Genomic DNA, 72089 nt, shown 5'->3' on the forward strand with positions numbered 1-72089 from the left:
ATAGTAAGGCTTTTTTCTTTAAAAAATGACATAGTATAGTAAGGCTTTTTTCTTTAAAAAACGACATAGTATAGTAAGGCTTTTTTCCGTAAAAAACGTCATAGTATAGTAAGGCTTTTTGCTTTAAAAAACGACATAGTATAGTAAGGCTTTTTGCTTTAAAAAACGACATAGTATAGTAAGGCTTTTTTCTTTAAAAAAACGACATAGTATAGTAAGGCTTTTTTCTTAAAAAAAAACGACATAGTATAGTAAGGCTTTTTTCTTTAAAAAACGACATAGTATAGTAAGGCTTTTTTCTTTAAAAAATGACATAGTATAGTAAGGCTTTTTTCTTAAAAAACAACATAGTATAGTAAGGCTTTTTTCTTAAAAAACGACCTAGTATAGTAAGGCTTTTTTCTAAAAAAAAAACGACATAGTATAGTAAGGCTTTTTGCTTTAAAAAAACGACATAGTATAGTAAGGCTTTTTTCTTTAAAAAAACGACATAGTATAGTAAGGCTTTTTTCTTTAAAAAACGACATAGTATAGTAAGGCTTTTTGCTTTAAAAAACGACATAGTATAGTAAGGCTTTTTTCTTTAAAAAAACGACATAGTATAGTAAGGCTTTTTTCTTTAAAAAACGACATAGTATAGTAAGGCTTTTTTATTTAAAAAAACGACATAGTATAGTAAGGCTTTTTTCTTAAAAAAACGACATAGTATAGTAACGCTTTTTTTTTAAAAAAAACGACATAGTATAGTAAGGCTTTTTTCTTTAAAAAAACAACATAGTATAGTAAGGCTTTTTGCTTTAAAAAACGACATAGTATAGTAAGGCTTTTTTCTTAAAAAAACGACATAGTATAGTAAGGCTTTTTTCTTTAAAAAAACGACATAGTATAGTAAGGCTTTTTTCTTAAAAAAAACGACATAGTATAGTAAGGCTTTTTTCTTTAAAAAATGACATAGTATAGTAAGGCTTTTTTCTTTAAAAAAACGACATAGTATAGTAAGGCTTTTTTCCGTAAAAAACGTCATAGTATAGTAAGGCTTTTTGCTTTAAAAAACGACATAGTATAGTAAGGCTTTTTGCTTTAAAAAACGACATAGTATAGTAAGGCTTTTTTCTTAAAAAAAACGACATAGTATAGTAAGGCTTTTTTCTTTAAAAAAAACGACATAGTATAGTAAGGCTTTTTTCTTTAAAAAAACGACATAGTATAGTAAGTCTCTTTTCTTAAAAAAAACGACATAGTATAGTAAGGCTTTTTGCTTTAAAAAAAACGACATAGTATAGTAAGGCTTTTTTCTTTAAAAAAACGACCTAGTATAGTAAGGCTTTTTTCTTTAAAAAAACGACATAGTATAGTAAGGCTTTTTTCCGTAAAAAACGTCATAGTATAGTAAGGCTTTTTGCTTTAAAAAACGACATAGTATAGTAAGGCTTTTTTCTTTAAAAAAACGACATAGTATAGTAAGGCTTTTTTCTTTAAAAAAACGACCTAGTATAGTAAGGCTTTTTTCTTAAAAAAACGACATAGTATAGTAAGGCTTTTTTCCGTAAAAAACGTCATAGTATAGTAAGGCTTTTTGCTTTAAAAAACGACATAGTATAGTAAGGCTTTTTTCTTAAAAAAACGACATAGTATAGTAAGGCTTTTTTCTTAAAAAAACGACATAGTATAGTAAGGCTTTTTTCTTTAAAAAAACAACATAGTATAGTAAGGCTTTTTGCTTTAAAAAACGACATAGTATAGTAAGGCTTTTTTCTTTAAAAAAAACGACATAGTATAGTAAGGCTTTTTTCTTAAAAAAACGACATAGTATAGTAAGGCTTTTTTTCCGTAAAAAACGACATAGTATAGTAAGGCTTTTTTCTTAAAAAAACGACATAGTATAGTAAGGCTTTTTTCTTAAAAAAAACGACATAGTATAGTAAGGCCTTTTTCGTAAAAAAAAGACAGTATAGTAAGGCTTTTTTCGTAAAAACCGGTTAGGGTTAGGCTTAGGCTTATTTTCTTTTAAAAAACGACATAGTATAGTAAGGCTTTTTTCCGTAAAAAACGTCATAGTATAGTAAGGCTTTTTGCTTTAAAAAACGACATAGTATAGTAAGGCTTTTTGCTTTAAAAAACGACATAGTATAGTAAGGCTTTTTTCTTAAAAAAAACGACATAGTATAGTAAGGCTTTTTTCTTTAAAAAAAACGACATAGTATAGTAAGGCTTTTTTCTTTAAAAAAACGACATAGTATAGTAAGTCTCTTTTCTTAAAAAAAACGACATAGTATAGTAAGGCTTTTTGCTTTAAAAAAAACGACATAGTATAGTAAGGCTTTTTTCTTTAAAAAAACGACCTAGTATAGTAAGGCTTTTTTCTTTAAAAAAACGACATAGTATAGTAAGGCTTTTTTCCGTAAAAAACGTCATAGTATAGTAAGGCTTTTTGCTTTAAAAAACGACATAGTATAGTAAGGCTTTTTTCTTTAAAAAAACGACATAGTATAGTAAGGCTTTTTTCTTTAAAAAAACGACCTAGTATAGTAAGGCTTTTTTCTTAAAAAAACGACATAGTATAGTAAGGCTTTTTTCCGTAAAAAACGTCATAGTATAGTAAGGCTTTTTGCTTTAAAAAACGACATAGTATAGTAAGGCTTTTTTCTTAAAAAAACGACATAGTATAGTAAGGCTTTTTTCTTAAAAAAACGACATAGTATAGTAAGGCTTTTTTCTTTAAAAAAACAACATAGTATAGTAAGGCTTTTTGCTTTAAAAAACGACATAGTATAGTAAGGCTTTTTTCTTTAAAAAAAACGACATAGTATAGTAAGGCTTTTTTCTTAAAAAAACGACATAGTATAGTAAGGCTTTTTTTCCGTAAAAAACGACATAGTATAGTAAGGCTTTTTTCTTAAAAAAACGACATAGTATAGTAAGGCTTTTTTCTTAAAAAAAACGACATAGTATAGTAAGGCCTTTTTCGTAAAAAAAAGACAGTATAGTAAGGCTTTTTTCGTAAAAACCGGTTAGGGTTAGGCTTAGGCTTATTTTCTTTTAAAAAACGACATAGTATAGTAAGGCTTTTTTTCGACCATGTATAATAAGACTTTTATTGTTTAAAAGAAAGACCATGTAAAGTGGGGCTTTTTTGTGAATAAAAGCACGGATAGTTACTTTTATTCTTTAAAAAATAAAGAGACCAAGTATAGTAACTCTTTTATTCTTAAGAACAAAAGACACCATGTATAGTAAGGCTTTTATTTCCTCTAAAATACAAAAAATTTCATAAGTAAAGCTCCCACATAGACATATTTTTCAACCCTCTAAACATCCAATATAGTGTGACGAGACGTTCAATTTACAAAAAAAGCCGCCCATTAAAGTCATTTTAATCCAATTTCCCACATCACATTTCCGTGTGTGTGTACTATAAATAAAAGAGGTTGCCACACGGGATTTGATTAGAGGGCGACGGATATTTAATGAAGGTGACCTTCAGCGTCAGGTAACCGACCGCTAGCGCTAATATCGCTAATGTCTGGCGTCGAGCACTCTGCAAATTGGGATAACACGCGTCGGCTAACGTGCTAATCATTCAAAAACAATCAACCAAATTCACAAACTGTCAAATAATGCTTCGACTTACCACTTATTTTTTGTTTTTTTTAGCATGCCGTCCTAGCATCGTTTTCTAATCCGTAAGACGATCTTTTTATTTTTCACGTCGACGGTCTTTTAAGTAAAAAAAAAAGCACACCTAATGGCTCGGATCCAGTTTCCCAGGTCAGACTTGTCTTTTTTTTAATGGCACCTCTTCCACCGCTAGACAATCATCGAGCGCATTAAGGCAGCCATTAAGGGCGTCGTTTGGGGGTGTCGGCTTACGGCGACCGGGCGGCTTCAAAGCCGACGACCTGACGGATGCTCTGTGGGAAAAACGACACCAGTTCTCACGTCGAGCTCGCCTTGCATACCTGAATTATTACGGGGGGTTTCCTGTGGCTTTTGTAAGACGGGGTGTGCCTCAGGGCTCAATGCCCATCCCACTTTTGCTCTTTTTTACCTTCTAGTTTTAGACATTAAAACTTTATATACTTATTTATTTAGATTGTCATCTGTCGTGGCCAATAAAACTAAAAATCAAATGTTTTTTCCTCCAGGCACGATGTTGGCCCTCCCACGCATTCCATCCCTCCCGCTTCCGACAGATTGGACATCGAGCCGACGGCAGCCAAAAAGGTAAAACCTAAAATTTGTTCTTCCTCTACCCAAACTTGACTGTCCCACCAATGTGTTCATCTACTGACGTCCAAGCCATTTGGAGCGGGAGGGTGGCAGCGAATGGACGTTTGGACATTCTCTGCCATCCCTCCCACTTCCATCGGCTTGGACAGTTTTTGCAAGGGTGTATGAATGCATGTACGTATGTAAATATGTACTTATGAATGTATGAATGCATGTATGAATGTACATATGTAATTATGAATGCACGAATGTAGGTATGAATGCATGAATGTATGTATGAATGTATGTATGTACATATGTATGTATGTATGTGTATGAATGCATGAATGTATGTACATATGTACTTATGTATGTATGTGTATGAATGCATGACTATGTATGCATGAATGTATGTATGTATGTATATGTATGAATGCATGAATGTATGTATGAATGCATGAATGTATGTATGAATGCATGAATGTATGTACGTATGCATGAATGAATGTATGTATGAATGTATGTATGTACATATGTATGTATGTGTATGAATGCATGAATGTATGTACATATGTACTTATGTATGTATGCATGACTGTATGTATGCATGAATGTATGTATGTATGAATGCATGAATGTATGTATGAATGCATGAATGTATGTATGAATGCATGAATGTATGTATGAATGAATTCATGAATGTATGTATGAATGCATGAATGAATGATTTATGCATGAATGTACGTATGTATGAATGCATGAATGTATGTATGAATGCATGAATGAATGTATACTTTGTGTGACACGCTTATTGATTCATTTCTAATTTATCTTATTTAGGTCTACAATGTCTTTACCTAAGTCTGTTTTCACCTTCTTGCTACTGCAACAAAGTCAATTTCCTGAAAAATCCTTAAAAAATATTTTTAATCTTTCTGTAGATCACTTTTAATAGTTTTTCTCTTTAAAGTAAGGAGTTTGAACCATGACAAAACCACTAGAAAGTTTAACTTCTATTTTTTTAGGTCAAGAAAAATATATATTTTGGCATTTAATAGGGTCGCTTATAAGGAGTTTTAAACAATGACAATAAAAATGGAACTGTTTTTGTTTCAGATGGGAAAGGCCAAGGAAAGAAATTGCCTGCAATTGACGGTGAAAGACGTCCAATCCACCAATGACGTTTGAGAAGAATTCAATAAAGGTCCGTCATTTTTATTTATTAAATACACCATAGTAGAGCAAACGTCTCGGAAAATATGACATATAAATTCATCTCTTTCATTAAATGTCGGAGGGGTCGCTAGAGCACTCAATGACTGACAGGGGGCGTGTCTTCTGTCTTTTTTTGGGCGTAAAAGGGAAAAAGAGTGGTGGGACCACAACATTAACATGCATACTGTACACAATTTGGACTTACAAAAAAATGGATCACAATCCCGCCACAACATTGAAATGATTTCATGTTTCTCCAATAGAAAACATGGACGCCGTGGAAATATCGGGGCGGAGGAAAAAAAAGATGGAGCTCTTGGTTCCAGGAGTCTTTTTGTCCCACCTCTCTAAGTGCAATGGTCCCGACCTACCGCCCTCCCTCCCTCCCGTCTGTCCGTCCACGTTGGAGGAAAATTGGGAAAAGGGCTCGGCAAAATGTCCGTGGTGACGATGACAAAGGGGCTAAAATGAAGGCACTCCCAGGTTCCTGCTTTCCCGCACGCCGTCCCTTTAACACACCTGAGGAAAAAAAAGGAAAACAATAATCACTCAATTGTGCTGTGCTCCACACAGGAGGACCCACCTGGATTCACACCCAAGACCCCAGAACAGTGAGGCCGGCCGGATGTACATGTATATGCATGTATGTACATACATGGACATATGTGCATGTATGTACGTGCATGTGCGTGCATGTACATATGTGCATATGTACATGTACATATGTGCATATGTACATGTACATATGTACATGTACATATGCACATGTACATATGCACATATGTACATATGCACATACGTACATGTACATATGCACATATGTACATGCACATATGCACATACGTACATGTACATATGTGCATATGTACATATGCGCATATGCACATGTACATATGCGTACATGTACATATGCACATATGTACATGCGCATATGTACATGTACATATGCACATATGTACATGCGCATATGTACATGTACATACGCGCATACATGGACATATGTACATGCACATATATGTACATAAACATGAACGTTTACACGAAGAAACTACCACTGCTGCTGCTTCTGCTACCACGTCCACGTGTTCTAAATAAAAGCAATTTTCAAAATGACCATTCTTGTGTATTTGTTTCTTACCTTCATATGTGCATATGTGCATGTACATATGTGCATGTACATATGTGCATATGTACATGCACATATGCACACATGTACATGCACATATGTACATGTACATATGCACATATGTACATATGCACATATGTACATGTACATATGCACATATGTACGTGCATATGTGCATGTACATATGTGCATATGTACATGTACATGTACATATGCACATATGTACATATGCGCATATGTACATGTACACATGTGCATATGTACACATGTGCATATGTGCATATGTACATATGCACATATGTACATGTACATATTCACATATGTACATGTACATATTCACATATGTACATGTACATATGCGCATATGCACATATGTACATATGTACATATGTACATGCACATATGTACATATGTACATGCACATATGTACATATGTACATGCACATATGTACATGCACATATGCACATATGTACATGCACATATGTACATGCACATATGTACATGCACATATGTACATGCACATATGTACATGTACATATGCACATGTACATACGCACATGTACATACGCACATACGTACATACGCACATAAGTACATACATGTACATACGTACATACATGTACATACGTACATACATGTACATACGTACATACATGTACATACGTACATACATGTACATACGTACATACATGTACATACGTACATACATGTACATACGTACATACATGTACATATGTACATACATGCACATAGATACATAAATGCACAAATGTAAATGTATGAACATACATGTACATATATGTACATATGTACCTAAGTACATACGTGCATACATGGACATATGTACTTATGCACATGCACTTATGTACATGCCCATATATGTACATAAACATGATGTACATGCGCATGTACATCATGTACATGCACACGTACGTTTACACGAAGAAACTACCACTGCTGCTGCTTCTGCTACCACGTCCACGTGTTCTAAATAAAAGCAATTTTTAAAATGACCGTTCTTGTGTATTTGTTTCTTACCTTCTGATCCGGCAACAACGGGTTGGTCTGCAGCGAGCTCAAGTGGCCATTGATGAGCGCGGCGGGTCGGTCGTGCTCGCAGAACAGGCTGCCGTTGACGTAGTGGAAGCGATCGCCCGGGACCAGACGGTTCCGGCAGGTGGAGCACGTGAAACACTGGACGCCGGCCGGGGAGAAGGTTACACAAAGATACATTTTTAAAAAAAAAGTGGTCTCAATGCCTTGGAGCAAAAATAAAAAAAATAAAAAACTCTACCTCTGACTAATGACCTTCAATCGGGGAGCCGCTAATGAGGCTCGCGAGGGGTTTCCGACTAAACGGGTCACCTTCACGCACCCGTTTTGACTTGGACGGACGTGCTAACTATTAATAGACCACGGCATTGGCACACAAATGCCCAAAGCTTTTGTCCATTTGTGGGCCCAGATCGACGCCCCATCTTTTAGGAGTGGGAAAGACTGTCAAATCTGTTATTATTCGTCAATTCGAGACGCTACAAAATGGTGCGCGTGTCAAAAATGGACTCAGTTGACACCCAAATCTGACTTTTAAAAAAACTATCTCATAACAATACAACCTAAAACAATGGCTTTTACCTCAAAATTCTGGTTGTGACATCACAACCAGAAATGAGCATTTTTTAGCTTTTAGCGTTACATTTGCTAGCAAATATTGACAAAACAATCACATGGTAAGGAGAGAGTAGACGGGCTAAGATAGCATGCTAGCTCGTTCTGGATGAGACATCATTTTTTTGAGACCAGCTTAGTAAACAATTAGGAGCTTATTTCCATATAAAGCCTATTTTTGTTACTTTTATGGATAGATTTGGACATTCTATCAAACTTGAGTTTGGCCACGCCTCTTACTGTCACTCGGCCGTTCACGTTAGCTTTAGTCATCTTAGTACAAAATTTCAAACTATGCAAATTGAAGGCTTGTTTTTGTTATTCTTATAATTGTCTATGTTGAAATTTAAATTTCTAGATAAATGTGGTCACTTTATTTAATATAAACTATATTTTATGACAATTTGAGCTTGCGTTTTATTTAATCAAACCTACGCAACAATGCTAGTTAATATCTAGTGATGAAACGGCACAATTGAACCATTGAAAACCAAAGTTTTAAGCGAACCAATGTCTACTAATTGTTACATTTTGGACCCAAAATGGCGTTTTTTTTTTACCTTGAGGTGGTAGACGTTGCCTTGCGCCCTCATCACCAACTCGCTGGCGGGGATGGACTGACCGCAGGCGCTGCAAGCGCCGCTGTTGCCGAATAATCTGGCAGGAGAAAAAAGGACGTCAGTTGGTCAAGTCACAAAAATGGCCATTTCTTTGACTTAATACAGGAACCAATCAGGTAATCAAAAAATAATAGCATAACAACTACAAGCCTCAACAATAATTACAAACCTCAAAGACACTTAATTGCTTATCCGCAATGACATTGGTTCAAAACGGCAACCAATGAGTTCATTAAAATGCCATAAAACCAACAAGAAGTCACCTGGAAATGCTGAAATTTGACATTGAAAAATTCAACTATTTAGAGCACACGTGTCAAAGTGGCGGCCCGGGGGCCGAATCTGGCCCGCCGCATCCTTTTGTGCGGTCCGGGAAAGTAAATGATGAGTGCCGACTTTCTGTTTTAGGATCAAATTCAAATGAAGAGTATAGATGTATATTAAATTTCCTGATTTTCCCCCTTTTAAATCAATCATTGTCATTTTTTAATCCATTTTTTCTGTGTTTTTAGTTCAAAAATCATTTTGTAAAATCTAAAAATATATTTTAAAAAAGCTATAACTAACATTGTTTTAGATCTATATACAACTGAATATTCAGGGCTTTTAATCCAGTTCTTTTAATCCATTTATTTAAAAAAATATCTAAATATTATATCTAAAATGGTCCGGCCCACGTGAAATCGAGTTGACGTTAAAGCGGCCTCGCTTTTTTCAAACTATATGTCACACCATAAGATGCTGTAACTCCCAAAAATCCAAAAAGGATGTGAAAAAAAATCAATATGACATACGGCTCCAGTATTTTACGGATTATAAGACGCACTATTTTCGTAGTTTGACCGGGCCTGCAACTTGGAAAAAGACAAATACCTCATGGTCAATATTTAGATACTTAAGAGTAAGGCTTTTTTCCGTAAAAAAAACGACATAGTTTAGCAAGGCCTTTTTTCTTTAAAAAAACGACATAGTATAGTAAGGCTTTTTTTTGTAAAAAAAAACCGATAGTATAGTAAGGCTTTTTTTCTTTAAAAAAAAACGACATAGTATAGTAAGGCTTTTTTTTCATAAAAAAACAACATAGTATAGTAAGGTTTTTTTTCTTAAAAGACGACATAGTATAGTAAGGCTTTTTTTCTCTCGTAAAAAACGACATAGTATAGTAAGGCTTTTTTCGTAAAAAAACGACATAGTATAGTAAGGCTTTTTTCGTAAAAAAAACAACAGTATAGTAAGGCTTTTTTTTCTCGTAAAAAAAGACATAGTAAGGCTTTTTTTCTTTAAAAAAACGACATAGTATAGTAAGGCTTTTTTCTTTAAAACATGACATAGTATAAAGGCTTTTTTCTTTAAAAAAACGACATAGTATAGTAAGGCTTTTTTCCGTAAAAAAAACGACATAGTATAGTAAGGCTTTTTTCTTAAAAAAAACGACATAGTATAGTAAGGCTTTTTTCTTAAAAGACGACATAGTATAGTAAGGCTTTTTTTTCGTAAAAAACGACATAGTATAGTAAGGCTTTTTTCGTAAAAAAAAAATGACATTATAGTAAGGCTTTTTTTCTTTAAAAAAACGACATAGTATAGTAAGGCTTTTTTGTAAAAAAACGATAGTATAGTAAGGCTTTTTTTCTTTAAAAAAACGACATAGTATAGTAAGGCTTTTTTTCATAAAAAAACAACATAGTATAGTAAGGTTTTTTTTCTTAAAAGACGACATAGTATAGTAAGGCTTTTTTCCCCCGTAAAAAACGACATAGTATAGTAAGGCTTTTTTTCGTAAAAAAACGACATAGTATTGTAAGGCTTTCTCTTCGTAAAAAAACAACATAAAATACGGTACTGAATTTTTCAGACGTATGAGATGCTGTAGCCCAAAAAATGCAAAAAGGATGTCAAAAATAATCTAAATAACATACGGCTCCAGTATTTTACGGATTATAAAACGCACCATTTTCGTAATTTAACCGGGCCTTCGACTTGAAAAAAGACAAAGATCTCACGGTCAATATTTAAATCATTAAGAGTAACCCACGTGTGGGTTTTTTTTGGACCAAAAATGAATGCGACCCGCCAATTGAACCGAATTTACACCCATGTTTTACACCAAAACATAGCTGGGGAACATCTCCCGCGTGTTTCCATGATAAATTCCTAGCTTGATATATCCCTCGCGCGGGTTAACCTTTTCAATCACGGTGTCAACTCTTTAGATTTGCTTGTACTCATCTCTTTGGCCCCCCCCGAAACACCCGCGCGAACGCCACTCCATAATGAAACGCCGTCTCCGTCTTCCTTCCGCCTGGGCAATTTAAAAACGACTTCATCTGGGCGAGCGAATGAAATTTCGATTGGAGCGGAAAGTCATTTACGGGGATCGGGAGCCATTTGTCATCATATCTCTGCGGGTGTTTGCGCCGTGGCGCCACTTTTCCTAAGCAATCCAATCAAAATGCCGCGTCTGACACGCTTTGGCGGGAAAAAAAGAAAGGGGGGGCGGAGTCTCGGATTAAATTGTTTGGCGTAAACACCACGGAAAAGGTTTTTTTGTTGTTTTTTTCTGTTTTCGGAGGTGTGGAGCGGCTTTTATGCGGGCGAATGCGGCGGGGGAGGGGCGGGACGGTTTTTCAAGGAGACGGCGGCGGCGGCGAGCGATTTGGAAAGGCTCCATCAAAAGTCAATTTCGGGAACTAATTAACTGGAGGCCGACGGTGACGAGGGTTGCCAGCTCGGCGCTTTTGCGCGGGTGACGGGGGCGGGGCGGAAAACGGCGACGTTATTTGGCGCTGGAGGGCGGAGGGACGCCGGGACGTTTTGGCGGGATTAACGGATTTGGCGCCGAGCCATTTTATGGTCAAAAAAATGTATAAAGATATTCGGGGGTTTAGGATCATGTCGGGAGGAATTGTGTGTTATGGATTATTTTACGTGATTTTGTGTATTAATCATGTTTGCTGTTCTGGTAAATTGAGTTTTTAGGGTTTAGATGTAAATGTGGAGTTGTCAGTTTTGTTGTTTTTATTCATTAACGAGCTAATCCGCCTTTTTTATAGGAATAAATTGATTTTTTTAACCCTTATTTCCTCTCTTTTTGTTTCAAAAAAATCTCAAAATGACTAAAATTGTCTATTTCCTGTTTTGCACTTATTTTATTAACTTGGATAAAAAGAAAATATATTTTTCAACATATTTCTGGACATTTATTGAATAAAACATAAATCATGACAAGATTAAAAAATAAAAATGTTTTTCCTTTCTAACTAAAAAGTTCAATCCACGTTTAAATGGAAAAAAAAAGGAAAACATCTATTTTTTAAACTACCGAGCACCGTTAGCATCGTAGTCTACGATTCTTGCAAATATTTCCATAATTTTGTTTTAAAAAAAACTCGAGCGTGATTGGGTTGCCGTAATGTCTTTAATTATGTTTTTAATTAATTATGTGCTCATTATTTTGGGCTTCATTTTTGCCACAGGAAACGTGGCTGTCCCGCTGAAATACGAGCGCATTTTATTCTAAAACAGGCAAAAAGTATGCTTTGCCAGTAGGATAATGTTAAATTAAAAAAAAAATTTTTTTTCTTTAATTTCCCTTTATTTCCTCCCTGTTTCTTTGCAAAATTAATTTTTAAAAAACTGAAGCGTCTGTTTTTTTTTTTAAATGTGTATTGAATTTTTTAGTTGGAAGGGAAAAACTATCGCCTTTAAAAAAAAAAAATCTTGTCATTTATGTTTTATTCAATAAACGTCTGGAAATATACGTTGAAAAATCGATTTCATTTTTATCCAAGTTAATAAAATAAGTGGAAAGCAGGATATACACAATTTTAGTAATTTTTAGATTTAATTTTTTTTAAAACTAAAAACAAACTGAAAAACTCTTAAATGGAAAAAAACGCATGTCATTTTTAAGGGAAAAAACAGTTAACAATCTTTTTTTTTGCCAAATTTAATTTAAAAAAAACTGAAACATCTGTTTTTTTGTTTTTAAAACTTTTTAGTTAGAAAAGAAAAACAAATCGTTTTTTTTTTTTAAATCCTGTCATCATTTATGTTTTATTCAATAAATGTCCGAAAATATACGTTGAAAAATCTATTGTATTTTTATCCAAGTTAATAAAGTAAGTGGAAAACAGGATATACACCATTTTAGTAATTTTTAGATTATTTTTTTTTTATTACTAAAAACAAACTGAAAAACTGCATAAATGCAATAACTTGTCATTTTTAAGGTTAAATAACAGTAAACATTCTCTATACGTCGATATTCTCAAATTGGAATTTCATCATAAAACGTTAAGATTTACGGCGCATTTTACCATATCGGAAAGGCCCCACCCCCACAATTTTTTTTTGTCGACGACACGGCTGGACCCACACGGCGTAAATCCATCGCAAACGCTAAGTGGGCATTAGGACGTAGAGTGTAAATCCCGCCTAAGAGTCTTGCGCGCAATTAAGCGGTCATCCATATTTGAAGGCGGGCTCTAATGGCCCGGAGTGCCACCCAACTCCGGCGCCGACGCCGTAATTAACGTCCGGGGAGCCTTTAATTGCGGCCACGCATCTGTTTGCCTTTCTTCTCCCCCGCCGGCGCTAAAACACCACCTTGACGGATGCGGGGATTAAATTAAAAAAACGGAGAAAGCGCCACGGCGGCGAGCAATCTGTCAAGCGCGCCGCCGTCAGGTAAAGGGCGGCTTTATTCGCCGCCGCTGCCTTTGAGTGGGTTAAAATGACACTCGGTTAAAAAAGGCTCGGCGGCCAAAGCGCCGTATTGAAACCCAAGCGGGCCGGCGATTAGACTGCGGCGAACTGGGGGTGTCGGAGGCTAGTAGGAACGGAATCGTTGCTTTTTGATAGTGCGGGAGTTGCGTCACTTTCTATTGAGCGTTGCCGGTGGATACAGATTAAAAAATAAATAAAAATACAGATCCAGCTTTCACCGATTCAAACTACGCTACAGGACCATAACAGCCAAGACAAACAGACTCAAGGAGGACCACCATTCTACGTTAACCACTTATGTAGACCACTTATCTACGTTGACCACTTATCTATGTTGACCGTTCTACGTTAACCACTTATGTAGACCACTTATCTATGTTGACCGTTCTACGTTAACCACTTATGTAGACCACTTATCTACGTTGACCACCTATCTACGTTGACCACCTATCTACGTTGACCACCTATCTACGTTGACCACCTATCTACGTTGACCACTTATGTAGACCACTTATCTACGTTAACCACTCATCTACGTTGACCACTTATCTATGTTGACCATTCTACGTTAACCACTTATGTAGACCACTTATCTACGTTGACCACCTATCTACGTTGACCACCTATCTACGTTGACCACCTATCTACGTTGACCACCTATCTACGTTGACCACCTATCTACGTTGACCACCTATCTACGTTGACCACTTATGTAGACCACTTATCTACGTTAACCACTCATCTACGTTGACCACTTATCTATGTTGACCATTCTACGTTAACCACTTATGTAGACCACTTATCTACGTTAACCACCATTCTACATTAACCACTTATGTAGACCACTTATCTACGTTGACCACTTATCTATGTTGACCACCATTCTACGTTAACCACTTATGCAGACCACTCATCTACGTTGACCACTTATCTAAACCACTTATGTAGACCACTTATCTACGTTAACCACTCATCTACGTTGACCACTTATCTACGTTGGCCACTTATCTAAGTTGGCCATTCTACGTTAACCACTTATCTATGTTGACAATTCTACGTTAACCACTTATGTAGACCACTTATCTACGTTAACGTCCATTCTACATTAACCACTTATGTAGACCACTCATCTACGTTGACTACATATTTATCACTTATTTATCAATTATTTCTTCATGGTGAAGCTTTAAATCTCATTCTACATGTATAATGACAATAAATAAATTTAATTCCTTTTTTTAAGTATTGAGGCAAAAACACGATTTTACGATATTACTTCGCACAATTCTCGTAACCATTCAAAATCTGTCGAAACGTGCTTTTTGGGCTGGAAATAAACAGTCAGTGGCTTTGCTTCCATTAACGTCCACAAGTTAGCAGCAGTGAGCCACCGCAAGCTCTCGTAAACATGCTTAGACGTACATTCAAATTTGACTAAATACTACAATAATGTGACGATTAGCAAAACTGGAATGCTAAAGCTAATGTTCCGTGCTATCCATTTTTAAAGTTTTTTTTCATATCTCCAATCCTGCAATTAAGCTAATTTGCATTAAAGCGGCTAAATGATACAACAAAGGCCAAACATAAAATATACTTATCTTTATGCTGAATAATATCATTGTATTTTTATGGTTTATTTGGATTATTTTAGTAAAGTTTAGGATGAGGATTCATCGGGGTCGAATGGTCTCGTTGGGGCTCTGGGAATTCATCGGGTTATGACAAATCAAGATAAACGCGGCGGCTAAATGGCGCTGCCGTTTAATTAATTTGCAGACATCCCGACCGCTACTAGTTGACGGCGCGCCGTCGCTGTCACGCCGTTCCGAGTGATATTAAATAACCCGCTATTAGATTCACCTCGTGCGTTCCGTTAGAAAAGTGCCATTTAATTACCTCGGCTTATTCAATTAAAGTGGGGGAGGGGGCGGGGTTTATTCCATCCGAATCAGGGGGGAATTTAATCCGCCCGGAGATCGGTGACGTCACCCAAAATTTGTTAATGGATTTTCCCATTTCAAACATTACCGACAATTCAACAAAATTATGGCAAATATTTGCAACAATCGTGGACTATGATGCTAACGGTGTGCGCTAGTTTACTGTTGTAAATAAAACGGTGAGCACTGTTAGCGTCAAAATGCTATACTAAAAAAAATTGAGGCACTTTAAGACGGTTTTTGTTTCATACAACATGATAAATGTAGAATATGTTCATGAAGTTACTATTCAATACTGCTTTACTTATCAAGGATATAATCTGTGTATTTATGTTTATTTATATATATGTATGTATATAAATTTCAGCAAAACACTTATTTATTTATAGATTAATTAATTAATGTATTTATATGTATTTTATTAATATATTTATAAATTTATTTATAATTGTATTTATTTATATATGTTTTTATTAATTTGTTTACATATTTAATAATTTAGTTATTTATATGTTTTTATTAATTTATTTATAATTGTATTTACTATTTATTTATATATGTTTTTATTAATTTGTTTATATATTTAATAATTTATTTATTTATATATGGTTTTATTAATTTATATATGTATTTTATTAATATATTTATAAATTTATTTATAATTGTATTTACTATGTATTTATATATTAATTTATATATGTTTTTATTAATTTGTTTATATATTTAATAATTCATTTATTTATATATGTTTTATTAATTTATTTATACATTTAATATTTTTTAATTTTTGTATATATTTATGACTTTATTTATATATTTAGTTATTAACTTATTTATTACCTATTTATGTCTAAAATGTCTGTATTCTCACCCTCTTGCTACCGTGACAATGCCATTTCCCGAATATGGGATGAATAAAGTTATCTAATCTAATATTATACAGAGGCATACTTCAAATTTGATAGGAAAAATACTATTTGAAATACTATACTAAAAAAGCTCAGATTTTTCCCCAACTGGAGCACAACAGAAAACAATCAAATGCACCTTATAGTCCGACAAATACGCTAGCCCCAAATCCAATTTTTCCTAGCCCTTCAGCAAGCACCATTTCCAAATCTGATCCAATCTAATAAAACCCACGGAAATGAAAGGCTAACCTTCAGTGAAAAAAAAAAAAAACAATAAATTGGACACCCATCGACCTTCAACGTCCTCTCGTGGCGTTCCACGCAAATAACGCAAAACAAAGGCTGTCCCTTTAAGAGGGAGCGAAGCGTATATTAACCCCCCCCCCCCCCAAAAAAAACCCAACCCGCAACGGCCTTGGCAATAATCCGCGGTCGCTATCTGCCTCTCCGCGGCGCACCCTCTCAAAAGCCAATTTGCTTAATGAAATGTTTTGTTTGCCCGCGCACCTCTCATTCATTTCGGACACGTCAGCGCGCCTGCGGATACAAGCCAGGGAGCAGATCTCATTAGATAAAACCCATCAGGACTAAAAGGGAAATGCGGAGGGGAGGGGAGAGTGGGATAAGGGGGGGGGCGGCTATAATTAAAGTATTTAATTGTGTGGACTCGCTGTCAGACGCCGCGCTTCCGTCACGTGCGTGGAGTTTGCCCGGCCGGCGTCGCTGGAACGGACGGACGGCGTGACCAAAAGCCTTTCCTGCTCATTTTAACGACGTCACGGTCCCGCGATCAAATCAAAATCTGTCCTGAGGGGGTCCCAAACGTCCATGATTACGGGTTTTGCCAATATGGTTGGTTTCTGTTTGGGGATGCCCCTCCCCCCGGTATGATGGTTAGATGGGAAGTTTTGAGCTGAAACGTGTTTGGGAATAAAAACATGAGAAAAGTTGGGTTGCAAACAAGAGAATTGTGTTTGTTTAATTTTTTAAAATAATTTTTCAATGAAAAATAATTTTAAAAATTATTTTTACATTAAAAAGATTTTTTTGGGGGTGGAAACGTTTTTAAAAATTATTTTTCAATTAAAAACATTTTTTTTAAAATTATTTTTCAATTAAAAACTTTTTTTTTTAATATTTTTTCAATTAAAAACAATGTCTTATAATTATTGCTAAATTAAAAACAATGTTTTAAAATTATTTTGAAATTATTATTATTTTTCTAAATGATTTTTAATTTGCTAACAATTTTTTAAAATTATTTTCAAATGAAAATCCATTTTTTAAATGCAAAACATATTTTTAAACTATTTTTAAATTAGAAAAAAAAATTAAAAACTATTTTTAAATTAGAAACATTTTTTTAAAACTATTTTTAAATTAGAAACTATTTGTTAAAATTATTTTTAAATTAAAAACTAAATTGAGAATACAGTAATCCCTCGAATATCACTGTTAATGTAGACCAGACATGGCAGCGATTAAATTATAACTATTATAACTAACTAGTAGCAAGAGTGGCTTTCGCTAACAAGTCTCGGTGAGGATTTTCACATTTTTATAAACTTTAAAAAATATATATATATTTTTAAATAATGAATAGCGGGAAAAAAAATGAAATATTGATTTAGCAATAAACGACTGTATTCACTTTTACTCAACACTATTTAAAAATTATTTTAAAATAAAAACATTAGAATATTCACTTTTACATGTAAAATGAAACAAACACTTAAAAAGCAGGAAAACCAATTTAAAAAAAATATGATTATGACTTCGTAAACAACCAACCATTCATAGCTAGGGACAATTTAGCAACCAATTAGCCTAGCTTGCATATTTTTGAGACGCAAGAGGACACCAGAGTACCCGGAGAAAACCCACCCAGCCTTGGACAACATTAAAACACCACACGAGAATGTCCTGACTCACCCCGGGGTCGAACCCTCAACCTCAGAACCACGAACCTAACGCGCTAACCGCTCATGCTAACATAGCTGAATTTCCCAACGTAGCGCCACTCTAGTTAGCGACAAGGTCGCGTACGTTGGACTCCTTAAGCGCCTTATCTATGCGGGCACGGCCAATGAAATGCAGAAGATTCCCCAGAAAAAACCCGCCGCAAAAAAATATTTAAATAAAACAAAACATTATCGGCGGTAATACGTCTTGTTTCCACGGGAAGAGATAAGCATCCAGACACACGCTTTGTCGTCCCGCTCGCTTTCAAATATGATATCGCTGTGATTTATTTGACTCGTTGTTTTTAACGCTCGGGGCCTGAAAGTTAACTTTTGGGAGATCGGTCCTAACACGCCAAGATGGAGGCGGGGCTAAAGAAATACTAGCTTTTAGTACTTGAAAGTTTAAAGACTGCAGAAATGTGATTTTTGTTGTTGTTCTTATTTAAAAAATCAAAACAAAATGAACAGTCCTATTCTCAGAAGGGTCACGGGGGTGTTGGAGCCTATCCGCGATAACTACACTACACTGAATTGTTCGCCAGCCAATCACACGGCCCACGGAAACAAATAATTATTTACGTTAATCTTAATGTCATTTGATATTTGCATATGATAATAAAAGTTTGAATTATTCTTATTTATTTATTTTTAAAGTTGCAGGCCTGGTCAAACTACAAAAATAGTGCATCATATAGTCCGGAAAATACGAAATATGTACGTAATATAGATTTAAAATAAGCCGTACCCTCGATTCAGTTAGCATTTTTTTTGGTACAAATACGGCTTATATGCGAGAAAATACGGTAGATTTTTTTAATGACCTTTTTGCATTTTTTTAATCTACGGCACATCTGTCAAAGTGGCGGCCCAGGGGCCAAATCTGGCCCGCCGCCTCATTTTGTGTGGCCCGGGAAAGTAAATCGTGAGTGCCGACTTTCTGTTTTAGGATCAAATTAAAATGAAGAGTATAGATGTATATCAAATTTCCTGATTTTCCCCTTTTTAAATCAATAATTGTCATTTTTTAATCCATTTTTTTCTGTTTTTAGTTTTAAAAAAATCATTTTGTAAAATCTAAAAATATATTTAAAAAAAGCTAAAATAAACATTGTTTTAGATGTATAAAAAATGGAATATTCAGGGATTTTAATCCACATGCAAACTATAATTGTCATTTTTTAATCATTTTTTCTGTGTTTTTAGTTCAAAAATCATTTTGTAAATTCTGAAAATATATATATATATAAAAAAGCTCAAATAAACGTTGTTTTAGATCTATAAAAACTGAATATTCAGGGCTTTTAATCCACATGCAAACTATAATTGTCATTTTTTAATCCATTTTTTCTGTTTTTAGTTCAAAATCATTTTGTAAAACCTAAAAATATATAAAAAAGCTAAAATAAACATTGTTTTAGATCCATAAAAAAATGAATATTCAGGGATTTTAATCCACTTCTTTTAATCCATTTTAAAAAAAAAATCTAAACATTATATCTAAAATGGTCCGGCCCACATGAAATCGAGTTGACCTTAACGCGGCCCGTGAACCAACCCGAGTCTGACACCCTTGAACTACAGCATCTTATAGTCCGAAAAATACAGTCCTATCCATGTTAGCAACTGAAAACAAACCAAACTTCTTGACGAACGTTTGCGCAATCGACCGAGACGACTTAACTCGGACCCCCAATTGAAAAAAGTCTGTAATTCTAACCTGATGTAGTCGTTCCGGCAGAGGATCATGCCGCTCTTGGTGTAGCAGGACGTTCCGATTTCGCCCAGCTGCGCCTGGCAACACGAGCACTTGAGGCAGCGGCTGTGCCAGTAACCGTCCATGGCGTAGAGGAGGAAGCGGTCGGCGATCTTGCCGCCGCAACCGGCGCAGCGCTTCCACGGCGGGGGGCCGACCGACGTCGACGGCGGCTGCTGGGCCTGCGGTCCGTTGCCTCCGGGATTCAGCATCGTCGCCTTGGCTGGAAAAACAAAAACAAAACAAAAACGTAATTTACATTTGTCGTTAGCGGAAAGACTTTCCAGGAAACGCACGTAAAAAGGTTAGCTTGCGCCGCAACGTATCAAAGTCAACCGCGGAAAATTCTCTCCCAAAAAAAAACACCCAAAGGCGATATAAAAGCTCGGAGCAATCTGGGCAGAAGTAATAATTTAATTAGCTCCCTGGAACATAGACAACAATGTGTGGCAAGCGCGTGTCAAGCGTCTGCATGCTAAACACGGACTGTGACGGGGGAAAAAAAATTGAAGCGAAATGTTTAGGACTAATAATGAGTTCTAGGAAGACCCCTGATAGATAAACAAGGTTGTAGAGTGACAATGTGGCTAATCTAGTAGTCAGAAATGAAAATATTTGGAAGAAATTGGCACAAGTTAGCATATTGACGCTAAATGTCCCAGTCAAAATGGATTGGACGTCTTACGCCGTCGATGTCAATTTTGGTAAATTTTGGATCATTTCTGACTGATTTTTAGGGAAATTGTGCTGCTATGAAATGTCAAAATTTGTAGAAAAGTTGACTATTTTTGCAAAAAAATAAAAAGTGAGGATAACAAGGACATGCCATCTTCACATAAATCAGGTTAAAACACTCAAAACGTCTTCACCGGACATTTTTTTTTACCCAAATCGGTGTCGCCGTTGCGGTTAGCATCGATCACAACATTAAAAGTGTCAATATCAATGAATACAGCCCACACAAGAAGCTTGAATTCAACCTACATCCTCATACACTTATTAGTTTTAACTTGAGATGTTCAGGGGCCAAAACAAATGTGGGAAACGATGCAGAATTCCAATATTTTCTTAAATAATCAAACATGCTAATACTGAGCTATTTTGGTTGCAATTTTAATGTCTTTGATTGGACGCCTATCGCCATCAATGACAGCCAACGAGTTAAGACATAAAAAAACAATAATAAACTATCTTTATTATTATTTTACGATAGCGACCCCCGTTTAACAAAAAATAAGTCGGCCTGGGATGAAAAACTTTGCACACCCCTGTTGTTATGAGGCGTTCAAGTTCGTCGGAATTCTAGCTATTGACAGTCAGGGAAATCTTAAACGATAAAAGTTACCCAAAAAAACAGGCGCTGCGGGCGTTTTAAATAATTCCCCCTTCTTGTCCGCTTTTGATCCTCACCTGGATCCCTTCAAGATCCCCCTCCATCCCCCCCCGGCAAACGTTCTGACGTCAGGCAGCTGTTACATGTCACTTAAAAGTAATCCCCATCCGATTTGGCGAGGCAGACAAATCTTTTGCTAAAGGCAGGTAGGCTAATTGGGTCTGAGGAAGAGGAAGGGGGGATGAAGGCGAGGGTGGGGGGTCCATTCACTAAAGCCATTAGCGATGGCTCTTAGGGACACAAAGCGGGCAGCCTACCTTTAGAGCTGATTACATCTGAGGAAGAGGAGGAAGGAGGAAGAGGAGGAGGAAGGAGGAGGCGACCTGAAAGTGACTCCGCGGGTAAACAAGACGCAGCCATCGTCAAGTTTCACGCGGGGGTCTTTTAACTTCACTCTGCTAATTACACGGCTGGGCAAGTATAAACTAGCGATAACATCAGTTAAATCTCAAATTCGCAATTCAACAAAATGCCACGCTTGAAGTTTTTTTCCTTCCCCGGACGGCGACATGCTAGCAAACAAACTAGCATAGTTTAAAATACAAAAAAAAAAAAAACACGACCCCAAAATGACGGTTAACCACACACGGAAAACTCACCTCGTTTTAAGGGTGTTGGTATGACCGAGCGGGAAGGAATTCCCCACTCCGAAAAAAAAATGCTCGTTAATTTCTCACAAAAAAAGGGGGGAAGAGAGTTTTTCAGTTGTAGTATTTCCACTGTTTTACTGCCTCGGCGCTCGGTTGTGAAAGGAAAACGCGGAGTCCATGACGGAGAAAAGCGTTAGAGTCTGCATTGTCGTAAGATCCTCACACCGACGGAAGCGCGCCTTCGACGGGTTGCCGAGTGGCGGAGGTGCCGCTGAATAAGTCTCCGGTCCGGAGGTCCCGCGGAGCTTCACGTTCTTCGTGTGCTTCCGACGGAGGAACCTGTACAAATGCTTTCGCTCCGCGTGACGTCACAAGACGGCAGCCAATGGGAGCCGTTTTAGTGCAGAGGGTGGGGATTAACGATAGCCAGCCAATGAGAGAAGAGCAGCGTTTAGCGACTGGTGCTCATTAGCAGAGCGAAGAAAAAAAACCTTACAAACACCGTGTAACTGTTGTTTGGATTGTCAATGTATACGTGATTCATATCTATATTAAATGTGGCCCTTTTATCGATTTCTACACGTGACTTTATTGTCCGTAATTACCCCTTTTGTCAGGGCGCGAAGAATGCAGTGAAGCTGGCGTTTGAATTTAATTAGGCGACATTCCAGAAGTCAAGTCCAGGCACGTATAGCGGCGTGTGATCTACGTGGTGTGGCGCCATCATCTGGCGATGGAGGGTCATTGCAGTGAGGTGCTCGTCTGTCATTTGTGACCTCATTAAAGAGCCCCGGGGGTGAGGTTTAAGGCTGTGACCCCCATTTGGCAGGAAGGGGTTCGGCTTTGAAATCGGGGTCCAGGTAGAGATCGGAAAGGTCATCTGGAGGGTCAAATTAAGCCCCTCCCACAGCAGGAGGTTCGGCCCTTGCCGAGGACAGTTTTTCCCCATATGGAGATTTGGTTTTTGCTTTTGAGGGATTGGTCGAGGATAGGTTCAGAAAATGAATAACACATTTTGTGGTGGTATGGTGGAAAAGTGGAATGAGCGCCAGCCTCGCAGTTCTGGGGTCGAAGGTTCGATCCCAAGTGGGTCCTCACTGTGTGGAGTTTGCTTGTTCTCCCTGAGTTTGCCTATGTGGGTTTTCTCCGGGTATTCCGGTTTACTCCCACATCCCCAAAACATGCGTGCTAGGCTAATTGTATGCTAACATGGTAGCTACTGTGGGCTATTTTAGATATAATATTTAGATTTTTTTTTAAATACATGGATTAAAGGGCCTGAATATTCAGTTTTTTTATAGATCTAAAACAGTGTTTATTTGAGCTTTTTTAAAATATATTTTTAGATTTTACTAAATGATTTTTGAACTAAAAACACAGAAAAAAATGGATTAAAAAATGACAATGATTGATTTAAAAGGGGGAAAATCAGGAAATTTAATATACATCGGACCATTTTAGATATAATATTTAGATTTTTTTTTATAAATGGATTGAAAGAACTGGATTAAAGGGCCTGAATATTCTGTTTTTTTATAGATCTAAAACAATGTTTATTTTAGCTTTTTTTAAAATATATTTTTAGATTTTACAAAATGATTTTTGAACCAAAAACACAGAAAAAATGGATTAAAAAATGACAATGATTGATTTAAAAGGGGGAAAATCAAGACATTTAATATGCATCTATACTCCTCATTTTAATTTGATCCTAAAACTGAAAGTCGGCACTCACGATTGACTTTCTCGGGCCGCACAAAATGATGCGGCGGGCCAGATTTGGCCCCCGGGCCGCCACTTTGACACCTGTGCCCTTAGCTATGACTGATTGGTTGTTTGCCTCCTTGTGCCATGCGATTGGCTAGCAACTAATCCAAGGTGTCCTCCGCTTAGTGACTATAGTCAGCTGGGATAGGCTCCAGCACCCCCTGCGACCCTTCTGAGGATAACCAAAAACGAATGAATGGAAAAAAAAAAATTTCATGCTGAAATACTACATAAAAATATGAAATAATTCCTATCTTACCCCAGTTAGACGCTTCTCAACACTTCCAGAACCATTGACGGCAATACACGTCCAATCCATCTCAAAGCGGGAGACCCGGCGCTAAGACGAAGACGTCTTTTCGCACGTCCAGAGCTGAAGAAAAAAACGTCCAAAAGTCAATCCCGCCATGAAAAGAAATGAGCGAGTTTTACATGACAAAAAACGGGCTGATTACGAGATTCCCTCGGCTTCGTTTGGAAAGAAGACGGACGCCCAAAAGACATTTTTTTTTAATTTTCCGGGCGCTTTAATTGTTTTATTATTCCTGAAGCTCGCTATGATTTCCCCTTTGGCGAACGACGCCGGCCCACTTCGACGATCTCGTCGGCCCAAACAAAAAAAATAAATAAAAAAAGCTTATATCTTTCTCCGGTGCGCGATGATTAATTGATTGGAATGATTAAAACAGAGGGAAATTGCGGGGTGGGGGAGGGGGGAGGGGGGTTGTACTTGGGGGGGCTCGCAGGGAAAAGCTTTGTGTTTGTTCCCAGCTCCTTTTAATGAGCTTCTCATAACAGAGTGGAGAGGAATTAGTCGGAGTGCTCTTCTTCTGGCTTTTATTTATTTATTTTCGTGTTTTTTTGGGGGAAATAATGATGGCACGCTGGGAGGAGGGGGGGAGGGGTGGTGTTTTATATTTTTTTTGTGGGTTTTCTTTCGGAAAATGGTTCACTTCTTTCCCCTTGAGTCATTTCTTGTTTTTGAACACGCGACCTTCACGTTGATTCTGGGAAATAGGACAGCCAGTGTATTTTTTTTGGAAGAAAAATAGCGGTGGTGGGCTGTATGGGCCTTCAAGGCCTTCTCTGCTGGCCTAAGAAATATCTGAATCATATATTCTATTTTGTCCATCAATACTTATGAAATAATTCCAAATGGACTGTTCGCTTCCTTTCATTGCTTTCCCCCCTGTTTGCACTGCTTCCAGATGTGTGTTTACATATTGAAGCATTTAGCCAATCACATTTCAGCCATTATTTGTTGCCAGGGTCAGAAATCTGCCTCTAGGCCTTCACAATCAGTTCTGCGGGCTCTGCCGCTTTAAATAAGCGTCGATAAGACTGTTGCTTTAACCAATCAGATTTCGAGTTGGCAACACCACAATGCCTTCTCGCAGGCGTAGGCATAAGTCATCGATTTCACCGACTTTCAGCATTAGCTTCGATGGCGATAGAAAAGAAGGAGGATGGATATTGTGTACAGTTAAAAAGGATTTTTGGGGAGTAAAATATGGCTATATTCCTAAATAATCGAGTGGAAAAATCTAAAAATATATTTAAAAAAAAGCTAAAATAAACATTGTTTTAGATCTATAAAAAACGGAATATTCAGGGATTTTAATCCATTTATTAAAAAAAAATCTAAATATTATATCTAAAATGGTCCGGCCCACATGAAATCAAATTGAAAAATCTAAAAATCTCTATAAAAAAAGCTAAAATAAACATTGTTTTAGATCTATAAAAAACGGAATATTCAGGGCTTTTAATCCATTTATTAAAAAAAAATCTAAATATTATATCTAAAATGGTCTGGCCCACATGAAATCAAATTGAAAAATCTAAAAATCTCTATAAAAAAAAAGCTAAAATAAACATTGTTTTAGATTCTATAAAAAACGGAATATTCAGGGCTTTTAATCCATTTATTAAAAAAATATCTAAATATTATATCTAAAATGGTCTGGCCCACATGAAATCAAATTGAAAAATCTAAAAATCTCTATAAAAAAAAGCTAAAATAAACATTGTTTTAGATCTATAAAAAAAACTGAACATTCAGGGCTTTTAATCCAGTTCTTTTAATCCATTGATAAAAAAAAAAATCTAAATATGATATCTAAAATGGTCCGGCTCACGTGAAATCAAGTTGACGTTAACGCGAACCGCGAACCAAACGTTGGCTCCTCCCCCTGGAAATGGATTCGGGTGTTCCAAAAATCTCCAAAGCCAAACGCGGGTGTAAAAGTCGCCGAGCGCTCGACGTCCTTAAGTGTTTTAATGGTGGAATAATGAATTGGAGGCAGCGCTCTCGACACCCCGCGCGAGCGTGCGTACAAACACGCAAAGCGGCGCTAACGACGCGGCCTTAATGAAACGTCGGGAATGCTTAACGAGCGCCGACGCCTGGTGATGAATTTCATAATTATTCAGCCCCCCGCGCGAGCTATCCGTCAAAGCTAATGAGTTGGCATCCGTTCGGGTTTTTTGCGGGTGGGACGAGACGACGGCGACGACGTCGTCGCCTTTATTAGCTTCTTACAAGCGTCGGCGTAATTGAGCGCATATTTCATTTGTCTCCCGCTTCACTTTACTAAATGACTGCTCGCTCTTGTTTGTTTTTTTCCGTTTTAATTTGTATTTATTTACGACAAGGAGATCCGGAGTGGCGGCCTAAAAGTTTGAGGCTAATGCTAACCACTTTAGCGAGGCAAGTGCAAGTGACGGTAAGGGGAAAATAGCTAAAAAGGAAGTGAGATTATTGTTTTTAGGAGAATAAAGTTATCATAATATTTTGTGGAGGAATATTTACTATGATAAAAGACAAATTATGAGTAAGATAGTATGGTAAAAATATATGTAGACGTGAGTGTATATGTATATATACACATCTACATATATATGTGTATATATACGTGTATATATATATATATATACACGTGTATATATATATATATATATATATATACACGTGTATATATATATTCATATATACACGTGTATATATATATACACACACACATACATATATACATACATATATATTTACATACATATATACATATATACACATATATACATACATATATACATATACATATATACATATACATATATACACACATATATACATATATATGTACATATATATACATATATATATATATATATATATATATATATATATATACATACATATATATACATATATATATCTACATATATATACATACATATATACATATATATACACACATATACATATATATACATACATATATACATATACACATACATATACATATATATATATACATACATTAACACATACATATATACATATACATATATATACACATATATACACACATACACATACATATATATACACACATATATACAGACATATATACACACATATATATACATACATATATGTATATATATATATATAAATACATATATATATATATATATATATACATATATATATACACACATACACACATGTATACATATATATACATATGTATACAAATATATATACACATGTATACATATACATATATATATATACGTACACAAATATATATACACATGTATACATACATGTACATATACAATGTGTATATATACACATGTACATATATATGTATACAATGTGTATATATACACATTGTATACACACACACCGTATTTACTCGCGTATAAGCCGCCTCTGCGTATAGGCTGCACCCTTAAAATGGTTGAATTTTCCAATTTCTCACGTATAAGCCGCCCCCTGATTCCCAATTTTCACCTCCATATTCATGGTTTTAATAGGGAGTATAAATATTTTACTTTGAAGGGAAAATCCTCGAAGTCAAGTGGTATTTCTGAGATACTGTATGAATCAAAAGCACATTATTAGGGTTAATATTATAAGGAATTAATTCATCCAGTAATGGTTGTTTTCTTGCTGCAAAACAGAAAATAACCAACAAATAGTAAATTCTACTTTACCGAAAAACAGTATAGAAAGCCTTGTACGGATATAAGCCGTACCCTTGATTCCGTCATCATTTTTTTGAGTTACAAATACAGCTTATATACGAGAAAATACGGTAAATATGTGTATATGTATACACACAAACACATTGCAATTCCAATTTTCTGAGAAAAAAATATTTTTCTGAGAATAAACTTGGAATATTAGTCATGACAAAAAGGTCAGACGCAAATACATATAATAAAATATGAATAATTGCTAATAAAATTGGGTTGCACTACAGTCATAATTTACGGGTACTACGAAAAACCACTCAAAATGATTTTCCCGCAAATAACATTACATTCATACAATTAGAACAAGGAGACAAAAAGCCATATTAGGATAAAAATATGTCATATTAAAAAGTCATACAACTAAACTAATTTTTACAGGAAAAACAAAAGTTTTTTTAGGCAACATGTTAAAAAAAAATGAAAGCTTAGTAAACATCCAATCTTGGCTAAACCATCAAAGGGTAAACTCCTCCCATTTTTTTAACGACATTAGCTAATAAACAAACAAACAAACAAATCCGTCCAAGAAAGAAAAGCTCCCAAAAGAAAGAGCGAGAAAAAAATAAATAAGAAAAAAAAATGCCGGCCTTCCTTATCGTGATTGCTGTCGGGATTAGAATGCAATCAACGTGGCGTCACTATGGCGACCACTCCTTTTAACTCTTTATCGCCGCCGCGCATCTTAATTTAACTTGGAACACTCGGGATCACTTTAGATGGGAAATTGACCAAAAAAAAAAAAAAATGAAGGGAGGCGGGCCGTCACATTCTTTGCCTTTGTGGCGGATTTCAATTTAATTTGTCTTTCAGGCTGAGAAAATCAATTTATTAAGATGTGTGTGTGTGTGTGTGTGTGTGTGTGTGTGTGTGTGTGTGTGTGTGTGTGTGTGTGTTTGGCCAAGTGTGTGTGGGAAAGTGGGGGTGCTAATCTTGTCAAAATGAAGGCCGGACACTTTATTTGGACATCTGTGCTGGTATTTGCACCCCCTGGGAGCCTCATAATGGTTTATTCCGTGGGGAATGTGGCCTAACTAAGTCCTACTTTCATAAAAAAAACGTGTAGAAATATTATTTTTATATATTTTAGACCACCAGTGTCAAAGTGGCGGCCCGGGGGCCAAATCTGGCCCGCCGCATCATTTTGTGCGGCCCGATAAAGTAAATGATGAGTGCTGACTTTCTGTTTTAGGATCAAATTAAAATGATAGATATAGATGTATATTAAATTTCCCAATTTCCCCCTTTTAAATCAATAATTGTCATTTTTTAATCCATTTTTTCTGTGTTTTTAGTTCAAAAATCATTTTGTAAAATCTAAAAATATATTTTAAAAAAGCTCAAATAAACATTGTTTTAGATCTATAAAAAACTGAATTTTCAAGGCTTTTAATCTAGTTCTTTTAATCCATTTATTTAAAAAAATCTAAATATTATATCTAAAATGGTCCGGCCCACATGAAATGATGAGTGCCGACTTTCTGTTTTAGGATCAAATTAAAATGATAGATATAGATGTATATTAAATTTCCCAATTTCCCCCTTTTAAATCAATAATTGTCATTTTTTAATCCATTTTTTCTGTGTTTCTAGTTCAAAAATCATTTTGTAAAATCTAAAAATATATTTAAAAAAAGCTCAAATAAACATTGTTTTAGATCTATAAAAAACTGAATTTTCAAGGCTTTTAATCTAGTTCTTTTAATCCATTTATTTAAAAAAATCTAAATATTATATCTAAAATGGTCCGAGCCACATAAAATCGAGTTGAGGTTAAAGCGGCCCGCGAACCAACCCGAGTCTGACACCCCTGGTATAGATGTATATCAAATTTCCTGATTTCCCCCTTGTAAATCAATAATTGTCATTTTTTAATCCATTTTTTCTGTGTTTTTAGTTCAAAAATCATTTTGTAAAATCTAAAAATATATTTAAAAAAAGCTCAAATAAACATTGTTTTAGAGCTATAAAAAACTGAATATTCAGGGCTTTTAATCCAGTTCTTTTAATCCATTTATTTAAAAAAATATCTAAATATTCTATGTAAAATGGTCCGGCCCACATAAAATCGAGTTGACGTTAAAGCGGCCCGCGAACCAACCCGAGTCTGACAACCTTGTTTTACGGCATTTGCGCGGCCGGCGCTAGCGCTTAGCCGCCGCAAAAACTGAGAGCCATTCCCGAGTCGGGAGAAATCCATAATCCACCGGCCGCAACTTAATGGGCGTTTTAATGAAAGCCGGCGTTTGGGGAGATAAGAGCCACGCCAACCACTGTACGCTAACGTGCCAAATGGATAGAAGTGCAAGTGGCGAGCTCGCTAATCAATAGCCACTTAATTAACGAGAACCGCGGCGGAGTATGGATTTGCAAATGCCGCCGTTTTGTTGTTGTTGTTTTTTTGTGCTTCAATCGTTGAACGACGTCAACAGGCTGTCAATGTTGATTATAAGATATTTTGGGAGGTTAACAAAATAAAATAATTCTAAAAATAATGACACCACTAGAAGTAGTAAAATATTTTTTTTCATGAGTAAAAATATTGATAATTAATTAATATGATCATTAAAAAAGTTGTTTTTCCAGTTTTTTTTAAATGCGCCAAAAAATATAAATATAAAAACATTGTCTTTTTCGACATGTTTATTATATATATATAATTTAAGAAAATTGTAATGCCATGATGAAAAATTGACAATATTCCGAGAAGCAAGTCATCGTGTTCCAAAAAAATAAATAAATAAAATGTAATATTAAGAATATTTAAAAATAAAAAATACGACATGAAAATGTCTTATATTAATGTTGAATACGCAGTAAGTCATTGTTTTATCATTTAAAAAAATAATTTAAACAAGTCATGAATTCAGTCAAAAGTGTTTTGTTTTTAACTGTAAAGTCGTCAGCAGGAAAAAAAAAGAAAGTTAAAGTAAAAATAGTAAACTGGAGAATAGGATAAATAGGCATCTGTTAAGATATTTTTTCTTCTTCTGATAATTACGGCCTAAAAAAACAACATTGGTGGTCAGAGAAAAAAAAAACATAAATTGGTATCGAGTAATAGTGGCAGGCCCAGCCAAACTATGAAAAAAAGTGCGCCTTATAGTCCGGAAAATACAGTAAAAAGTTTTTGGGGTTGTTTAAAAAATATCTTGAATGAGTTTATAAATAGTAAAAGAAAATCTATGTAATACTATTTTAATCTACAGCAAGATTATCCCATACATAAGAAAAAAAACATTAAATTCCTATTAAATTCACATTTTAATTTAAGAAAAAAAAACTTAAAATGGATTATGGGAAACGGAATAATTTCCCCAAAAATTAAATAAAGTTAAAATATCTTGAATGCGTTTGTAAATAGTAAAAAAATCTATGTTATACTATATTAATCTACAGCAAGATTATCCAATACATAACATAATTCCTATTCAATTGACATTTTAATTATATAAAAAACTTAAAAAGGGATAATGTGAAAAGGAACAATTTCCCCAAAACTGAAATAAATTTAAAATATCTTGAATGAGTTTGTAAATAGTAAAAAAAAAAAAAAACTATATTAATCGACAGCAAGATTATCCAGTACATAACATAACAAACATGAAATTCCTGTTGTACTCACATTTTAATAAAAAAAAATCTTAAAATTGATAAATGAATAATTTCCCAAAAACTGAAATAAATGTATTCTTGAATAAATTTGTAAATAGTAAAAAAAAAAAAATCAAAATCTAGATTAATCTACAGCAAGATTATCACAAAATTCCTACTCTATTTACATTTTATTTAAAAAAGAAAACCTTAAATCAAGGGTGTCAAACTCTGGTTCGCGGGCCACTTTAACGTCAACTTGATTTCATGCGGGCCGGACCATTTATTATATAATATTTAGATTTTTTTAAAAATAAATTGATTAAAAGAACTGGATTAAAAGACCTGAATATTCAGTTTTTATAGATCTAAAACAAAGTTTATTTTAGCTTTTTTAAAATATATTTTCAGATTTTACAAAATGATTTTTGAACTAAAAACACAGAAAAAATGGATTAAAAAATGACAATGTTTGATTTCAAAGGGGGAAAATCAGGACATGTAATATACATCTATACTCTTTTACTCATTTTAATTTGATCCTAAAACAGAACGTCGGCACTCATCATTTACTTTCCCGGGCCGCACAAAATGATGCGGCGGGCCAGAACAGGCCCCCGGGCCGCCACTTTGACACCGGTGCCTTAAATGATCTTTTTCCCCCAAAAATAAAAACCAACATTATTTAAACTACTGTACACATTAATAGTTGTCCAAAAATGCAATTTTTGATGACTCACACCACAATTCATAACATAAAATCCCCCTAAAAAGTTAACGGTGCAACAATACCCGCACTTCCGCGAGTGTAACGAGCCCCCCCCCCCCCCCCCCCCCCCCCCCCCCCCCCAAAAAGAAGTAGGAATTAAGTCGTGATTACAATTACAGCACATGACACTTAGCCGATTGGAAATCAGCCGGGCCAAATTTGACAAAGGGCGTCGGCGCCGTCGTCGTCGTCGTCGTCGACGGCGACCGGCTCGCCAATCAAAAGTTTGCCGTGTATAATTTGACGCAATCACATTTCTCCCCAGTCATCCGGCGCAATCAGCTAATCAGAGGGGCGCATTAACGAGACCCGAGAACCCGAAAGAAAAAAAAGTGGGCGCGCTCTGTTTGCCGGAACTTCCCGGCGAGAAGACCCCCCCCCCCCGCCTGATTAGCGCCATCGCCCTCATACAGCGGCCGCCATGTTGGCCGCTGATTGACTTATGGGCGAAAAGTCGGCAGGTGGGTTATTACGCGCGGTGGGGCCAATGGTGTCAAGTGATTATCCGCGCTGTTTTGGCGCCACGACGCCACGACGCCCCGCCTTCCGCCGGGTGGTCTGATTGGCTGGCGGCCCCGCCCTCGGGAACGGCGCTCGGGGTGGTTTCGATTTGGGATTTAATTTTTTTTTGCTGATGTGGGTGTTTTCTGTCGAGAGATGTTTGAGTGACACGACGCAATTTTTCGGGGGGAAAAAATGTTGGCGGCCATTTTTTTTATAAGATATGCAGATGACATACTTAAAATATTAGATTAATTCTTCATTTCAATTTTTGGGGCCATTCCTTGATTTTCTGACAAGGGTCGCAAGGGGTGCTGGAGCCTATCATCTTAACTAGGGGTTGGCCAGTCAATCACAGGGCACAAGGAGATGAATAACCAATCAAGTAATAGCTAGAGGCAATATAGAGTGCTAAATTAGCCTAGCATAGATGTGGGATAAAACAGGAGCACCCATAAAAAAGACACGTAACCCCGCAAGCCAGGTCACAAGGAGACGAACTACCAATCATATAATAGCGAGGGGTAATGTAGAGCGCTAAATTAGCCTAGCATGAATGTGGAAGAAAGAGGAGCACCCAGAGAAAAGCCATGCAACCCCGGAAGCCGGGGCACAAGGAGATAAACAACCAATCATATAATAGCTAGGGGCAATGTAGAGCGCTAAATTAGCCTAGCATGGATGTGTTTGGGATGTGGGAGGAAACAGGAGCACCCAGAGAAAAGCCACGTAACCCCACAAGCCAGGGCACAAGTAGATGAACAAACTATCATATAATAGCTAGGGGTAATGTAGAGCGCTAAATTAGCCTAGCATGGATGTGTTTGGGAAACAGGAGCACCCATAGAAAAGCCACACAACCCCGCAAGCTGGGGCACAATGAGACGAACAACCAATCATATAATAGCTAGGGGCAATAAAGAGCGCTAAATTAGCCTAGCATGGAAGTGTTTGGGATGTGGGAGGAAACAAGAGCACCCAGAGAAAAGCCACGCAACCCTACAAGCCAGGGCAAAAGGAGACAAACAACCAATCACTCATAGCTAGGGAAAAAGTTAGCATCCAATTAGCCTAGCATTCGTGTTTTTGGAGATGTGAGAGGAAACCAGAGCACCCAGAGAAAAGCCACATAAACCCACAAGCCAGGGCACAAGGAGACGAACAACCAATCATATAATAGCTAGGGGCAATGTAGAGTGCTAAATTAGCCTAGCATGGCTGTGTTTGGGATGTGGGAGGAAACAGGAGCACCCAGAGAAAAGCCACGTAACCCTGAAACCATGGCACAAGGAGACAATCAACCAATCGCTCGGGACAGTTAAGCGTACAATTAGCCTATTAGCGATATTCGAGGCATGACTGTAGTCGCATTCTTTACTGACATTATAGGGGGCGCCGTCTCCGCCATCAATCTGGATTTTTCTTTAGCGGTCATAAGAAGGAAAAAAAAAAGCAAGGGAAGTGAGTACGATAAAAGATGAGAGGAAAATGTAATAGGCTCTCTGTTTGGGCCGCGGGGGGCTTGCAGGGTGGGGAGGGGGGTTTTCTTTACAACCATTCTAATTAAGGCCATTCAGAAACAAAAGGTCTTGGATGAAGCCACTTTCTCATCAGAGTTGCTCCGCCAGACTCTTTTGTCGTCAACACACAGCCAATTACAAAGCTCCACAATGGGCGAGTGGGGAGGCGGCTTGGGGGGGTTGAGGGGGGGGGGGGGCGGGTTTGGACCAATCCCTCATAGCTAGGAACAAGTTAGCATCCAATTAGCCTAGCATTATATAAATGAACATATTACGGACGTCTATTTAACAAAAATACATAAAGTACATTCATTCATTTTCCGAACAGTTCAGTTTACAAGGGTTGCGGGGGTGCTGGAGCTTATCTGAGTGGACTGGGGGGGTTAGCATCCAATTAGCCTAGCATTATATAAATGAAAATATTACGGACGTCTATTTAACAAAAATACATAAAGTACATTCATTCATTTTCTGAACAGTTCAGTTTACAAGGGTTGCGGGGGGTGCTGGAGCTTATCTGAGTGGACTGGGGGGGTTAGCATCCAATTAGCCTAGCATTATATAAATGACAATATTACGGACGTCTATTTAACAAAAATACATAAAGTACATTCATTCATTTTCCGAACCGTTCACTTTACAAGGGTTGCGGGGGTGCTGGAGCTTATCTCAGTGGACGGGGGTTAGCATCCAATTAGCCTAGCATTATATAAATGAAAATATTACGGACGTCTATTTAACAAAAATACATAAAGTACACTCATTCATTTTCCCCACAGTTCAGTTTACAAGGGTTGCGGGGGTGCTGGAGCTTATCTGAGTGGACTGGGGGGGTTAGCATCCAATTAGCCTAGCATTATATAAATGAAAATATTACGGACGTCTATTTAACAAAAATACATAAAGTACATTCATTCATTTTACCAACAGTTCAGTTTACAAGGGTTGCGGGGGGTGCTGGAGCTTATCTCAGTGGACGGGGGTTAGCATCCAATTAGCCTAGCATTATAGAAATGAAAATATTACAGACGTATATTACAAAAAAATACATATAAAGTACATTCATTCATTTTCCGAACTTTTCACTTCACAAGGGTTGCGGGGGGTGCTGGAGCTTATCTCAGTGGACTGGGGGGGGGGGGGGGGTAGCATCTAATTAGCCTAACATCATATAAATGAAAATATTACAGACATATATTTAACAAAAAATACATAAAGTACATTCATTCATTTTCCGAACCGTTCACCACTCCCACACTGCGTCGCCGATGACATTTATAGAGAATATTTCACTTTTTATGTCTTTAAAACCTTATATTTTTAATTCAAAAAAGTGTTTAAATACCAAACTATTTTTTTTACAAGACGTAATGATTTTTTAACTTTATTTACACTTATCATCTATTTAAATACGGTTAGAAAAAAATCCGATTTACCAAATAGTCACTATAAAACGCTATTTTTATAGTATCTTATTTTAATAAAAGTGGGACAATTAAAGCAACAATGTAGTACTTGTAATATTACCACAATTGTATTTATTTTTACAAATTTTTTGGGGCTTTCTACTCGTTTGTCGAACTTAAGACGACAGGCGTAGATTTTATTTTGAAATTTATTTTGTCCCCTTTTGGCGGCCGAACGTCAACATCCATCTGTGTTTTCTCGGACCGCCCGTCCGCCGTCGTTTTCGGGGGGATCGCGGCCCGGAGCCGCAGAGGAAATGAAAGGAGGGCTCGTCTTTACTTTGGCTTCCAGTTTGTTTTGAAGGTCAGGGGGCGGGGGGGACGGGGAGGGTCGGCGTCGAGGTGCCGTTCGTGGCCGCTAATTGCGTGGTTTCCCTTTGGTGTTTAACCCACTCCAACATGGCCGCCGTCCAATCCCAACGAACAGAATAGGTAGGGTGCGCGATGACGACGGTGTTACCCGTGTTTTCGCCAAAATTTACATTTTCGTTACAAGTAGGGAAATGTTAGGGGTGTCGAACTCCGTTTTTTTGGGTTAATTAATACCGACTAGTCTCACGGTGGGTGGGTGAGTGGTTAGATCAAAGGGTTTCAGACTCGGGTTGGTTCACGGGCCGCTTTGACGTCAACGCGATTTCACGTGGGCCGGACCATTTTAGATAGAATATTTACATGTTTTTATTTGTATAAATGGATGAAAAGAACTGGATTAAAAGAACTGGATTAAAAGCCCTGAATATTCAGTTTTTTAGAGATCTAAAATAATGTTTATTTTAGCTTTAAAATATATATATTTTTAGATTTTACAAAAGGATTTTTGAACTAAAAACACAGAAAAAATGGATTAAAAAATGACAATTATTGATTTAAAAGGGGGAAAATCAGGAAATGTAATATACATTGGACCATTTTAGATATAATATTTAGATTTTTCTTTTATAAATGGATTAAAAGCCCTGAATATTCCATTTTTTATATATCTAAAACAATGTTTTTTTTGAGCTTTTTAAAAAATATATTTTTAGATTTTACTAAATGATTTTTGAACTAAAAACACAGAAAAAATGGATTAAAAAATGACAATTATTGATTTAAAAGGGGGAAAATCAGGAAATTTAATATACATCTATACTCTTCATTTGAATTTGATCCTAAAACAGAAAGTCGGCACTCATGATTTACTTTCTCGGGCCGCACAAAATGATGTGGCGGGCCAGATTTGGCCCCCGGGCCACCACTTTGACACGTGGGTTAGGATGTCGGCCTCACAGTTTTGAGGTCAAGTGTTCGATTCCGGGTCGGTCCTCACTGTAGTACGACCATGTTCTCCCTGGGCTTGCGTGGGTTTTCTCCGGGTACTCTGGTTTCCTCCCACCTCCCCAAAACATGCATGCTAGGCTAATTGGATGCTAACTTGTCCCTAGCTATGAGTGTGATTGATTGTTTGTCTCATCGCGCCCTCCCATTGGCTGGCTACCCATTCAGTGTGTTCCAAATAGGCTCCAGCACCCCCTCGGAGACCCTGGTGAGAATAAAATGATGGTCACGTGAATCACAATAGCGCTTAGAAAATAATTATATCGGATAAAAAGTTTTAGGCGTCGTCCTCCATTTTGTTTTTTTGGTGGGAGACAAACGAGGAGTTTGTTTGACGGAGACGAAAGGGGGAGATGCGCAAAGGCAGAAGAGGCAGACCTTTGTTCCACGCTTCCTGGCGGACAGGAAGCCAGCGGACGGACGCCTTTTTGATCACGGCCCGCTGACGGACGAAAAACGGGGGTGAGTGGGGGGTAGGGGGGTGATGGCGGCGACGGCGCGGCGCTCGATGACAACGGGCCAATTTGGACGTCCCCAAAATCTGTCTGAGAATCCTGGGAACGCCGGCCGGAACGGAGGGAAGGATGGCGGCGACCATCGGACACCATCGCATTATGGGATGTCCGCTAGTTAGTTAGAAACCACGAAAAAAAAACGACTTTATAGTTAAAAACAAAACACTTTTGACCGAATTCATGATTTATTTAAATATATATTTAAAATTATAAAACATTTACTTACTGCGTATTTGACGTTTAAAAGAAGACATTTTTATCTAGTATTTTTTCTTTTTAAATATTCTTACTATTAAATTAGTGTTATAAACCCCGGAAAAAAACGACTATACAGTTAAAAAGAAAACACCGAATTCATGACTTATTTAAATTTTTTTTTTTAAATTATAAAACATTGACTTTAAAAAAAAACGGAAAAAACTAAATGGCGACTTTTTTTTAATGATCATATTAATTAATTATCACTATTTTTACTCATTAAAAAAAAATTTTTTTACTACTTCTAGTAGATTTATTATTATTTTTAAAATTATTTTATTTTGTCAACCTCCCAAAATATCTTATAAAAAAAATAGCAAAAAATAAATCATCAATATATATTTTTCTAAATTCCACTCATTTCTGTTTAATGTTATCTAATATTTCCACATTAAAATTACACTATTCCCAAATTATATTTGTGGGGGGGCGGGGTCATTTTTTAATCGAGTAAAATACCCTAAAAGTATTTCAAATTTGTAATATTTTCCTTAAAAAGAAAAATGTTTGCATTGCGGCTAATTTAGCGGTAAAAAAAATCCAGCACATTTTGGCGTGAGGCGGTCCTAAAACGAATTCCAATTCCCCGCAAAAAAGCCACGACATTCCAACGTGTCCGTTTCATCGGCGGATTAGCGTCTCTCTCCCAAGCAAAACAAGGAGCGGGGCGCTAACAAAAGGGGGGCGCTAACAAAAGGGGGGCGCTAACATCTGCAAGTCATCGCTAGCCCGACGCTAACGGCTCACGTTTGCTTATTGAATGAAAGAACGAGCGGTCGCCAATGACGTCCTCCTACCATTTTTTTTTCCCGACCGCCGATGTCGTCCTCAACGCCGTTTCCTCTTCGTGAAAAGTGGATCGTCTACGGAGGAGAAATTAGATTTAGTTTTTGGGGTTTGGCGCAGGGTGTCAAACATACGGCGGGTGGGCAGCGGGGGGTCCGATTCCGAATACTGAACTGGTCGCCGGCCATAAAGAGACAAACATTTTTTCACCCCTTACTGTTGCCTTATTGATTTTATTTTATGTTTTTTTTACATCAACCCGCCCAAGATAACAATTAGCATTTAGCGCTAATTGTAGATATTTACATGTAAATGTTTTTATATAAATATTTTCCCTTCAATATAAAAAACAAAAACATCCATTTGCCCATACCTATTGCTAAAACTTAACGTCTAACAATTTTTAACGATTTAGCCGACACTTAGGCTAGCATTCTTATTTTAGGGAAGTTTGAGGAAACCGGAGAACCCGCAAAAAACCCACACAGTTACGGGGGGACTTGCAAACTCTACACCAAGGGTGTCAGATTCCGGTTGGTTCGCGGGCCGCTTTAAAGTCAACTTGATTTCACGTGGGCCGGACCATTTTAGATATAATATTTAGATTTTTTTTATAAATAGATTAAAATAACTGGATTAAAAGCCCTGAATATTCCGTTTTTTATAGATGTAAAATAATGTTTATTTTAGCTTTATATATATATATATATATATATATATATATATATATATATATATATATATATTTAGATTTTATAAAATGATTTTTGAACTAAAAACACAGAAAAAAATGGATTAAAAAATTACAATTAATGTAAAAGGGGGAAAATCAGTAAATGTAATATACATGTATACTCTTCATTTGAATTTGATCCTAAAACAGAAAGTCGGCACTCATCATTTACTTTCCCGGGCCACACAAAATGATGCGGCGGGCCAGATTTGGCCCCCGGGCCGCCACTTTGACACATGTGCTCTACATGGTATCCACCAGGGATTGAACCATGATCTCAGAACTGTGAGGCGAACATGCTAACCGTGGTGCTACACTGGTGTAAATATAAACATTTAGTATAAAATGTACTTTCTATGACGAGCGGTTGTTGCGTCGGGCTCGCAGTTTTGGGGTCGAGGGTTTGATTCCAGGTGGGTCCTCACTGTGTCGAATTTGTGTGTTCTCCCTAAGCTGGTCTGGGTTCTCTCCGGGTACTCCGGTTTCCTCCCACATTCCAAAACATGCATGCTAGGCTAATTGTATGCTAGCTATGAGTGCGATTGCTGGAAAACTATTTCCACCAGTCAACTGGGATAGGCTCCAGCACCCCCCCGCAACCCTTGTGAAGTGAACGGTTCGGAAAATGAATAAATGTACTTTATAAGTATTTTTTTGTTAAATATACGTCCAAATTATTTTTAATTATTTAATTTATATAAGAATAAAATTCTGATTGAGCGAACCTCAAAGTCAAAATAGATCAACTGGGATAGGCTCCAGCACCCCCTGCAACCCTTGTAAACTGGACGGTTTGGAAATGAATGAATGTACTTTATATGTATTTTTTTTGGTTAAATATACGTCCAAATTATTTTTAATTATTTTATTTATATAAGAAATAATCCTAATTGAGTGACCTCAGAGTCAAAATAGATTGGCCGTCAATGGGTTAAATGCAATAAAAATATCGATTTATTTTAAACAGCCGTAACACTTGATTGATTGATTGGTCAAATATTTGACCTTATTTGCCCCTCCCATATTTCTTTTCAATAGAATAATGTTTTCATATTTACGAGCATAAAAACATGAAGTCAATTTCTCTGTCCATGCGTTCATTGGCTTTGAAATGAGGTGAAATCCTTGAAATTGCTAAAAAACGCCAGCGGCCAAATCCGCCATCAATCTCCTTATCGAAAAAAATAATAAATAAATAGATGCTTACTCTTATCACATATTTTGTATTGAGCGGCTTATTTTAGGGATTTTCCTCCAAGGATTGGCGTCCTCGACAATGCTCTCAATTTATCAATATCCCAAAATGGCGGCGTGACCTAGTCATAATATACAGATACTATTTTTTTTTTTAATAAAGGCCATTTTTAGGAAGTTTGGGGAAAATAAAGAGAGCTGCTTTTTATAGGGAAATATTACTAGAATAAGTTATAATAATTAAAGTAGCTCTGCCAGATGGTGAAACCAAAACAAGTTAAATAAAATTGTAAGTAAAAATAACAGACTAAATAATAAGTGGAATAATATAAAGGAAAAATAACGTAGAAAAAATGTCAAGTAGAATAATACATGAAGTATTTGAATAATATCCGATTAAAATCAGTCCAATTTGAATGATAACATCATTTTTAACAAGACAATTTGAAAATAAATTTTCATGAATACAAAACTTTCATATTGAAATTTAACTTAATTTTACTGGCAAAAAAATAATGTAATTTAATAAAATTGTCCTCATTTCAATTGAATCTCATGATTCAAACTTACTTAAATATTTTGAATTTAATTATTTACAACACGCCAACTTTGCCAAACTTTTCCCTCGCGATGCGATGCGTTCGGAAAAATCGGGAGACCAGGGCGTTCGAACCCAAAACGCGAGTGAAAACCCTTTTAAAAATAAAATGTACTGGAAAAAAATATAATGATATTAAAATACAAATTTCCCCATCATTTCATTTGGATCTCACAATTTAAACTTATTTTAAAAAATCCAACATTTTCTAAAACACTTCAACTTTGCCTAACTTTTCCATTCGCGATGAGTTCGTAAAAATCGGAGACCACGGCGCTCGAACCCAAAACGCGAGTGAAAACCCTTTTAAAAAATAAAATTTACTGGAAATATAATGATATTAAAATACAAATTTCCCCATCATTTCATTTGGATCTCACAATTTAAACTTACTAAAAAAAATCCAACATTTTCTAAAACACTTCAACTTTGCCTAACTTTTCCATTCGCGATGCGTTCGGAAAAATCGGAGACCACGGCGCTCGAACCCAAAACGCGAGTGAAAACCCTTTTTTACGCGAGTGTTGTGGTGTTTTGAGGACCCGCCAGGGAATTTCTGGGAGGGGGGGAAAAAAGAAATCCTGATTTAAAGAAAAAAAAGATGGCGGGGAGAGAAAAGGGGGCGCCGCGTAGGAGGAAATCCAGAGTAGGGCTATCGTAATGAGTTCCACCTGTTTCCTTGAAGGCGGCTCCAGTTTCCCTGTCCAAACGCATGCAGATTAGCCATCAAAGAGCCGTCATGGCCGCCGTGGCCGCTCCTCAATGGGCCCTTTGTTGCCAGTTGTCGGGGTGGGAGGGGCCACAACTGGGGGAAAGACAAGAAAGAAGAGAAGAGCACTTTTAGCGCAGGCAGACACCATTCAACAAGTCCGCCATTGAGCATTTAACTGCTGCCAGCCCAAGACGGACGGCGTCCAATCCGTTCCCGGTGGGAGGCTGACTTCAAATGGATTGGACGTCCATTTGTGATAAACTTTTGATACACAAGTCATCTTTGTTTTTTTGTTATTGAGTAGTTTGTTACTCCGAGCTTAACATGTTTTTTACATTTTTATTTGAGGTAAATATAAAAATATTTAAACTTTCATTATTTTATTTGAATCAGGACTAAATACACTAGAAAATATTTACAGATTGTTTTAAATTTGCATTATTTGTTAGGATTAAGTGGTCAAATATTTCAATTAAATTTTATACGTTCCTAATAAAATAAAAAAGAGGACTAGTTTTACTAGACTAAACAAGAAAAATATATATCTAAATACAGGTTAGTGAAGTACAACCCAATATTATCTCTATTTCTTTTTTCATTTCAAAATACAATTGATAAAAAAATAACAAATAAAAAGGCATTTGCAAAATTACCAATTTAGTAATACACATTTTCCAAAGGTAAAATAAAAAAAGATTGACTTGTTTTCCTTTTATAAGCAATTTATATATATATATATATGAACATATATATATAGAGATATATACACAAAGTATTTTCACAACTATAAGGCGCACCACATTATAAGGCGCACCCTCAATAATAATAATAATAATCGGACATAGGCCCTGTCGTCATCATCAACAGCACAAATGAATGACATTTTTAATTTTTTTCCGTATATAAGGCTCACTGGATTATAAGGCACCCTGTCTATTTTGGAGAAAATTTAAGACTTTTAAGTGCGCCTTATAGTCGTGAAAATACGGTATATATATATATATACATATATACGCACATACATATATACATATAAATATACATATATATATACACACACACATATATGTGTGTATATATGTATGTATATATGTATATATGTGTGTGTGTATGTGTGTATGTATATGTATATATATATGTATATATATACCGTATTTTCACGACTATAAGGCGCACTTAAGTCTTAAATTTTCTCCAAAATAGACAGGGCGCCTTATAATCCAGTGAGCCTTATATACGGAAAAAAAAAATTGTTATTCATTGAGGGTGCGCCTTATAGTTGTGAAAATACATCGTGTATATATCTCTCTATATATATGTTCATATAAATATGTATATATATATATATGTATATATATATATATGTATATATATATATATATGTATATATACATATATATATATGTATATATACATATATATATATATATATATACATATATATATATATATATATACATATATATACATATATATATATATATATATATATATATATATATATATATATATATATATATATATACATATATATATACACACACACACATATACATACACATATGTATAGATAATTAAACACATATATACATATAATACAACCCATAAAAATAAAAACAAAACGAGCCGTCGCCCTTTCCCGGTGACCGCGCGGACTTCCCGACGGCACGATTATCAAAAGCAGCCAAGGTCGGCGCGGCGCGAGGACACTGGCGGAACGTCGGCGTGGAACTTCCACAGTCCGCTTTTCTAATTAGAAAAATGAGATCTAGGAAAGTCGGCGAGCGAGCGACCGCCTGCCGCCGCCGCTCGTGCGGCACAAAGAGGAGAAGGGAGGGCGGCAGAGAAACAATTGAATCCATTATCTACTCGGCAAAGCTCATCAGCGCCGACGACGCACAATGGATTCAATTGCCGATTCCCCGCCAGCCTTCGGCCAGAAAGGCGAAAGCGTGGAGCGGGGGGGGGGGCGGGGCCTACGGGGGTGCCGTGCGTGCGTCCTCTCCCGCCAAGGTCAAACGACAATAGAGCAATCTAATTAAGAGTTTACGCGACTATTGTCCGCTAGCTATTACATCATGTCCCGACCTCGGGCTGAATTGGACGGGGATAGACGTCCAATGGGGTTGAAGGGGCGGGGTTTCGGGTCGATTGGACGCCGATGGGCGATGGTCGAGTGAGCCCAATTGATTGGACGCCCGTTGTCGTCGAAGGTAGACAATTAAAAGTGTGACTGGTGCTGTTTGATCGAATGATGGGGATCGATTGGACGCCGTTTGTCGTCAATGGCGGGCAATGAAAGGGTGACGGGATGAGTCAAATTGATTGGACGTCTGTTGTCATCAATGGGAGTGTCACTGGTGTCGTGTGACGGAATGATTGGACGTCTATCGTCGTCAATGTCAACAATGAGAGTGGTGTCAAATTGCTTGAATCAACGGATGAGTCGTTGAAAAGGAAGTGTGCGTTACTTTCAAAATAAAAATGCAAAGTGCAAAATGTATTCCAAAAATGGTGTTGCGTTTCAAAATGAATTATTACGGTAAGTTAAAATGGCCAGGTAATTATTTTTTTCATGGAAATTGTTGAAAAAAAACTTATTTTTATGTTATTTTGATTTTAAAAAATGCGAATTTTGCCGTTTGGCATTGTAAACTACGGAAAATTGTCTATTGTCGTGTTTAGATATTCAAATGAGGCCAAATCTGTTTTAAGGAAATATTTGCTTATATTTTGGTTTTTAAATTAGTTTACAAGATTTTTTTTTTATCTTTGCATTTTTTCTTTTTAATTAAAAAAGGTAAAGCAGTAAATATTTTTTTAAATGTGTTTATTTACAATGAAAAATAAAATGGGGATTTTTTTTAAATTAATGTTATTATATTTTTAAATTTTTTAAACTTTTTTTTGAGTTAAAATGGGGGATTTAAATTTTTTTTTGATTTGATAGAAAAACATTAAATATTTCGATTTTTAACTTTTTTTTCATTCAAGGGAAGACTAAATATATTGAAATAAGTATATTATTTTTCTATTCACGTTAAAATATTAAAGCAAAAAAACGGGAGATATTCTGGCTAATTCTTTTTAAAATAAGAAAAACTGAATTATTGGATAAAAAATGATAATGGTAATTGCACATACAATTTCTTTATGATGCAAAGGGCAGCCATTTTGTGCCTTGTCGGATCTGAAATGTATTAAAAAAAATGCTGTTGCTTTTCAAAATGAATCATTCCGGTAAGTTAAAATGGCCAGCCAATGTTTTTTCATAGAAATTGCTGGAAAAAAAACTTATTTTTGTTTTGTTTTGATACAAAATGCATATTTAGCAGATTGGCGTCGTAAACTACGTTAGATTGGTCGCATTTGTCGGCTCAGCGATAAGCCGGAGATGAATGATTCTGAAAATCACAAGTGTGATGTCATCAGATCATCAACCGATTAGCCGACTGATGCTACCACTTAGCTTGGGGACGTCGCTAAGTGCAGCCTTAGCCTAGCCTGTCGCTAATCCTATTGGGGGGGGGGGCTTTAATGTGCATCCAGTATCCATTAAGGGATGAATTTGGCGCGGCTTTGTGATGGCGTCCATCATTTAAAAAATAAAATATTATTTTTTTTAATATTTCGGGCTTCATCCATCACGGCGACCGGTCCGGCGACCGATCGCCGGTCCCCTTTGGCCTGACAAGCTGTCTCCGATCTGCTCTGTTTGCTTTTTGGAGCGCGTATGCACTCGGAGGACCAAAAAAAAAAAGAAAAAGACTAGATGAACTAATTACATTTTTTTTCTTTTATGAGGCATGCAATTCTTTTGAAGGAGAATTGGATCACATCTTTAGGCTTGTAATTATGTTATATTATGATTAGAAGGCATGTATTATTAACGTCAAGGTTGCGGAGTGGTGGCTATGTTGGCTGTTTTGAAGGCGAAGTAACATTTTTCAGGGACTTGTGAGGCATTTCCTGTTATTTGTTGCTTCCTGTCAATTTTGGGTAACTTCCTAATGGTTTGGGGGATTTTGGGTCACTTCATTAAGGTTTTGGGAATTTCCAGGATGCTTCCTGTAGATTTTGGGTCACTTCCGGGCTACTTCCTGGAAATTTTGGGTCACTTCCGGTCTGCTTCCTGGAAAATTTGGGTCACTTCCGGGCTGCTGCCTGGAAATTTTGGGTCACTTCCGGGCTGCTGCCTGTAAATTATGGGTCACTTCCTGTACATTTTGGGTCACTTCCGGGCTGCTTCCTGTAAAATTTGGGTCACTTCCAGGCTGCTTCCTTCCTGTTAATTTTGGGCCACTTCCGGGCTGCTTCCTGTAAATTTTGGGTCACTTCCGGGCTACTTCCTGTAAATTTTGGGTCACTTCCGGGCTGCTTCCTGTAAATTTTGGGCCACTTCCGGGGTGCTTCCTTCCTGTAAATTTTGGGTCACTTCCGGTCTGCTTCCTGTGAACTTTGGGCCACTTCTGAGCTTTTTCCTGTAAATTTTGGGTCACTTCTGGGTTGCTTATTGTGAATAAGGCCACTTCCTGTTGGTTTTCAGAATTTTCAGGCTACTTCCTGTTGATTTTCAGAATTTTCAGGCTACTTCCTGCTGGTTTTGGGGCATTTTAAGGTTCCTTGTTAACTCAGGCCGCCATTCACTGGCACTGTTTTGACATCAGGGGGCGAAAGAACAAATGTAAAAAATTCAGCAAAATACAGTCGGGAAAATTCTTATTTTATTACGCCCGTCTTAACAAAATAAACAAATAAAAACATTTATTTCCGCAAGCACAGTATGAGTAAGCTACAAAGTGCCCATCAGGTGGAACAACCTCATTAGCGGCCCGGATTGGGCCCCCTTGCGGGCCGCTTACAGCCCACGGGGCCTATGTTTGACACCCTGTCTTAAAGGAAGATCAAAGAAGTGTGAGCATCTCACCTTTATAACAATTTGCTCAAGTGTCTGGTCACAGAACATTCTCTTAAATTGTGAGGGCTCCGTATTTATGTACAAGTGTGCCTAATGGCCTCATTTGGAGCACGGGTGCACTATTATTGTGTTACGGGTGCGTTCAGGGGAACTCGGTGAACCTTTTCAGGCCGCAGTTAAGAGCGGTATTTTGATGAGTGGAGTCATGGCGACCTCTAGTGGCACGGCATGTTTCTTGAAACAAAATGCACGAGTAGTCGTTATAGAGATTATTATTGCTTTTGATTGGCTTTGCTGTTGTGAAGGGGTGTGCAACTCCTTTTTTCTTTTTTTTTTTCGTCTGCCAAATTTAATCGAGATTTTCTGATAGTCGATTGGTCATGTCTAGATATTCAAATGAGTCCAAATCCATTTTAAGGGAAATATTTGCTTATATTTAGATTTTTAAATTAGTTTACATGAAAAATTTATTTCTTTTTATCTTTGCATTTTTTCTTTTCAATTAAATAAGATAAAACCGAGTTTTTAAAATGCGTTTATTTACATTAAAAATAAAATAGGAAAAGTGATTTTTTTAAAATTAATATTACTATATTTTAAAATTTTGAAACTTTTTAGGAATAAAAATGGTTTTTTTTTTTTTTATTTGATAGAAAAATATTAAATATCTCGATTTTTAATTTTAATTTGTTTTTCCTTCAAGGAAAGACTAAATATATTGAAATAAGTATATGTATTTTTCTATTTACGCTAAAATATTTGAGCAAAAAAACGGGAGATATTCTGGCTAATTATTTTTAAAATAAAAAAACCGAACATTAGAATTATTGGATTAAAAATGTGATGGTAATTGCACACACAATTTTCGTTATGATGCGACTGGCGGCCATTTTGTGCCAAGTCTGATCTGTTACAAAAGGGTTAAAAAGAATGCTATGGGCTTTTCTTTTCATTAAAACCTGTTGACAGGAGGAAGAAAAAAAGGGAAAATACGATTTGCTGTGTTCCCAATTAACCTTCAAGCTCATCAGCCACAATCAATGGAGTTTTCTCACTAATTGAGATGGAGTCATTATCAGAGCGTATTTTTCAGCTTCACGAAACAACGTTGCGATATGCTAGCGGCAAAAAAAGTTCCTTTTATGCGTCATACTGTCATCACACGACATATCATACACATCTATATATACATACAATCTAAATAAAGACAGTTAAAATGAGGATTTTAAAGTTGTGCTTTTGTATTTTGATATTTGTCGCCATCTTGTGCAAATACAGCTGCATTACATATCCGGATTCACTTAACAATTTTGGAAACCGTATTTTTTTTGGGTAATTTAACAAAAAAATTGGGGACAGAAAAACATGCACTACTTTTTGTTGTTGTAAAATTAGTTTAGCGGATAAACACGACATACTTCCGTCAAAAAAAATTCTCTAGACAAAATAATAATACACACAAAAACTAAAATAAACAATAAAATAATACATCTTTTTCATAATTCGGTGGATTTGCCGACATTTTAAAATATGCTATTAAAAGTGGGATTTTTTTTTTAAAATTGAAACCCCAAAAATTTGACATATCAAGCTGAACCACCAAAAAGCATTTTTTCATAGAAAAGAAAACAATGAACTTTAAACCAAATTTAACACTTTTTAAGGAAAAAAATATCTTTTTTTTTCCAACTATTTCAATACTTTCTGCCCTTTTATATCTAACTATATTTAAATTATTTATCATCCAAAATGTACGCAAAAAAGCTTTGAAATAGCCTAGCCTCCTTTCTTTCACACTAGCAGTTTAATAAAACATTTAAAGTAGTCATTTATATTGGAAATGAATTGGACCTTTTGAAATACAATAAAAAAAGTGTTGCTTTTGAGCGCTTACAGAAGAAACGCGTTAATGATATTCTTTGAATATGACACATTTAAAAAAGGCACTATGTGACGATAACCAGTTCTGAAAATGAATAAACCAAAATAAACAAAATGCACGCCTGTCGACTAAAGTATTGGGGTGTCAGACTCGGGTTGGTTCGCGGGCCGCTTTAACGTCAACTAGATTTCACTTGGGCCAGAGGACCATTTTAGATATAATATTTAGTTTTTTATATCTATAAATGGATTAAAAGAACTGGATTAAAAGCCCTGAATATTCTGTTTTTTATAGATCTAAAACAATGTTTTTTTTAGCTTTTTTATATATTTTTAGATTTTACAAAATGATTTTTGAACTAAAAACACAGAAAAAAATGGATGAAAAAATTTACAATGATTAATTTAAAAGGGGAAAATCAGGAAATGTAATATACATCTATACTCTTCATTTGAATTTGATCCTAAAACAGAAAGTCGTCACTCATCATTTACTTACTCGGGCCGCACAAAATGAGGCGGCGGGCCAGATTTGGCCCTCGGGCCGCCATTTTGACACATGTGATCTAGAGCAAGGGTGTCAAACTCGGGTTGGTTCGCGGGCCACATTAACGTCAACTTGATTGCCGGACCATTTTAGATAATAGATTTTTTTAAATAAATGGATTAAAAGAACTGGATTAAAAACCCTGATTATTCCGTTTTTATAGATCTAAAACAATATTCATTTTAGCTTTTTTAAAATATATTTTTAGATTCTACAAAATAATTTTTGAACTAAAAACAGAAAAAAATGGATTAAAAATTTACAATTATTGATTTAAAAGGGGGAAAATCAGGAAATTTAATATACATCTATACTCTTCATTTGAATTTGATCCTAAAACACAAAGTCGGCACTCATCATTTACTTTCCCGGGCCACACAAAATGATGCGGCGGGCCACATTTGGCCCCCGGGCCGCCACTTTGACACATGTGGGCTAAACCTACAAGCCAATCAGTTGTGTCCCATATTTACATGTAGCTCTGTGTAAGCTAACTACGCTAACAAGTCAGTCCGTTAGCAGCATATCTCGCCGTCAGCAGTCATTTCAAAAAGGTGCTTTAAAGAGTCATTTCGTACCGTTTCGCGGTCTAAATTCATCCCGGCGTTTAAAAACAACCCCACCAAAAAAACGGACGACGTTACCTGTAAACAACGGCGAACGCCATCATGCGTGAGCGCCCGTCAGGCGACTTTGGGGTAGATCTTCTCGTAGAAGAAGCTGGGCCCCAGGACGATCAGCTCGCCGTCCTTTTCCCGGACGGCGTGCGCCCGCACGAACTGAAACTGCTCCAGCGCGAACTCGTAGAACTCGTTCTCGATCTTCCAGATCTTGGACTGTTGCAGCCTGCTCACCGTTTCCCGGGAGGGGGGCTTCTTCTCGGCCGTCTTGCGCAGGTGGGACTTTTTCCCTGCGGCGATATGCGGCGGTCATTCGCTCGTTCGCCACACGGGGGCGTTCTCGGCGCGTTTACCCGTCTTGTAGAGGTCGGTGGCGCCCTTGAAGAAGCGCGGCAGCGTGGCTTCCAGGATCATGACAAAGTCCTCCAACTCTTCGGTCACGCCCACAAGTAGGTACTCGTGGACCAGGTTTTGCTTGGCCTGCTCCAGTGCCCATTGGCTGCCGGCGTTCCTGTACATTATTTCAAAAAGTGGGTGGGCTTTAAGGTCAAGCTTGAAATCTCATTAAAAATAAAGGAATAATTCAATTAGATGAACTACAAAAGCTAGCTAAGGAGTTAGCTTCTACTCGAGAAAAAGCTAACGTTAGCACGGGTTTGAAACTCGATTACTGTCTATATATCAGACATCGTAAAAAGCCAATAAATTGATTGTTTACTTCACATGTGTCAAAGTGGCGGCCCGGGGGCCAAATCTGGCCCGCCGCATCATTTTGTGTGGCCCGGGAAAGTAAATGATGAGTGCTGACTTTCTGTTTTAGGATCAATTTCAAATGAAGAGTATAGATGTATATTAAATTTCCTGATTTTCCCCTTTTTAAATCAATAATTGTCATTTTGTAATCATTTTTTTCTGTGTTTTTAGTTCAAAAAACATTTTGTAAAATCTAAAAATATATATAAAAAAAGCTCAAATAAACATTGTTTTAGATCTACAAAAAACGGAATATTCAGGGATTTTAATCCACTTCTTTTAATCCATTTATAAAAAAATATATCTAAATATTATAAAAATGGTCCGGGCCACGTGAAATCAAGTTGACGTTAAAGCGGCCCGCGAACCACCCGAGTCTGACACCCTTGATGTAGAATGAAAATACAGTGGTACCTCGACATACGAGCCATTTGAGATACGAGTCAAATTTGGAGCAAATATTTATCTTGAGATACGAGACAAATTTTGATATACGAGCCCATTAGTCAGTGCGAATGGTGAAGCTTGTTCGCTAATACGAGAGGAGTATCACCCTCTGGATTGTGGCCTGTATAAATCGACATCAACACAGCTTTACGAAGCATGGACGCTAGCTGCTAGCTACTATTTGCGAATGGATTGTCGCCGCCTGGACGAATGTATAAAACTCGACGTTTTCGATGACTCATTTGGACAATTGTTCCATTGGGACACAGAAAATGAGGACTTTGATGGATTTGTGGGTGATGATGACGTGAATACATTTTCAAATGGCTAAATAAAGTACAAGCAAACTCAGTTTTGCTTCTGTTGCCTTTTTAAAAACATGTTTTTAGCATGTGTCCATATGTTTAAGCTGGTGTATGTTTTGCCATGCCTGGCTGCGTCTATAAAAACGGTGCGTCCTTTGTATGCGTGTCAAATACAGAAACAGCACTCGTTACTGACACTGCGCCTTTAAATGCGATGCGCCATATGGTCGTGAAAATACGGTACATACAATAACGGGCCGGATTGGAACCCCTAATGAGCCACATCCTTGACTCCGCCCCCTGATCTGAAAGCTCAGCTCACCAGCATTCCGAATGGTGTCCACAAAAGAAGGGAATCTGCAGCCAGAGTTTCTCCGGAGCGCAGTCGGAGCCGGAGGACGCCACGCACTCATCGAAGGTCTAAAAAAAAAAAAAAATACATTTAGACGAGGCTAGGGCAACATTTCCAGATCATTTGATTGGCACTTTTTTGTCGCCTTGCTTCCTCCGCCGCAGGCCGGGTCGGTAGTCATCGCCAAAGCGCAGGAAGTAGTAGTAGGACACCAGGCGCTCGATGGGGTCTCGCACCACGTTGATGTACAGCGGTTTGGCCTTCACGCCGTACCTGAGTGACACATCAAATTAATAAATTAATAAAATCTAAACTTGACTAGCATGACGAGTGCAAGCGTGTTATTAACTTATTTATGACCCATCTACAATGTCTGTGTCTGTATTCTCACCCTCTTGCTACGGTGACAGTGAAATTTCCCGAATACGGGATGAATAAAGTTATCGAATCTAATCTAAAAAAGTGACGTTAGTAAGGCTTAAATTGTCTTGCGTAGAGCACGGCAAAATATCCACATTTTTTTTAAAAATTCATTTTTGTTACGGAATTAGAAAATTCCAAATAAAAAAGGAATGTAAAAATAATTACCATATGCATTTTTGTTTTGTTAACCCTAATGTTTTTTATTTATTTATTTGTAACTGCCTTGATAGAAATTAATTTAACAAGTTTGGAAATAAAATAAGAGATAAAATGAGGAAAAGATAACTTATTTGATTGGCCTTTCTTTGTTTTTATTTGTAAATGTTTCATAAAAGATAGCACGTTTAATAAATGAGGGAATAACCCCGACCAGTTTTTTATTTTTTATTTCTAATCTTTGTGATGGCAATAAATTTAAAGTGTCTGAAAATAAAATAAGAGATAAAATGAGTAACAAAAAATTTATTATTTAATAGGCTTTTCTTTCTGTTTTTATTTTTTTTTTAATGAAAAAAGATTTAATAAAGGAGGTAATATCCATTTATGATGATGAATTAATACAACTAAAAAGAAATTGAAAAATAATTATAAGATTTACAATTTTTTGTTTTGCTTTCTTCAAAATATATTTAAACATCTAAAATAAAAAACAAATCAGACTATTGTGTGTTTTTCTCTTTGCTAATAAAAGGATTTCTATTTTTCAATGCATAAATAAATATTTACTGAGATTTTAAAATAAATAAAAAGTACTCTTTACACTTTTTTTAAATACTTGAAATTTACCAAATAAGTGTTTTTTTGTGTTTGTAAAGTGGAAAATAAAAAAAGCACTAAATTCAATCTAAACATTATTTTAAAACTTTTTTTTAAATAAAAAAATAAAAAATAAAAATAAAATATATATACAACAAAATTTACTTCTTTTAAAATTAAAAATACACTTAATAAAGAAAATAAAATTCTGTATATAAGTGAATATTACAGTAGCGATTCTTACTTGGAGAAGTCCAGGTAGGCCACGTGACCGTGGTAGAAACCGGGTTTCCTCGCTCGCCAGGTCGTGACGTTGTCGACGAAACGCATCTGCCCAAAAAAAGAGACAAAAATCACTTGCGTTTCGGGGCCACCCGGTCGAGAATCTCATCCAAACCTGGTCTTGCAGGGACATGACGGGGTTGTTCTTGGTGGTGTTGATGTGCAGCACGTGGAAGCCGTTCTTGCCGCACAAATCGTACGCGATGTTGGTGAAGGACGTGCTGGCCGTCTTGGGGACCCGGTTGTAGATGATCACCGGGTCGTCGTCGTCGCCGTCGTCCTCCGACGGGAAGCGGCGCCGTTGCGGAAGCTCCGCCTCCAGCAGCTCGTGTCTGGCCACGGCGCGCTCTGCAAAATCAAAGTATGTCATGAAGTGGGATTTTCTTGACTTTTATGCTCGCTTTCAGTTGCAAACTTTCTTTCACTGGTGTTAATTGTAAATATATGGCATAGTACTTTATGTGTGGTATTTGGAATTGTTTTAATTTTTTGCAAGAAATAAGGCAATTTGACATATTGAGCTTTCTTGATTAGGATTTTCCTGACTTTTTTTGCCAAAGTTTTTTTTACACAAGTGTAAATATAAATAAATTGGGGGAAAATACCAGTGTATTTCTGTTTAATTGTGTTTTACGACAGTTTGAAGTCATAAAGAGATCTAATAGAATGTTTTTAATACCAAAAACAGTGATTCGCCTTATTTAAGCCTTCAATTGAACTGTAGTCTTATTTTGATTGAGTTTACTAACAATTTACAAAGCACCTTTGTAATATTCAAGTTTGTGGGTATAAATACGACAGTAAAAAAAATAATACAACGATATTTTCAAGTAAATATCATTTCAAGACATCTCCCACTGGTCTAATATCAATGTAATGAGTATATTTTCGAAGAAAAACGTTCACAGAATGAGTTCCATAACTCCCAAACGCTGCTCATCTTACCCAGTTTGGATCTGGACTCTTCTAGTCTTTGGATTTGGTTCTCGATGAAGAGCATGGTGACGCCAAACATCAGCACGGCTAAAAGCTGAAACTTTTGCGGCATCATGACCCTCGAAAGCCCCATCAAGCAGGCAAGACGAACATCGCCACAGTACCGGTCCGCAGCCGCAAAATACTCACTCCCCAGGCCACGTTAACCCACGTAAAAAATATGAATTAATAACCCCTCCGAATTATAAATGAAAACCTGCCGTTTGACGCAATGACTTAATAAAAATTCAGTTATGGCTCCATTTAGCATCCACGCTCTTTAAGCTAGCGTCAACTTTACAAGGTTTACTCGCGTTTCAGTTTACAAACAGCCACTTTTCGACCCAGTCCGAAGTTTAAGGCACACCAAGACTTTCCGACCAAACGTGAAAATGACGAAAACGTAGAAAAAGTGTGTCCAAAAGTAAATATAAGGAACTATTTTGGAGTTCTAGCTTTCGGCTATTAGCGTGTCGCAGAAAGTCGCAGGTGTGACGTCACAACACAATAGTTCTTCTTCGTGGGTAATAGGGGTAGAAATTCCAGCCTCTTTGCCGCAGTACGCTAGCCAAATTAACTAGCAACTAGCATCTTTTACGTTGCATTAAATTAAATTGTATGTTCAGCAAATTGAAATATAGATTACTTCTACATATGTGATACGGTGAAAGAGATTGACTACAACGTACTTCAACGCTTAAAAAAAGATTAATTGTTATTGTTTTGGAGCTAGTGCGCTTTTTTTCGTTTACCGAGCTATATCAACATATGTAAACATAGTATACTTCTGTTTTTTCCCTTTATGTACTGTACATGGGTATCAATAAATATGAACAGTTGCTTGCGATGACATTTTCTGCCACTAGAGAGAGTCAGAGTTGCGTTATTAAAAATAGTCAGTTCAATTACCTGCTAAACTGTTTTGGTGCTTTTTAGGTCATGCATTGAGTCATGTGATATTATACAGTGACGTCACACGTTCACCAAAAAACTGGCTATTATTAAACTACTTAGTTACATTACTACACTCTTAGTCAAAAGTATTGAGACTCTTTTGCATGCAACTTAATGGTGAAAAATCTTAAAACGCATAACAAAATATTATTCAATGTTTAGCACTGAAAATGTAATGTTAGTTTAAGGTATTTTCAATCCAATCCATTTTGACCAGTGATCAATGAGTTAAAAAGGCTGGGCAGCCAATGAGCTAAATAACAGCACACAGCTTTTATTTAAGCTTTACGCGGTTAACAATGGTGTCGGCAAATGAATTGCAACCGTGTCGGAGGCTATCGTAGTAAAGATGATCAAAACAAATCACCAGGGAGCAAAACAAGCAACGCGTTGTTGATCCCATTAGCGTTATCGCCAATAAACGCAGCGGTCATCACGCCACGTTATCTGGCGGCCCGCGGCGCTACGCCGTCCGTTTTGAGCCGGCGTGCTTTTTTGTTTCATTTTTTTTTGTAATAAAGGCTTTGTCGCTTTTGTCACAGTGTGTCGCTTCCCCCTGACCCTCCGGGAGGTGTCTTTATTTCCTAGGGAACACACTTTAAAAGACTTTAAAATGCAGAGCGTGAAATCGCATTTCTTGATGGGCATAATTAATGGAAGTAATAAGAATGACTGGGATAATTCTTTTAAAGTTTTTTTGGGGGGGGGTGGAATTTCATACCACTAGGATTGATTCTTCTTATACTTTCATCTTTATAAAAAAAAACAAGCAGAACCAAAACACAATTGTTGCGCTATTAAAGAAAATTATCTTTTAAAAATGGGTGTTTAACAAATAAAAGATTTACACACTTATATCACTCGTCTATTAGTATCCGACAGCCGTTTCTAGTCAACATAAAAAAATTCAACTCTCTACGTTGCACGGGTTGGACAAACTTAGCGAGAGAATCTTAACATACATACACACACCCATTAATCACGCTATATAAGGATTTTAGATTACGCGTTATCTTTTTCAGTGTTTTTTCTGTTTTTTGGCGGCTTTTTTCACATCGAGAAGGAATGTTGAACTCATTACCTGACAAAGATTTTTTTTACACATTTATTTATCTGTTTTACATATTTTACTTTTTTTTGCAGAAATATTGGACAAATATACAATTTAATTTGTAGCCCATGATGGGCTAAACATTTTTTTTGTCCAAATTGTTCTTGTTTAAAAAAGGATATATTAAAATTTGTTTTTTTATTTTTAAAATTGTAAAAATGCAATTTTTCTAAATAATACGTTTAAAAATATATTAAATACGAGTTCATAAAGCAACAATAGTTGCTTTTATTGTCATTTATGTATTTATTATTTATTTTTATCATATTATTTATTGTCATAATTGGTGTTTACCTCTGTTAAAGATAACTCAAGAAAGAATACAAGTCCTTATTATCAAAGGAAGGAAGGAATTTTGCACTAACATCAGATTAGCCTATTACAAATTCAAATTTGAGGTCAAAGGTCACAGTGGTCACCAATAGCGCGATGCTTTGAATTTGACTGCTTAGTGTTCCTTTAATTTTTAAACCTATTTCAGGTAACATTTTGAATAATTTAATATCATGTCCATGAAACGAAATGTAAATTACGTTGGCCACATTAGCATTTGAGTTAGCATTTTGGTCTCCAAGGCCTCCACTGATGACCCTAAATGCCCCATCTATTTTGACCGGGAGGGTCGGCAAGCGAACAAGTGAAAAGCAGCACGTTTTATCACCCCCGGCTAAAAACGCTCCATTTTTTTTCTTTTTCCTCACGCAATCCAAAAGCCTCTTTGTAGCGACATGTTTGCGTCTGGAACAAAATGGCCCCCGTCGCACCCTCGCCAAATTGTCGCCACCTCGTCGACAAAAGGCTAAAAAGCCCCAAATGAGCGCCCATCCCGCCACGCGGACAAGCGGCACCCGCCACCATGTAATCTGCCGTCATTTTCTGCCGTCTTTGTCGGTCGCCGGGCGGAAAAAGTTTTTACAAAGACGCCAACTTGGGATTTCGGGGGGCGCCGTGGAGAGCTTCCATTAGCGGCGGGCCACAATAACAAAACACTCGGGACAAAAAGGAGGGAGCGCCGTCGTGGAAATGATGAAAGGCAGCGTCGGGAAATGGTAGAAAAATGCCCCATTTATTTTCTTCCGCCTTTGCGAGGGAAAAAAAATAAAAAGTCTAAATGGGTTCTGGGCTGAGATGCCAGCTGCGCTACCCCTAAAGGCCGCTAGAGGGTAGTAAAGCCCGACGCTGCATTAAAGTGCCTTTAAAATTTTGAAAATAAACAATAACAAAGTATCGTAATGATGTTTAGTTTGTCCGTAATATTGAATAATTAACTCAGGAATGTCTGGGTGGGATTTTTGATTATTTATTAGTATTTATGGATTATTTATTTGTCTGTTGTTGTTATTTGTGAGCTTTGAGGTGAAGCTTTATATCTTATTATACTTTTATAATGACAATAAAAGCATTGAATTCAATTCACAAATTTTTCTTATGTTCAATTTTTTCCTTAAATGGAACAATATAAATTATAACTAACATATAATATAGTGTGTATAAAATATTTTCAAATATTTACTTTAGTAACATGGACTAGTAAAATTATTTTATTATATTTGTTTTAAAGTAGTAGATTTTTTATTTCAGATATTTTGGTTACTATTTGACTAAGACTACACATTATTTCATTGTATTTCATTAGGATTAAGAGTTTTAAATTAAATATATATTGCGTATATGTAATTGTGTAACATTTTACATATTTTTTTTAATCAAAAATTTAAAAACTAAATAATGTGTTAAAGTTTTACCTCCAAAAATACAGAATCAAATCATTAAAATAAAAAGAAAAAAATCAGTTTAAAATTTTAAGGCATGTTTTAAATAAAATGCAAACTTAGTAGATAAAACAATAAATTTAAAATCTTGAAACCTAAAAAAAAAAACATGAAATAACATTTCTCTCTTTTGCCAATTTTCTCCTTTAAAACCAAAAAGTTAAATATCCTCAAAAAATAATGATATTTAACCAATTGGCTTATTGATTACACTGATAAAAGTGTAAATAAAGCCTGGTCTAAAACAGCAGAATAAAAAATGCCATTTTTGCAATCAATAGCCGTAGCCACCCGCTAGCGACGCATGCTAACATTAGCCCGAAAGCCAAACGACGTGGGCCATCCGCCAAGCCAAGACATCTCCATCCGTCTTTTGAAGGATGGCATCAAAACGCTCTCCCGCTCGGAAAATCCCCCGAGTAATTAACCAATCAGGCGTCGTCAGGCCGGCGTGACAGAGTGCGCCCGTCGCCGGACGACAGGCCGGCATCACTTACGCTTTCACGTCCAAACGAGGCCACCAATTAAGGGGGGTAATAGCTGTCCCCTGTTTAATCTGCCAGACAATGGCGCCTTTTTTACAGTATGGGCTTTCTCGCTCGCCGTTTCCACTTCAATTAGCCTCCGCCTCCGCCGCCATTGAGCGCCAATCGTTATTCTTCAATTAAGCCTTTGATCGGCGCCGTGTAGCGTGGACGGCCGACCGAGAAAGCCCGGGAAGACGGTCGATTGTTCGCTTGAGTCAAATGTGTGTGCAAGTGTGTGTAGGGATGCTAGCTAGCTAGCTACCTGGCAAAAAAACTGAATCAAAACAAAATAAACTCTGATACAGTCATACCTCTACTTACAAATGCCTCTATTAACGAACACTTCTACTTACAAATGCCTCTAGGTACAAACATTTCAGGTTACAATTTTTTTTATATGCAAAAAAGTGACTCAAGATACGAAAAAAATCCAAGTTACAAAATCCCTCAAAAGTAAATGCACTTCCTTATCCGTTATTTTATTTTGAATTCAACTCATTAAAAGATTAAAAAGTACAAATGCACATATTTTCACACACACATAAAAGTCTTAAATGTACTACAAAGTGGACGGCGGACAAACACGGATATTACGTCTATAACGGCCGCAAAGGGAGATATTTCAACGGCGCAGGGCATATTTTCATGTGCTTTATTTATTTTAAGACGTTAATGAATCATTTCCTTATAATTTTTTAAAATCATTTTTGGGTGTTTCCTCACGTCTTTCATACAAAATTGGGATACTTTGACCAATTTTAAAGGGTCTAGTTCAACTCGGGTTGGTTCGCGGGCCGCTTTAACGTCAACTTGATTACACGTGGGCCGGACCATTTTAGATAGAATATTTAGATTTTTTTTTTAATAAATGGATTAAAAGAACTGGATTAAAAGCCCTAAATATTCAGTTTTTTATAGATCTAAAACAATGTTTATTTTAGCTTTTTTAAAATATATTTTTAGATTTTACAAAATGATTTTGGAACTAAAAACACAGAAAAAATGGATTAAAAATGACAATTATTGATTTAAAAGGGGGAAAATCAGGAAATTTAATATACATCTATACTCTTCATTTGAGTTTGATCCTAAAACAGAAAGTCGCCACTCATCATTGACTTTCCCGGGCCGCACAAAATGATGCGGCGGGCCAGATTTGGCCCCCGGGCCGCCTCTTTGACACCTGTGCATTAGATCAAGGGTGTCAGAATCGGGTTGGTTTGCTGGCCACATTAACGTCAACTTGATTTCATGCGGGCCAGACCATTTTAGATATAATATTTAGATTTTTTTATATATGGATTAAAAGAACTGGATTAAAAGCCCCAAATATTCCGTTTTTTAATAGATCTAAAACAATGTTTATTTTAGCTTTTTTTAAATATATTTTTAGATTTTACAAAATGATTTTTGAACTAAATGACAATTATTGATTTAAAAAGGGGGAAAATCAGGAAATTTAATATACATCTATACACTATGGTCTAGTTGGTAGTTGTGTGAGGACCGTGGAACGAATTAGAGAATTCACATATAAAGTACACCTCCACTTACAAAATTTTATGTTATGAAAAAAGTCTTGGAAACAATTAATTTTGACTGTACTCCAAAACCACTACAAGATCTGAACACCACTCCTAACCAAAAGTGTGGACTAAAAACATCGGGAGAGATTGACTAAAAAACCAAGACGAAAAGAACCCCGCAAACCTCCGCCGAGTCCGAACCAACCGTCATCGGGCGAGTGGTCTCGCCTCTCGGCTCGAATCCCGCGAGAGCACCGCAATTAACTCCCGGGCTGTAATTACAACGCGCCCGTCTCTTAAGGCCGTCCGGCGCCTAATGAGTTGTGACTTCCCGGGAGTTCCTGCGCCGGGAAAAAACCAAAAGAAAAAAAAGCCGGGCCGCTTTCATTTGCCCTACGCGGCGGAAATAATGAAACATCAGGGCTTTTGTGGGGAATAGAAATGGAAAAATTGGAAGGGCGCGAGGGGGTAGGGGGACTATTTTGTAGCCCCTCCCCCTCCCCGGCCCATCCATCAGGCGGGCCGGCTCATTATTCTAACTAGCTCGGCCTCTTTTCTGGCGTGGCGGGACGCCATCAGCCGCAATCTGCATGCCAATTATCGGGCAGACCCCCTGATACTCCCGTGTGGAAAATGATCTGTCAAGGAAAAAAAAAGCCCCAATCTCCCAAACCTCGATGCCGGCACCCCCGCCCCCGAACCACCGGCAGCGCCCCGTCCGTCCGTGACAGCGGGCCTTCTCGGAAAATTAATCTACGGGCGCACGCGGGTAAAAAAAAAATGATTACAAATGTCGCTATTCAAAAACTCTGGCTCGGAGGGCAGCGCGAGTGGAGTGGCTGATAATTGCCAGGCGGGAGGGAAGAGGAGAGGCGGCGTGGGCAGGGGTGGGGGGACAAAGGGACGACGTCCCCGTTGGAATGTTACGTTAAGGGGTCACGAGGCACCGGCGGGGTTTTTGGGAGGCGCATTAGAGGTAAGGAGATCTTTAGAGAAGGGAGGAAGTGGTAAGTTTGGGTAAGAGAAGTGGTTCGGGGGAGGTTGAGGGTGAGGGTCCGGATCGGTATGCTTTTTAGTGGGTATTTTATTTGGAGGAAGCGTTAGGGTTGCCTTTTGTGGGGGTAGGAAAGTTGAGGGTTTTAGGTCTAGGAGCCTTTAGAGTTCCGGTCTTGACCGTATTCGACTTTAGGGGTTCGATTTGGGCAGTATCCTAGTTTAGGTTTTTTAGTTCGAGGGATTTTTAGAGTTATAGCCATGACCGTGTACAACTTTAGGTTTTTAGTTTTAGGAACCTTTAGGGTTTTCCCTTCCAAACCATATGCAACTTGGGGGTTTTAGTATCAGGAACCAATAGGGTTCTGGACCTGGTCGTATCTAATTTTAGGTGACCTTTAGAGTTCCGGTCTTGACCGTATCCGACTTTAGGGGTTCGAATCGGACCCTATCCTAGTTTAGGCTTTTAGTTCAAGGGATTTTTAGAGTTCCGGTCTTGACCATATCCTAGTTTAGGTTTTTAGTTCAAGGAATTTTGAGAGTTCTAGTCATGACCGTGTACAACTTTAGGTTTTTAGGTCTAGGAACCTTTAGGTTTCCGGCCGTGGTCATGTCTAATTTTAGGTTTTTAGTTTGAGGAAGTTTTAGGGTTCCGGTTCAGACTGTATCTGACTTTGGGTTTTTAGCTCCAGGAACTTTTAGGGTTCCGGTCCTCATCGTATACAACTTTAGGTTTTTAGTTCCAGGAGCCTTTAGAGTTCCGGTCTTGACCGTATCCGACTTTAGGGGTTCGATTCTGACCGTGTACAACGTTAGGTTTTTAGTTCTAGGAACCTTTAGGGCAAGGGTGTCAGACACAACTCGATTTCACGTGGGCCGGACCATTTTAGATATAATATTTAGATTTTTTTTATAAATGGATTAAAAGAACTGGATTAAAATCCCTGAATATTCAGTTTTTTATAGATCTAAAACAATGTTTATTTTAGATTTTTAAAATATATTTTTAGATTTTACAAAATGATTTTTGAACTAAAAACACAGAAAAAAATGATTAAAAAATGACAATGATTGATTTAAAAGGGGGAAAATCCGGAAATGGAATATCCATCTATACTCTTCATTTGAATTTCATCCTAAAACAGAAAGTCGGCACTCATCATTTACTTTCCCGGACCACACAAAATGATGCGGCGGGCCAGATTTGGCCCCCGGGCCGCCACTTTGACACCCGTGCTTTAGCTGAAACGAAGACCATCTGCCTGGGTAACCCGTTCCAGAGGACTTAAGACTTTCAGGATCGACTTCCCGACTCCAACAGGTTCACTTCCAGGAAGGACAACAACCCGAAACTAGCCCCCCAAGAAAGTCTGGGGGCGGTCTTCCAAGACCCAACCATTTCTGATCAGAATCGAGACTAAACCATAAGCCCCCCAAAAACTAAAAAACAGATCTAAAACGTCCAAAGGACTTTCCTCCAGAGACGGACAAACTTTTTACATCACGGTCAGCGCATCTGCCTCGACTGGAAAAGGTTCTGGGTTCCATTCCCATTGTGTGCAAGCATTTGATGTCACGCTCTTTGTGAGGAATCATGACAACCCGAACAAAGGCGTCTAATCTGTACGACGCAAGCTTCCCGTCCGGTTTTTGAAGGCCCTAATCCCCCGCCGCGTCCGCCAGCCGCCGCCGACGACAAGCGCCATCAGCTAGCGTCGTCGTGGCTTTCGTGCGGGGCGGGCGGGCGGGCGTGCGAGCTTTTGATTAAAGACGCGAGATTCTTTAAGCACATTAGACGCCGATTGTCTTCCCGCCCTCGTCCGTGTCCGCCTGCGCCCGAGCCCGGACGATATCGCGGCGGGCAGGCGCACGGCGGGAAGCTCAGGAATTACGCCGCGCTAGCGCGCCGTCGCCGCCGCGGCCGACGACGTCTTATCGGGCTCGGGGCAGGCGGGGACAATGCAAGAGAAAACAAAACGTTATCGTCGTGCGATGGCTGCCATTGACGGCCATTGATAGGGAAAAAGAAGTTATAGGGAGGGCTAGCATTGAAATAAAAATACAGTAATCCCTCGAATAACGTGGCTTCAACTATCGCGGTTTCACTACATGGCGTTTTTGTAGGGATTTTGTTTCCCGTTAATTATATATATTTTTTAATTCATAAAAATGTGAAAATCCACACTGAAACTCACAAGTGGAAGCCACTCCCACTTCCAACTCAGAACGGCAGTAAAAATATATATATATATATATAAATTTGAAATTTGAAAAAAATATATGTATATTTTTTTAAAATTACTATATATATATATATATATATAAAATTTGAATATATATATTTTGAAATTAGAAAAAAGTATATATATATTTTTTGAAATGTGAAAAATATATATATATATTTTTTAAGTTCATAAAAATGTGAAAATCCACGCTGAAACTCACAAGCGGAAGCCACTCCCCCTTCCAACTCAGAACTGAAGTAATATATATATATATAGAAATTTGAAATATATATATTTATAAATATTTTTTATTCATTTTTTAAATTTGAAAACATATATATATATATATATATATATATATATATATATATATATATTTTGAGTTCATAAAAATGTGAAAATCCACGCTGTAAGCCACTCCCCCTCCTCCACTTGCTACTAGGACTAAGCACTGAAGTTAAAAAATATATATATATATTATTATTATTATTTGTTTTTCTAAAATAGGGGTGACCTACTTTGCTGTTTTTCGTTTATCGCGGCCATGTCTGGTCTACATTCATCGCGATAATCGAGGGATGACTGTAATTATTATTATTTTTTAATTGAACAAACAACCAATCACTCATAGCTACTTATCAAATTAGCATACAATTAGCCTAGCATGTATGTATTTGGGACGTTGGAGGACAAAACCCACACAAGCCCTTACAGAACACGCAAACTCCCCACTATTTATCCTCAAAAGGTTCGCAGGGGGTGCTGGAGCCTATCCCAGCTAACTGCGGGCACTGGGCGGGGCACACCCTGAATCGGTCACTAACCAATCACAGGGCACATTTGAACAAACAACCAATCACTTGTAGCTAGTTAGCATTATTAGCATACATTTAGCCTAGCAGGCATATTTTTCGGACATGGGATGAAGCCGGAGTACCCAGAGAATACCCACACCACCCACATTAGAGAACACACAAACTCCCCACAGCAAAAAACCCACCCGGAATCGAACCCTCGACCCCAAAACTGCGAGCCCAAGACGCTAACCACTCACCCCCTACTACCCAGAGTTACACACTAATATACAAACAACACAGACAGCAAATAGACGTTCAATGATTGGCCAAGTGCATTGTACTCCACGACACCCCCCAAAAAAGTCGCCATTCCAAAAGTAGCAGAGAGTCATTCCCAGCATGCATTGTGTCCGCATTAACCGTAGGCGAGCGCAAAAGTAATTGAAGAGCGCCGGCCGGCCGGAGCTTCAATTAACACGGCGCCGTCCTCTCCCTTCCGACGTAATGGCGGGATAATAGTTTGATGTTCGGGAGGGCGCACGGTCGCCGCCGCCGCCGCCGTTCGCGCTCGCCGTCCCCACTCGGACGTAATCTACATTTTAAGTCACATTCCCCATTTTTTCCCCCGCCCCCTTATCTCCGCGACGGCGTCGCTCGCGGAGCTGTAATTGACCGGCGACGACCGCTCGTAATGACGACCGCTCGCTAACGGGCGCCCGCTAACGCGCGCATCCGCTAACGTGCTCATTGTGGTCCCGAGATGGTGGAATTTGGTTCGTTGTCCGGTTTTCATTCATTCCTTTTCAGAACCGCTTATCCTCACAAGGGTCGCGGGGGGTGCTGGAGCCCGTCCCAGGTAAGAGGCGATTCAATTTGGAATACAATGCTAACGATGGTTATTAGCTTACGAAATGGCGATACGACGTCGAATACAATTCTAACGATCGTTATGACCTCACAAAGCGGGGATACAGAAATTATCAATACATTTTTCATATCTGGAATAAAATTGTTTTGCACTAAAAACGGATAAAAATATTATAATTTAAGGTCATTTGTATCATTCATACACAAACAAAAACATGTTTACTTTAGTGATCAACGAGCTTTCAGAAATTGCCAAAAATGTACTTTAATATACTTATAAGTATTCATAGATCAGTCATTATCTATATGGGGGTGCTGGAGCCTATCCCAGCTAAGTGGCGATTCAATTTGGAATACAATGCTAACGATGGTTATTAGCCTACGAAATGGCGATACGACGTCGAATACAATGCTAACGATCGTTATGACCTCACAAAGCGGGGATACAGAAATTATTGATACATTTTTCATACCTGGAATAAAATCTTTTTGCACTAAAAACGGATAAAAATATTATAATTTAAGGCCATTTGTATAATTCTAACAAAAACAAAAACATGTTTACTTTAGTGATCAACGAGCTTTCAAAAATTGCCAAAAAAGTACTTTAATATGCATATAAGTATTCATAGATCAGTCATTATCTATATGGGGTGCTGGAGCCTATCTCAACTAAGTGGCAATACAATTTGGAATACAATGCCAACGATGGTTATTAGCTTACGAAATGGTGATACGACGTCGAATACAATGCTAACGATCGTTATTAGCTCACAAAGCGGGGATACAGAAATTATCGATACATTTTTCATATCTGGAGTAAAGTTGATTTGCATTAAAAATGGATCAAAATGTTATAATTTAAAGATATTTGAATTATTCAAACAAAAACATGTTTACTTTAGTGATGAACGAACTTTCAGAAATGGCCAAAAATGTACTTTAATATGCATATAAGTATTCATAGATCATTCATTATCTATATGGGGGTGCTGGAGCCTATCCCAGGTAACTACAAGCACCAGGCAGGACACACCCTGTATCGGCGACCAACCAATCACAGGCTAGGAGGAAACAAACAACCAATCACTCGTAGATAGCGGGACAATTTAGCATAAAATTAGCTTAGCGAGCTAGTTTAGCATACAATTAGCTTAGCATGCTAGTTATTATGACTTTTTCTCCCAAGATGAGCAGTTTTTTGGTCACAAATTTCCAGCTTCCCATTCACAACAAAATGGCACTTTCGATAACACCATCCTAACCCACCGGGAATCGAACCCCCGATCCCAGAACAGCGAGCCGGCCTTTCCCCCCACACCTCCACCGCGCCACCCCCGTACCCATAAATGCCGCACTAAATGAAAAAAAAAAGCGCAAGTCTCCACCGTGGCCTAGATTCCGACACTCGACGACGGTTATCACCCCCGAACGCAAAGCGCACATTGTGTCCACTCAGCAACCGCGCTCGGCCAATCGGTGCGCTTCCCCACGCCGGGTGATTGCTTCAAAATTGCAATAAGGGTTCTTGACACCCGCGTGTAATTATTTATTACATTTCCTCTGGTATTCAAACCCGGGCCGTTTCAAAGCGTCTCTGCGGATGGATAAAAAAAAAAATGGAAGACAAAATTAAAATCCATCAGCTAATGTGTCGGCGAGTAATGAAATAAGAATGTGACACACTCTCTCTCTCGCTGGCATTGAAATGCAAAAGAGGTGTCCCTCCCTCCCGCCCGCCGTTACCCCGGCAATTCATCATAAAAAGCCATTCTACTTAATATACATGAGGGCCGGCTGAATTATTATATTGGAACAAACTTTTTGCAGCGTGCAGACAAAAGGGTCAAGTATATTATTCCCCCCCAAAGCACCCCCCCCTCCCCCGCATCAGGCGGATGAATGAGCTAAATGGTTTTCTCAACTTGGAGAAGTCCGCACTTTATTCGCTACTTTGTCCCGTTTCGCATAAAAGCCACTCGAGAGTTTTGGCGGCTACGCTAATTCATCTCTGCCAGATATTTTATTGTCAACGTGAAATGATATGAAAACTTGGAAAATAACGGCAGGTTTAGATCGAATGTTACCCCCTACTTACGAAAAGTTTTAGGTCGAACGTTATTAAGAAAAAGTTTAGGTTAAAGATTACCCCTACTTATGAAATGTTTTAGGTTGAATGTTACCTCTACTTGTGAAGTTTTAGGTCAAATATTACCTCTACTTACGAAAAATTTTAGGTCAAACGTTACCCTTACAAAAAGTTTTAGGTTGAACGTTACCTGTACTTACGAAAAGTTTTAGGTTGAACGTTACCTGTACTTACAAAAACGTTTAAATCCAATGTTAACCCTAGTTACGAAAATTTTAGGTCGAACCTTACCCCTATTTACGAAAATTTTTAGGTCAAACATTACCCTTATGAAAAGTTTTAGGTCGAATGTTACCTCTACTAACGAAAAAGTTTAGATCAAACATTACCTCTACTTACAAAAGTTTTAGGTCAAACATTACCCTTACTTATGAAAAGTTTTAGGTCAAACGTTACCTCTACTTATGAAGTTTTAGGTCAAACATTACCCCTACTTATGAAGTTTTAGGCTAAACGTAACCCCACTTACGAAAAAGTTTAGGTCAAACATTACCTCTACTTATGAAAGGTTTTTGGGCGAACGTTACCCCTACTTACAAAGTTTTAGGTCAAACATTACCTCTACTTATGAAAAGTTTAAGTTCGAACGTTACCCCTACTTACAAAGTTTTAGGTCGAACATTACCCCTACTTATGAAAGGTTTTAGTTTAAACGTTACCCCTACTTACGAAGTTTTAGTTCGAACGTACCCCTACTAACGAAATTTTTTGTTTTGGGATTGTTCATCTCTGCCAGACCTACACATTTTCTGAAGGGTCGCCGGTGGTGCTGGACCATATGCCAGTAAACTACGGGCACCAGCCCGGGGAATGGGGACAGGCTTGACACCCTGAATCTGGCACCCAATCACCGGCCAATCAAAGACAAACAACTAATCACACTCATAGCCAAGAACAATTTACCCTACAATTAGCCTAGCATGCATGTTTTCAGCATGTGGGAGATAACCAGAGTACCCAGAGAAAACCCACGCAAGTCCCGGAAGAACATGCAACTCCCCACAGCGAGGAGCCACCTGGGATCGAACCCTCGACCCCAGACCTGTGAGCCCCACATGCTAACCACTTATTATATATCATATAATATTAAAATAACTATAAATTTGATTTCCAAGGAGCGCCGCTCAGGAGTCGAGAGTGAGTGACACGTGCCAACGCCGTCCTTTCTACATTTAGATGAGACACATTTTCATTGGCGCCGCCGCATTATCGAATCAGAAGGTAGTTCCCTTTTTTTTTTTAAATGGTCCCTCGGGACTGGCGGACAATTGCGACGCGCGGTCAAAAGATTAATGATAAACATGACAAGGACAAATTAGAATACGCGCAAGTTAGCGGCGCGGCGGATGTCCCGCGGCTAAATAAACAGACGGCCCCCACTTGTATATATATATATTCTAATTTGGGAAATATTTTATTGCTTTTTTTTAAAGTGTCATTTCATTTGGTCGCAGGCGTACAATGCAGGAGGGGGCAAAAATGCTTATTATGATGATCGCAGCAAATGCGCATCGTAAATTTGAAAATATGTAAAAAAGGCAACGAGTCGATGTTGTGTTTGGGACAAACTACACCACCTACAGGGCCGGAATGGAACAGCTGGAAGTTGAGGTCAAATTAAATTACGTTGCTACTTACAAATGCGTCTAATGCAAGATTTCAGGTTACGAAATCCTTTGCTATGCAAATTATTGTGACAATATACAAAAACATGATCCAAGTTACAAAATATTAGTACATTTCCTGTATCCGTTATTATATTTTGAAATGGTCGCGGTAGCATTGCGTCCTGCTTGACACAACCACATAGGTGAAAAAAAGATCAATATTATTATATTATTTTAGATGCTTAAAAATGATTTTTAAATTAAAAAATAAAACGGCAAAAACTGAAATATTCTGTTCTATATATTTTAAGATTTTTCAAAATATTTTTGATTGTTTATAAATGTTTTTTAAATAAAATAAAAATATTGATAAAAACAGAATATTCCATTAAAAATCCTTATTTATAAAATATTTTCGAAAAACCGGGAAAAATACCGTATATTCTCGATAAACTTTCATCTTCATTTGAATCTTAACATGAAAAAACAACCCTCCCGAAAGTTGGCCCCGCCCCTCCCGCCACTTTGCCACCCTCTTTTTAGCCGCTTGTCGCCTGAGCCACTTTCCCTCACTAAAAACTTGTCCGCATCCCTTTGTTTATTGTCCTCCCTCAAAAAGACTCTTTTCAAAGTCCTCCCCGTGACACGCTCCCCGAAGAAAAGCCGCCGTCTCCCAAATAAAAAAGCGTCAAAATAAACCAAATCGGGCTCAAAACGACACACTCCGGGAAAAAACTTCTCGTCCCGCCTTTTCTTCTCGCCTTTTCTTCCCGCGGCGTGGCCAATTTTGTTTTCAGACTCGGCAAAGGCAAAAAAAATAGCCTTTTCTTCTCGCAAATCTCTCACATAATATATCCTTAAAAGCACATTACCGCGCCGGGAGTTAAGAACACACTTGATATTGACGTCGCAAAAAAAGGGGAGAAGGATTTGTTAAGAAAAAAGAAAAGAAAAAAAAGGCAAAAGAATGAAATAAATAAATAAAAAGAACAAAAACATAACCCATCCACCCACCCACGTCTACACACTCCCTCCCTTAACAATTGCACGGCACAATCCTATCCTTAATGCCTAAGACCGGCATAAAAGAGGGGAGTTTAAGAATATAGGGATAAGCGCCTTTCAGTTTTCTCTATGTTTTTCCCTTTTTTTTTCCCACCAAAAACCCACCGCCCCCCCCTCCCCCGAGTCTTAAGGCTGGCCGGGTTTACGCTCTGTGAATAACCCAAGCGTCAAGGCATCCACTCTAAATAGATATTACAATGATTCGGGAACAATGCGCCGGTGCTCCATTCGCGTGGAAAAAACGCGGAGAAGAAGAGGCCCGAGCCAGATTAATGTCTACCCGGATTCTATCGGGAGGCTTGTTGTGAAGATGCTTTTTTGAGAGAGAAGAGAGAGAGGCTCAATACACAACCCACGTTTCGGTACAATGCGGGGCCCGACGATACAAGCGGCAGACACGGGGGTCACCCCCTCCGGCACCCCCACCCGAATGCGCGCCGAGACACAATGGGCCGACGTCGCCATTGTGGTCTTTTGATGAGAATTTTGGCGACGGAGTCGGACCGCTTTATTAGGAGGCGACAAATCGGGTGGCGCGGCCTCGGGTGCACTTTGCGCCTGTTAGCGATTATTATTAGCGTCGTGCCGTAGGAGGTACAATGGCGCACAATGGAAGTGAAATTGAAGCGAGAAATGACAATGGGGGTATGCTAGCAAAGTCAGGTGCTAATATTGGAAGGTATTTTAACAGAAAATGATACTAGGATGCAAATTGTGTTGTTTTAGCTATGATAGCTTTTTAAAAGAGTGATATCTCATGGAATTGCATCAGAATTAGCAAAAAACGACCAAGTCATGGCGCGGCCGTAGCTGCATTTTATGCTTGTTAGCGATTATTATTAGCGTCATGCAATAGGAGGTACAATGGCACACAATGGAAGTGAAATTGAAGCGAGAAATGACAATGGGGGTATGCTAGCAAAGTCGGGTGCTAATATTAAAGGGTATTTTGACAGAAAATTATATTAGGATGCAAATGGTGTTGTTTTAGCTATGATAGCTTTTTAAAAGAATGAGTGTTGTCTAATCGAATTGGATCAGAATGAGCAAAAAACGCCTGAGTCATCGCTACATTTTGTGCCTGTTAGCGATTATTGTTAGCATGATGCCATAGGAGGTACAATGGCGCACATTGGAAGTGAAATTGAAGCGAGAAATGACAATGGGGTATGCTGGGAAAGTCGGGTGCTAATATTGGAGGGTATTTTGACAGAAAATGATACTAGGATGCAAATGGTGTTGTTTTAGCTATGATAGCTTTTTAAACGAATCGAATTGGATCAGAATTAGCAAAAAAACGACCGAGTCATGGCGCGGCCCTAGCTGCATTTTGTGCTTGGTTAGCAATTATGATTAGCATGAAGCCATAGGAGGCACAATGGAAGTGAAAAATGACAATGGTGATACAATATTCTGCGAAAATACAATAAAATACCCTTTAATATTACCACATGACTTCGCTAGCATATAGCACAAACTGCCAAAGTCTTGCCGGCATTTTGCGCCTGTTAGCGATTATTATTAGCATGATGCCATAGGAGGTACAATGGCGCAAAATGGAAGTGAAATTGAAGCGAGAAATGACAATGGCGATATGCTAGCAAAGTAATGTGAGAATATTCGACGGTATTTTAGAGTATTTTACCAGAATATTTGTACTTTGGTGACGCAAATTTAGTTTTAGCTCTGACGACCTTTTAAAAAATAGTTTGCGTCGATTCATATCTGACTGAATTAAATCAGAATTAGCAAAAACTGCTAACTCAGGATGCACTTTGTGTCTTTTAGCAATTATAATTAGCATGATGGCGTATGATGTACAATGGAAGTGAAATGAAAGCAAAAAATGACCATAGCGCTATGCTAGTAAAGACGTGTGGCCATATTGGAGGGGTCCGAATTAGCTAAAACTGCTAAACTCGCGCTAACCGCGTCAGCAAATCTATTAAAACGAACCTGTGACACTTTTGCTAACTATTTTCAAACCAGAAAATGTCCACTTTTCCAAAAAGCCCTCGTTAGCTCATAAACGCTACTCCAGCAAAAAAAAATACCCTCCGCATTCCCCCGCCAATTGGTACGACCCATTTGCACCAAAAACCCCCCTAGAAGAGTATTATTAGTCCCCGTAAACTCCTGACAATGCACAACGCCGACTTTTAGCGGCGCGGGGTGTTAGCGTCAACCTTTCCAAACCAAAGCCGTCCGTCTTACACTCGCCGTGGTTTTATTTCTCGCGCCGACTTAGCGTGACGACGCCCGGACGCGTGTAATGTGCTCAAAAGAGCCACGGCGTTTTCAGCCGTCCCCCCCTTTTTCCGAGACAAGTGCGGATAAAGCCCGCC

General features: G+C 37.5%; 2 protein-coding genes and 1 long non-coding RNA gene across 5 annotated transcripts; 1 reads left to right on the forward strand and 2 right to left on the reverse strand.

Moving 5' to 3' along the window:
* The first annotated feature begins 4179 nt into the window (after positions 1–4179).
* On the forward strand, positions 4180–5981 carry LOC144078740 (uncharacterized). Its single transcript, XR_013301300.1, has 3 exons — positions 4180–4224; positions 5326–5413; positions 5688–5981. It is a non-coding gene; the product is annotated as an uncharacterized LOC144078740 (long non-coding RNA).
* On the reverse strand, positions 5803–38703 carry LOC144078739 (LIM domain transcription factor LMO4). 2 transcript variants are annotated; one of them, XM_077607058.1, is made up of 6 exons: positions 38667–38703; positions 24148–24261; positions 20103–20361; positions 8780–8876; positions 7590–7745; positions 5803–5943 (listed from the first exon to the last, which is right to left on the reverse strand). In XM_077607058.1, the coding sequence occupies exons 3-6, from the start codon at positions 20348–20350 to the stop codon at positions 5935–5937; spliced, it is 510 nt and encodes a 169-aa protein (XP_077463184.1). In that variant the 5' UTR covers positions 20351–20361; positions 24148–24261; positions 38667–38703; the 3' UTR covers positions 5803–5934. The 2 variants fall into 2 exon arrangements, with proteins under 2 accessions (XP_077463184.1, XP_077463183.1); XM_077607057.1 differs by lacking the exons at positions 24148–24261; positions 38667–38703 and adding an exon at positions 22131–23138.
* On the reverse strand, positions 38683–54660 carry LOC144078737 (heparan sulfate 2-O-sulfotransferase 1-like). Of its 2 annotated transcripts, XR_013301299.1 has the most exons (9): positions 54122–54660; positions 53292–53524; positions 53139–53224; positions 51850–51988; positions 51686–51783; positions 50212–50369; positions 49883–50148; positions 41852–41985; positions 38683–38732 (listed from the first exon to the last, which is right to left on the reverse strand). XR_013301299.1 is itself a non-coding variant. In XM_077607056.1 (7 exons), exons 1-7 carry the CDS (start codon positions 54243–54245, stop codon positions 49922–49924), a joined length of 1065 nt encoding a protein of 354 aa, XP_077463182.1. In that variant the 5' UTR covers positions 54246–54660; the 3' UTR covers positions 48028–49921. The 2 variants fall into 2 exon arrangements, 1 of the variants encoding a protein (XP_077463182.1); XM_077607056.1 differs by lacking the exons at positions 38683–38732; positions 41852–41985 and having other exon boundaries at positions 48028–50148.
* Between the last annotated feature and the right edge of the window lie 17429 nt (positions 54661–72089).

This window comes from Stigmatopora argus, chromosome 8 (genome assembly GCF_051989625.1).
Source record: "Stigmatopora argus isolate UIUO_Sarg chromosome 8, RoL_Sarg_1.0, whole genome shotgun sequence".
NCBI classification, from domain to species: Eukaryota; Metazoa; Chordata; class Actinopteri; order Syngnathiformes; family Syngnathidae; genus Stigmatopora; species Stigmatopora argus.

Excerpts from the sequence above, each read along its gene's own strand:
- LOC144078739 (XM_077607058.1), bottom strand. The coding sequence starts at position 20,350 with ATGCTGAATCCCGGAGGCAACGGACCGCAGGCCCAGCAGCCGCCGTCG. Across the intron at positions 8,877-20,102 it reads TGCCGGAACGACTACATCAG|ATTATTCGGCAACAGCGGCG; the intron begins GTTAGAATTACA and ends TTCTCCTGCCAG. Across the intron at positions 7,746-8,779 it reads GCAACGTCTACCACCTCAAG|TGTTTCACGTGCTCCACCTG; the intron begins GTAAAAAAAAAA and ends GCCGGCGTCCAG.
- LOC144078737 (XM_077607056.1), bottom strand. The coding sequence starts at position 54,245 with ATGGGGCTTTCGAGGGTCATGATGCCGCAAAAGTTTCAGCTTTTAGCC. Across the intron at positions 53,225-53,291 it reads TCATGTCCCTGCAAGACCAG|ATGCGTTTCGTCGACAACGT; the intron begins GTTTGGATGAGA and ends TTTTTTGGGCAG. Across the intron at positions 51,784-51,849 it reads GGAAGCAAGGCGACAAAAAA|ACCTTCGATGAGTGCGTGGC; the intron begins GTGCCAATCAAA and ends TTTTTTTTTTAG.